The sequence below is a fragment of the Papaver somniferum genome, chromosome 11, assembly GCF_003573695.1.
Source record: "Papaver somniferum cultivar HN1 chromosome 11, ASM357369v1, whole genome shotgun sequence".
Lineage (NCBI taxonomy): Eukaryota > Viridiplantae > Streptophyta > Magnoliopsida > Ranunculales > Papaveraceae > Papaver > Papaver somniferum.
Genome location: NC_039368.1, coordinates 29,650,088 through 29,722,176, shown reverse-complemented (window position 1 = coordinate 29,722,176; position 72,089 = coordinate 29,650,088). Strand labels below are relative to the sequence as shown.

General features: G+C 36.9%; 1 protein-coding gene across 1 annotated transcript; it reads left to right on the top strand.

Annotated features, from left to right (window-relative positions):
* The first annotated feature begins 58,697 nt into the window (after positions 1-58,697).
* Positions 58,698-67,788, top strand: LOC113322663 (DNA gyrase subunit B, chloroplastic/mitochondrial-like). Its single transcript, XM_026570795.1, has 21 exons — positions 58,698-58,941; positions 59,020-59,170; positions 59,574-59,654; positions 59,733-59,846; positions 59,929-59,985; positions 60,549-60,650; positions 61,064-61,214; positions 61,300-61,376; positions 61,562-61,672; positions 62,067-62,137; positions 62,898-63,039; positions 63,276-63,374; positions 63,484-63,612; positions 63,899-64,013; positions 64,997-65,064; positions 65,211-65,324; positions 65,419-65,535; positions 65,610-65,663; positions 65,759-65,864; positions 66,549-66,679; positions 67,316-67,788. The coding sequence occupies exons 1-21, from the start codon at positions 58,805-58,807 to the stop codon at positions 67,382-67,384; spliced, it is 2,196 nt and encodes a 731-aa protein (XP_026426580.1). The 5' UTR covers positions 58,698-58,804; the 3' UTR covers positions 67,385-67,788.
* The last annotated feature ends 4,301 nt before the right edge of the window (positions 67,789-72,089 follow it).

Genomic DNA, 72,089 nt, shown 5'->3' with positions numbered 1-72,089 from the left:
TCATAGAACCTTGACAATTAACTCTTCTCTTCGATTTCTTGCTTGACTTATAAATTTATTCTTCCCTATGGCCTTATTGAACAAAAAGAACGTAATGATGTTTCATTTTTTTTTTTTTGATGAAAAAAAAATTACAAGACAAAAATTTACATGGCCATGAGAGAAGGACTTTCAAAACTTGGATCTTCGCAACTTGTGATGTCTTGGTATCATGAACTTCAACAACTTATATCATTTGTTCTTATAACTTTTTGTAACTAAGTCTTCAACTTTGATTTTTGAAATATTCTTTTCTATTGTTACTTCTAAACCTTAAACGTCTTCAACTTTCTTCATATATTTTGATGTCGCTCCGCTTGTTGATGATGATAAGTTTCTACTGAGAGAGAGTCGTAATAATCCAGTAACTAAGACTACATTGTGAGGTTGCTTTGTCTTTCTGGCATTTCCTCCTGACCTACTCGCCTTTCCATCATGGATGGTTAGGTCCATCACGGTTACCCTCTGAAAGGAACAAGTTCTCTCCTGAATTTCAAGGATCTCAATGTCTTTTTCCCTAATGTCTCAATAGGTTGTTATCTCTAGCATTCCAATTTCTATCTTTTCGGTGAGAAACAGTATGTAAACTTAGCTAACCGGGTACTATGTGACGCTAGAAGTTTCAAAAATGCGACTAAAATGTTTCTCCCATACCCCCAAACTTAAATCTAACATTGTCCTCAATGTTCTAAAGATAAAATTAAAAGCCTGAACAAGGAGAAATTGTTACCACTTGAAGCAAAAGAGATAAGGAAAGATATTACCGTGTCGCAAGAATATTGGGTTACCTCCCAAGAAGTGCTAAGTTTAAAGTCTTCAGCCAGACATCGGAAGGAATTAGTCACCTCATAGAATCATATAGAAGTAGTCGGAATAACTGTGGGTCATCTGGATCAAAAAGTATTACCCACAAGAAGAGAAAACTGCAACAGACCAAAAAGATGCCGAACATACCCTTGTTTAAGACAACTACATCTAGTTGTGGCTCAGGTTCAGGTTCTATAACTGGGTCTAGATAACAGGTTTTCATCGGTTGGATTTCCTCAAAGCTAAGATCCGGTTCAGGTATTAGAGTATGGAAAAACTCAACTAAGAACTTATAAGCACATAACAACAACCTGAATAACTGGGGATACTCTAAGTCAATCAGATTTGACTCACACAGCTGACCACAATGAAAGAGGTGGTCTTCCTTAAGAAAATGTGTCGACCCTAATATCCTAAAGTGATTAGGTTTAGTCTCAAAACTTAATAACCGACACATCTTAAAATAAAAAGTTCCCACAATTGGTTGAAAAGTTTTTGGTGGGAAAACAAAGTCAATCTTGGTATCATAGCTTGGGTTAACCACATCAACCAGAGGATGGGTTTCTAACAACTGAGCTTCTTTCTGGACATCATTAGGTTCGGGAAAACGTGTATGAAGATAATCTTGTAAGATGGTTGAGGCACAAATGTCAAGTCCTACAGGAGGGTACTTTCTAAGAGTTAAAGCACACGAAGAATGATAATCACCCCCAAACTTAGAGTTTTCTGTGTCTCTAGAAAGACTAGTCACAACTTCCCTAATTTCTAGGTCATCATATTCCTGGAAATGGTCAATAGATTCTTCTAAGTTGGGTTCATCCTCACTCATTTCTACGAGTTTATCATCTTCTAAGACTAGTGTTTCTAAATTTCTAGACTCTAAAACAATATTCTCCGAATAAACTCGTTCCTCAAAACTATCATCGGCTTCGTAGACAGGAAATACTACATCATCTAAAACGGGGGTATCTCTAGTCAAATCCTCGTCCTTTTGAATAGGTGAATAATTAGTAAAATTATTTGGATTTGTACTAGAAACAGTACTATCATTATAACGCTCAATCGGAGTAACAAATTCCTGATCACTATGTCTACATATTTCATGTTCTTCATCAATATTATCCTCATCATAATCATCACTATAATAACATGAAAATGATCGAACCTTATCAAAACAAGTAGTGTTACCAATTCTAGCCTCGTCATCTTGATTATGTGAATAAAAACTATCCTTATTTTCGAGGGTGGTATTGGGAAAACTACACTGGAAATCCCGTCAGCGGCGCCAAAAACTTGGTGGGCCTCAAAAATATTATATTTAAATGCAAAATGGTCCCCGGCAACGGCGCCAAAAACTTGGTGGGCCCGGAGATATGTATAAAATTAAGCGCAATGAAAACGCGGGCCTACAGTAATACCGCAAGTGCACGGTCGTCGGTTGTAGCTCGTGCAAGTACGGGTCGATCCACAGAGATTGGGAGTGTTTTGTTGTTTCTAGCTATTTTAGGTTCTAGCTGCTATTGGGCTATGAAGCCTTTTGGCTTAAATTGGGCTTTGGCCTTAAACTTAGGCTTTTGATTAAGCCCAAAGTTGACTGAATTGGGCTTTTAGCCTTAATGAAATGGGCTTCAGTTTGTACAAACAATGGACAGTGGGCTTAGAACTGAGAACTGAGCTTGGGCTCAGTTGAAGTGAGCTTTGGAGCAGCAGTGCAAAGAAAGCAGCAGCAGCAGGGTTGCAGCAGCAGCTGCAGCAGTAGAAGGAAAAGGCAGCTGCAGCAACAGCAGCTGCAGCAACAGCAGTGCAAAGAAAGCAGCTGCACAAACACTGAGTAGCAGGGTAGGGAAGCAACAACAGGGCAAAAGCAACAGCACAAGGGCTTCTGGCTTAGTAGCAAAAGAGGAGTGTAAACAGTGGCTCTAGTCCAAAGATGGAAGCAAACCAGAGAACAAAAGAATGGCAAAAACAGCAAAGATTAAACAGACTAAAAACTAAACAGCAAAAGAAAGATGACAATGAAGAAAACAGTGTGAACAAGATAAATGAACCAAGGCCTAAGGCCAAGGGCAGGGATGTGGAGAAGAAGTAACAAAGCAAAGCTAAGGCATTCATCTAGAGTGGGAAGAGAACTAGCTTGCTCATTGTCACTAGTGAGCACTAGTTTCTCCCCACTACTCAATCAACACAATGCACCTAAGCATACAAAAATGGAATGGCAAGATAATCAGCTTGCTATGAGCACTGATTTCTTCCATTACTCAATCAATTCAGTGCTTCAAAGGTTTCTAGCCTAGCATTCCATTAAACTAACAGTAGTGAACTAAACATTAACATTACACAAACATCAACAGGAACATGCACATTTAACAGGAACATCAACAGAATATGAAAACAAGCACATTAACAGGAACATTAACATTACAACTAATGGAGAAATTGAACAATACACAGAACATGGAAAAACATGGATAGCAAACACATGAATTGAAAACATGATGAACTAAAACTGAATTTGGAATTAAAATTGCAAATTAAAATTAAGTCTACAAATACAGAACAGGGAAGAAAAATCTACTCAAGAGGAACTGGCTAGTCCAGCCCTCATGGGGATACACTGGCTAGTCCAGAGATAATCCATTACACCCACCACAGTCCCCTTTTTATACCCAATTACATGATTAGGGTTTACACCCTTTTCACCCAAAAATCCCCAAAACAGTAGACATTAGGGTTCTACCTAATGTGACAGAAAATCACAGTTAAATTCAATTACCTACCCTATATCACCCACTTTATCTTCTCCATGCTCTATCTCAACCTAATTAGGATTTATGTAAAAACCCCCAAATTGACAGAACTAGGGTTTGGTAAATTCTTACCCAAATTGATGTGATTTGACGAGTTTTTCTTCGACCCATTCTTCTCCTTGGTCCTCTGTTCCATTCCCATGCTTCAATTACTACTCGAGACTCACCTATTTGACTGATTTCTCACCTAGGGTTTCAGAGAAAAGAATGGTGAGAAATCAGTGAAATAGAGGGCTAGAGAGAGGGGTATTAGGTGGTTTAGGTAATATGGGTGGTTGTATGATGGTTGTAGCAGGTGAAGAAGGTGCTGGTGATGATGGTGGTGCGGCAGGTGAAGAAGGTGGTTCTGCAGAGGGAGGTGAGGGAGGAGAGGTCGATATGGGTTAGGGTAGGGGCTGTTTGTTTGAGGTCTAGGGTTCGGGTGCTCCAGTGTGTGGCGGCTTCATCGATTTTTGATGTTCAGCGAGACTAAGCCGTGAGATGTGGAGCTAGTAGGTAGATCGGACGGTGATGCGGAGGCAAGCGAGGAGCGACCGTCGGATGAAGGGATATAACGAAACGAACAGTACTTGATGGAGTTAGGTACTGTAGTGTAAGGCGGAGATATCAAACTTCGATGAACAGCAAGGGAGCAACCGTTGGATTCAACTACCATCTAATCTGAAGGCTTGGAATTTCAGCGCTGTGGTGCTTGGCAGAGACTTCAGATTTTGATGCTCTATGAAGGAGCGACCATCGGATGCTTCTGAGAACTGATCTGATGGCTGAGAACGGAGGCGTTTTTGTGTGTAGAAAATGAGGTTGTGCGCACCATTCTTCGCAGCTTCCTTGCGTGATTTCTCCCGGATTTTCACTACTTTTCTGCTCTTTTTGCTCCGCAAGTCATCCAGACTTTATTTATTACCTAAAAATGCAAAATTAATTAATAAAAATATTTATTCTCGAAAACAATGAAAATACAGAATATGGGATAAAATGTAGAATTAATGCATAAAAGATGAGTTAAATGCCAACAAAAAGGGATAGATATATACAATATTTGGCACTCATCAAATACCCCCAAACCTGAATTTTACTTGTCCTCAAGTAAAACAGAACTAAGGAAATCCTAACTATACCACTGTCGCTGGTCTCTCGAATGCATTTAGCGTATGCACTAAGCCTTTTAAACCACTAAGTGTCCCTAGTGGACGAGTTGAAGTCTCGTGAAGGTTTGCTTAGAACGTACCTACAAAGTTCTAGGTCAAAATATAAGCTCAGATTCCATCAAATGTGACATGTGCAAAACAGTTTAAGCTCACAGCAAAATGGAGATGTCAATCTAGCTATCGAAGGCACAATCCTAGCACTGATAACAAAAAAAGACATGTGATAAGAGTGTAAAGTGTATCTACACATGTGTAAAGAAAGATCTGAAGTTATGACTACTAATCACCAAGAGATAGTTTCTCAGGCTAAGAACTGAGGTCGAAATCTAGCTAGCTGTCCGGACTTTACGAGAATTGTGAATGAGTTGGAGGTATTTCACAATTACTCGCGTTGTACATAAATGGCATACACCCTCCTTGCTTATTACAATAAAACACAAAAGATGACTCTTTACATGACTCTTATTTACATTGACTATTCTCTTTTTATTTTTGGAACAAGAGATGATGGAATTGATAAATACTTGATTTTTTTTTTTTTTTTTTTTTTTTAAGGAAACACTTTTGATACATATACAAAAGGAAACAAAAATTACATGACACTTTGCAAGAGGTAGCCCTTTTTGATGCACCCAGTTAAATTCGATGGTTGTCTTTCTTAATGTAACCTCCACCTTCTATCCCAACCAACCAAAGAACAAGCTAGTCAAGTTTCGTTCAGTATTCTAAAGTGATTGGCAATCGTAACTTCCTATCAAACACCTTGAAGATCGAGGCCATACATGTATTGGTAGATCGTGCGCGTGCAAATTTCTTATCACTATGTGAATTGTGCTAGAATCAGGGTGCCTAAATATCTAGACTAAGACTCCTAATAAAAATACATATTTGCACAAGAGTCAACATTTCAAGGTAAATGAGCTCCATTTTTATGATTTTTTTCAATTTTTAATTTTTTTTTTTGAATTTTGATTTTTCAATTTTTTTTGGAATTTTTCAAATTTTTTTCAAAAAGAAGAAGGAGTTCGTTTTCAATTATGGCAAATTATCATGGTATCTACTCTATACCCCCAAACCTAAACTAAACATTGTCCTCAATGTTTCAAAATATGGAAAGAATTAAAATGCAACATATGGAAAGGGACATGCTGAGTAGAGTAAAAGGAGAGAGAATACCCGATTTCGGCGAAAGCAGAATTAAAACTCCGTTATTCAGGGCAAAAATCCAACATATTTCAGCCGAGATCATATTGGATTAGCAAAATATATACAAAAGGAAATTTAACTAACACATTATCTACAAGAAGATTTGGTTTTTTTTTTTTTTTTTTTTTTTTTAAGAAAGAAAATAAAATTTGTTTTTTTTTTTTTTTTTTTTTTTGAAAAAGAAAATAAAATTTGGTTTTTGAATGGGAGCAAGCCCACTGTGCAAGCCTTTTGTGTTTGCTTTGGCTCCGCTTGGTTGAAAACTTTTGGTGGAACTGAGTCCAAAATCTCGGCCTAGAATTTGGGTACTCGGCCCACTAACGAGTTCAACTAGCGTGGTCAGTTACAAGCTCAGCTGGGTTTAAAAACCCAGAATACAAAATACAAGTCCAAATTAAACAAGCTCACAAAAATTAAATACAAGCCCACAAATTAGACAAACAAGCCCACAAAAATTATTACAAACCCAACAGAAAATAAGAGAAGCCCAAAAATTGGCTTTAATATTACAAGCCCACAATTAAAAAATTGGAAGCCCACAATTCGGGTTCTCTTAAATGGGTTACCTTTTAAGCACAGCCCAGCTGCTCTGATATTGTTGCAAAAACCCAGTTGGGCTTTGGTTCTTTTCCTTGGTGGCGTCCCAGCAGAGGAAAAACAGGTTCAGAACAGCAGGTCCAACAGCAAATGAAGTGAAGCAGATGCGGATGCAAGTGCTATGCAGTGAAATGCAAAAATAGCTAATAAAACTACAAGAAAAACACAGCACCAATCCCCGGCAGCGGCGCCAAAAACTTGGTAGGCCTCAAAGATGGGTATATAAAAATGAAGCGAAGTGAAACGCGGGCCTACAGTAATACCGCAAGTGCACGGTCGTCGGTTGTAGCTCGTGCAAGTACGGGTCGATCCACAGAGATTGGGAGTGTTTTGTAGTGTTTAGCTATTTGGGCTCTAAATTGCTATTGGGCTCTAAATTTGCTTTGGGCTTAGTGGGTTTTTTTTGGGAATGAACTGGGCTTTAGCTTTAGCCTATCAGTACACTAGGCTTTTGGAGAGAACTGTGGACTGGGCTTAACAGTTCACTTGTGAACTGGGCTTGGTTTCAGTAAACTGAACTTGGGCTCAGTGTTGAAGTGAGCTTTGGGCTCAGTTGGCTTTTGGATTTGGGCTTGACAGTGACAGGCCTTAGCTTGGAAAGTGAACTGTGAGCTGGGGTTTGGATTGCTGTGAGCCAAGCTTTGGAGCAGCAGCAGACAGGGAAAAGGTAGCAGCAGCAACAGGGTTGCAGCAGCAGCAGCACAAGGCAAAGAAAGCAGCAGCAACAGCAGTACTGCACAGCAGCTGCACAAGCAGTGGAAGGGAGGCAGCAGTAGAAGGGTAATGCAGGCTGCTCAGGGAAGCATAACAGGGCAAAAGGATGGGAGGAAGAAAAACAGTGGCCAATGACCAAAGATGGAAGCAAAACAGAAAACAAAAGAACAGCCAAGAACTAAACAAAGCAAATACTAGACAGCAAAGAAAGATGACAATACAAACCAAGGCCTAAGGCCAAGGGCAGGGATGTGGAGATAGCTAAGGAAAATGAATAAGAAAAAGAAACAAAGCCAAGTCAATGGCTCTAGGCATTCAAATAGAATGGGAAGAGAATTAGCTTGCTATGAGCACTAATTTCTCCCAATGCTCAATCAACACAATGCATCCTAAGCATACAAATGGAATGGGAAAGAGAATTAGCTTGCTATGAGCACTAATTTCTCTCATTGCTCAATCAAAACAATGCTTCAAAGCTTCTAGCCTAACATTCCATCACTTCTTGACAATGAATTGAAACACAGTTGAGCTAAACATGGCACTAACAGTGAACTAACATTAAGCACAAAACTAAACATTAAACACAAAACTGACATAACAGTGAACTAACATTAAACACAAAACCAAATTGAAATTAGAAACAAACAGAAATTATAAGAACATAAATTAAATGAACATGGAATTAAACATGAAATAAAACAGAAATTGAAAATTAACTAAAATTGAAATTGAAATTTAAAATTAAACATTAACAGAACTTCACAGTCCTGGACACTGGCTAGTCCAGCATAAAGTTTTACAACAACACCCACAAGGCTATTTATAGTCCACAACACTCAATTAGGGTTCTACAAGTTTCCCCCAAATCAGTCAAAATTAGGGTTAGATATTTTACCTAATTTGATGTGATAACTCCCAATTCTTCTCGACCCATGCTTCCATTTGTACTCCTTTACCTCTCCACGCCTCCAATTGCTCTCCTAACTCACCTAACTTACCAATTTTTCACACGTTAGGGTTTTGAGAAAAACGTGTATAAAAATGGGAAATTAGGTGGCTAGATAGGTTGTAATGATGGTAGTGGAGATGGGTTATGGTGCTTGGCAGAGACTTCAGATTTTGATGCTCTATGAAGGAGCGACCATCGGATGCTTCTGAGAACTGATCTGATGGCTGAGAACGGAGGCGTTTTTGTGTGTAGAAAATGAGGTTGTGCGCACCACTCTTCGCGGCTTCCTTGCGTGATTTCTCCCGGCTTTTCACTACTTTTCTGCTCTTTTTGCTCCGCAAGTCATCCAGACTTTATTTATTACCTAAAAATGCAAAATTAATTAATAAAAATATTTATTCTCGAAAACAATGAAAATACAGAATATGGGATAAAATGTAGAATTAATGCATAAAAGATGAGTTAAATGCCAACAAAAAGGGATAGATATATACAATATTTGGCACTCATCATGTACCCACAAAACCATTACTTCTAATTGGTCACAAGTATCCAAAGAGCTATGAGGACATACATATCTCAACCTATCTCCAAGTAACTAGAATGCCAGAGAAATTAAAGGTGTCAGCTCTAAAGCTGAGTGAAGAAAAGGGGAGACACATCCGCACCACTGCAAGATAAAGAGATGTGTCCGCTGCTTTACAGCTGGATAACATTAGGAGAGAGATAAAAATGAGAGGGACATCTGCTATACAGCTGGACTAATTACGTGTGATGAGTTAAACCAGTGCTAGAAAGATCTTGTGCCAGATTGAAAGCAGACTAACAAAGCAACCAAAATGCATCTTTATTCGACTCTCTCACAGTGCTCAGTAGAAATAACATCTTCTTCGATCTTCAACTGTTGATGATAAACTCTCGAACCTCATAGAACCTTGACAATTAACTCTTCTCTTTGATTTCTTGCTTGACTTATAAATTTATTCTTCCCTATGGCCTTATTGAACAAAAAGAACGTAATAATGTTTCATTTTTTTTTTTTTGATGAAAAAAAAATTACAAGACAAAAATTTACATGGCCATGAGAGAAGGACTTTCAAAACTTGGATCTTCGCAACTTGTGATGTCTTGGTATCATGAACTTCAACAACTTATATCATTTGTTCTTATAACTTTTTGTAACTAAGTCTTCAACTTTGATTTTTGAAATATTCTTTTCTATTGTTACTTCTAAACCTTAAACGTCTTCAACTTTCTTCATATATTTTGATGTCGCTCCGCTTGTTGATGATGATAAGTTTCTACTGAGAGACAGTCGTAATAATCCAGTAACTAAGACTACATTGTGAGGTTGCTTTGTCTTTCTGGCATTTCCTCCTGACCTACTCGCCTTTCCATCATGGATGGTTAGGTCCATCACGGTTACCCTCTGAAAGGAACAAGTTCTCTCCTGAATTTCAAGGATCTCAATGTCTTTTTCCCTAATGTCTCAATAGGTTGTTATCTCTAGCATTCCAATTTCTATCTTTTCGGTGAGAAACAGTATGTAAACTTAGCTAACCGGGTACTATGTGACGCTAGAAGTTTCAAAAATGCGACTAAAATGTTTCTCCCATACCCCCAAACTTAAATCTAACATTGTCCTCAATGTTCTAAAGATAAAATTAAAAGCCTGAACAAGGAGAAATTGTTACCACTTGAAGCAAAAGAGATAAGGAAAGATATTACCGTGTCGCAAGAATATTGGGTTACCTCCCAAGAAGTGCTAAGTTTAAAGTCTTCAGCCAGACATCGGAAGGAATTAGTCACCTCATAGAATCATATAGAAGTAATCGGAATAACTGTGGGTCATCTGGATCAAAAAGTATTACCCACAAGAAGAGAAAACTGCAACAGACCAAAAAGATGCCGAACATACCCTTGTTTAAGACAACTACATCTAGTTGTGGCTCAGGTTCAGGTTCTATAACTGGGTCTAGATAACAGGTTTTCATCGGTTGGATTTCCTCAAAGCTAAGATCCGGTTCAGGTATTAGAGTATGGAAAAACTCAACTAAGAACTTATAAGCACATAACAACAACCTGAATAACTGGGGATACTCTAAGTCAATCAGATTTGACTCACACAGCTGACCACAATGAAAGAGGTGGTCTTCCTTAAGAAAATGTGTCGACCCTAATATCCTAAAGTGATTAGGTTTAGTCTCAAAACTTAATAACCGACACATCTTAAAATAAAAAGTTCCCACAATTGGTTGAAAAGTTTTTGGTGGGAAAACAAAGTCAATCTTGGTATCATAGCTTGGGTTAACCACATCAACCAGAGGATGGGTTTCTAACAACTGAGCTTCTTTCTGGACATCATTAGGTTCGGGAAAACGTGTATGAAGATAATCTTGTAAGATGGTTGAGGCACAAATGTCAAGTCCTACAGGAGGGTACTTTCTAAGAGTTAAAGCACACGAAGAATGATAATCACCCCCAAACTTAGAGTTTTCTGTGTCTCTAGAAAGACTAGTCACAACTTCCCTAATTTCTAGGTCATCATATTCCTGGAAATGGTCAATAGATTCTTCTAAGTTGGGTTCATCCTCACTCATTTCTACGAGTTTATCATCTTCTAAGACTAGTGTTTCTAAATTTCTAGACTCTAAAACAATATTCTCCGAATAAACTCGTTCCTCAAAACTATCATCGGCTTCGTAGACAGGAAATACTACATCATCTAAAACGGGGGTATCTCTAGTCAAATCCTCGTCCTTTTGAATAGGTGAATAATTAGTAAAATTATTTGGATTTGTACTAGAAACAGTACTATCATTATAACGCTCAATCGGAGTAACAAATTCCTGATCACTATGCCTACATATTTCATGTTCTTCATCAATATTATCCTCATCATAATCATCACTATAATAACATGAAAATGATCGAACCTTATCAAAACAAGTAGTGTTACCAATTCTAGCCTCGTCATCTTGATTATGTGAATAAAAACTATCCTTATTTTCGAGGGTGGTATTGGGAAAACTACACTGGAAATTAAGACTATCCTGAGCAAGTTTTTCCACAATCATATCTGTATTCTCAGTAAATTGCTTGAGGGTCTCTTCTAGAGATATCTTAGTTGACCGCTCTACGGACTCTTCTGGGAGAAGAATATTATAAGTATCTTTCATAAATAACTTCCGTGCTGACTCATTGAAACTCTTGATAGACTCTTTTAGAGAAATAGAAGGATTGTTTTTCTCGTATGACCTGTGGGTATGTGGATAGTAATTGGGCTCACAATGGTATGGACCATAACCTTCAAAAGTTTCCCGTTCCCAATCACTATTCACACTATGGTCATAAAAAGGATAATGTCCAAGCTGCTCAGTCGGATACTCATTGTATTGGCTATTATAATACCAATTCGACATCTTAACTGCAAGAGAATTCTAAACAAACACAAAGAAGGCTGACTCGACACAACAAGCCTATTTTATCTAGCAAACGAAAAGCATGATGGATCCACTTGAATTGTTTCTAGACCAGCTTCTAATCCTTCGAAAGGGAATTCGTTACAATTTGCGCAAACCCCTCTGGAATCAATCCGAGTCAAAGTAAGTTGAATAGAGGCGAGGGAATCTGCGTGGAGCTTTGATACCCAAGGCCTCAACGCATTAAAAGGCGGCGCAGTCACGCATTCAACTCACAGAAACCATCATGAACTTCGAAGTATGCTTAAAAGAGTAACCAATATTTTTCGAATGACTTTCCTATTAAGCTCGTTACTCTATCGGTCTCGTTCTAGTCCAAATTTTAAGGCTTAGGTTCGCGTAGGTTACGTGTTCCTAAGGCGGGCAAGAAGAAAACGGTGATGAAATCCGAGTCCTTATCTTGATTTGGCCAGGCCTTGCCTTTACTAGAAAATTAAATCCGATTTCAGGTCCTCAACATATAAGCATACAAAATTATCCAGTAAACCCGCTGACAGGGGATTCGCGGGTGTTTAGGATTCTTACCTCCCGTTCCAGACGGGGGATGAACCGTTGAAGTCGACTCGGGCCACGACTCCTTTGTCATGTACGAACCCGAGGGGCCGAGGCGATATCGTAATCGTCGTCCTTCTCTTCACACAGTTTATTTAAAAGTACCCTTCCGTAGGGTTTTAAAAAAAATAATAATAAATAAAAATGTCCAATGTCCAAAAATAAAACTTTACAAAAATAAAAAAAAAACTTAATTACAGTTTCTAAAAAAATAAAATAAAAATTATTTACAAAATCTTCTTCTTCACTTCTTTTGGATTTCTCTTTTCTTTCCTTTTTGGGCTTCGCCTTTCTTTTCAGCACTTCTCTTTTTATTTAGCTTAGCTCCAAATCTGAAAGCAAACAAAAGTACCAAAACGCGTAAAAAAGAACAAATAAAAAAAAAACTAAAAACAAATTTATAAACAAATCCGCGTCGGCGTCGCCAAAAAATTGATGGTATTTTTCAATGATGTTGTAGTAAGATGTTTCGTTCACTCAGATTTGTTGAGAATTTGTTTTAAGATTTAATAAAGAAAATGAGGAAAAATATATATACAAAATTTGTCACAGGATGAAGAGAGACCGGGACTCGGGATTTCACTACTTTTCATATTGTTGTGGTTTAGTCATTAACTCTAAACAATATAGCTCACACAAAAGAAGTTGTGACTCTAGTTCTTTGCCAAAAATAGATTTCGTACAATATTATTTGTAAGTTAAAAGCATGACGCATCTAAAGTTTTTTAAATTAAGCATGCGACATCTAACGAAATAACAAATAATTAATTGAAATCATAAAACAATTAAATCTATGCAAAAAGTCAATAAAAGAATTAATTCATTTACCACAATCATGAAAAGTTGCTTCCTCCGTTGTCCCAGTGATGGGGTCTAGCTCCGCATGGTGAAAACACACTCAAAGGAATTTTTCATTGCTCAAAAAGGTGTTTACAAGGAGAAAAGTTATAAAACAGCGAATCTGCAACACCTAATGGACGTTACAGAATACACTGTTACAAAAGGTGTTACTAACTGAAGATAAGCGTGACTAATGGACCGTTACAGAACAGATTGAATATAAGACACTGACTACGACTGTCCTCTGCAGTATTATGTTCTTCAGCTTTAGGGTTCTTGAGAACGACACTTCTGATGTGTCGTCTGCAACTCTCTTCTTCCTCTTCTCTGCTGCTACTGCAGAATCGCTCTGCACCGATTTTTGTTGCTCTAAAACTACCCCTAACTCTTCATCCCCCCTCATGTGATCTCCAGAACTCTTTTTATACTCAACAGGCTGCGACAATCTCCGTATCTTCTCATAATAAATTCCGAGAATAATCTACTATCAATCACCTTTACTCTTCACTGCCAGTTACGGAAAGTCTTCTTTGTTATCTAATGAATTATCAATGCTCTCCACTGTTAAAGAATGAAATCCTCCGACAAAATATTCTTCCCTTCGAAGCATATCCCCCAAATACAAGGAAAGAATATCTGATGCTCTAACTGCCCTGTTTGTCGAAGGAAACTTCCTTTTCTTATCAGTTCCACGCGCCTACATCCTCTAAACACGCTGAGACAAAGTCTATGTTGTAGTAAAACTCCTTGAAGACACACACCAACCTCTGTGAATTACTCACAAAACACGGGAACGCACAATAGAATTTCGTGTCCCTGTTTTGCCGAGATATGAAGAAATCTGCCTCCCTTATCGTATCTGACCCATATACCAACCCTGTTTCGGTGAAACAGGTGGATATCAATCCAAACCCACGAAGAAATCGAACAGAAATCCCGTCAAAATTGTCTCCAAAAGTTCCGCAGGTGAAACACCATTTTTCCCGCCAAAACAGTTTGTACGTGAAGAAGAGACGCCCCTTAGCAGAGTAGGGGTGTGAATAGCAGATGGTGGTCTGGGGTGCAAATAGTGAAGAAGGTGCCCCTTAGTAACTGGGTGCCCTTTATCCAAACTGAGAGTCCTTTTAGCAGTTGTCCTCCGGGGGAGCCCCGAGCAAATTTTCGAGCCGAATTTCCCAAAAATGTTTATTTCCAAAAATACCTAAAAATTCATAAAAACACAATAATAAGGACGAAAACGAGTACTAACAATACGAAACATTGAAGGCAAATTAGACACATGAATGCGTCTATCAATTACACCCACAGTGAGCTACTACTTGGTGGTTCGGTTGGATAGAATCTGATATTGGAGAGCTTCCGTGTACGTGGTATAATGAGTTTTGGGGATAGCACTGAGCTAGCTGATGTTCTACAGTTGGTGATGAATGCTTCTAACGAAGATAGATAAATATACTAATCCAGTTATCGTTTGGTAACGGCGAAGGATTCCTTAATCATATCTTTCTTTTATTTGTTACTACTTTTATTTTACTTGATCAAACAATCCCTTTTTTTAATCTTATTTTGCTCTCTAAATAACATATCAGTTACACAGCTCTTTGTGGGAACGATCCTTACTACCGCTATATTACCAGTTAATTAGTGGGAAATATCTTGATTAATTTGTTGTGGTTATGACACGCATCACGAGACAATACAACAACAAAGTGTGTACTTGATAATATGTTCAGTAATAACCAAACTCTAAAGGATCACTATCAAGTATTACGGATTTAACGTACAGGTGTGATTTACTTAATTATAATGAAAAACAATTATAATTGCGGAATAAAAAAGTAAATGACACAACAAGATTTTGTTAACAAGAAAACTGCAAATGCAGAAAACCCCCGGGACCTAGTCCGGCTTTGAATACTCTCAGAATTAAGCCGTTATAAAAAAAATATAATACCAACTTCGTATAGTTGAGACCAAGCATACTACCCCAAGCTACTCAGTTCCCTCAGTATCCATGCGTCTTCGACTTCTAAAGTCGCGCATGTGAGTATCAATTTCTTTGGATTGTATTCCAAACAATAAAGAAAGAATCTGTTTGGTAACCACTCTAATCCATTTTGCTACAAGATATATACGAGTCATTGACAAAGGTTATTATGTTTAATCTAATAAACTATTTTGTCTTGTTAGATCAATCTAACTATAACTACCGAAATAGTCAAGTCTAGATTCACACTTAATCAATATAGATCTCAAATAGAAATATAGAGAATGTCGATCTCACGCAACTAATCAAACAAATTTATCAAAGGTAAAGCGATACTAGTTGGATCCCAGACGATCAAGGTTTGTGCACTAAATCCACAAGATACGAAAACTAATAAGAATTCTTCTTCGTCTTCAAATTTTCGATTTCCTTCAAATACCTGCACAACACCATTTGAATCTCTTGTGATCAATCACACACATAACGAAGTATGTTAACAATGGATTATCACATCTTTAGATCAACAACAGTTCTAAATATCTCGTTAATAATTTGATCTAGTCAAAGTGAATATTATATCAGACTAAAAGATTCTCAAGAATAAACAAACTAGGTGCATTCAAAGTTTCAACAATCGTTAGTCAATCAAATCGAAAACTAATAACACTGCAATTATCTAGTTTCCCACCAACGGTACCCGTAGAGCTTCTTGATCTCACAGAAGTCTTTAACCGAGCGGTCATAAGAGATTTCACCTAATTAGGATAATTTCCTCTCTATATAGACGGCTCGACCAGAAACAACAAGAAATGAAGTTTGCCTGGCTCTTAAGATAGTTTACTAGAAATGCAAACTTAAGTATTTATAGACCAGGGATGTTTGGATACCAAGGAATTTCCAAAACTGAAAATATTCTCAAGATATATAATGAATGCACAAATTCGGTTTTCCTAATTCCAATAAATGGGGTGGTTCAATATTTCTGAAATCTCTCAATAGAAAATCTCAAATTAGTAAATGTACATTACTAATTTTTGTTCTCTACATCTATGCATTAATTGTTGGTAATTAAAGCATATAAAACCAAAAACCTTAATTAAAAGATTCTTAATTTATTTCGGCACAGGATCACTTTGAGTACCAAGGAATATCTTTGAACAATAAATGATAAGAGTTATTGCTTGTGTTCAAAGTATGTTGACACCTTTTCATTACAAATCCTTATTTCATATTTACATGGATTTGTTTCTTTGAATCGGTTCTACCGCACTTCCAAACAAGTTTAGAATTGATTTTCCAATATTCCAAGACTACTATGTGATTGTTCATACTAAATCACAATGGTTAGTTATGATCGGTCCTACCAAGTCACATACATGGGTTCTTATCGGTTATACCAATCACTAGGATCGGTTCTACCTAAACATGGTATCTACTTGTGATCGGTCGCACCAATCACTAGGATAGGTTACACCAATTACAAGGATCAGTCACACAACATTATGATCGGTCACACCAATTACCAGAACCGGTCAGACCAATTACAAGGATCGATCATACCATATCATGGTGATTGCTTAGGATCGGTTACACCAATTACTAGGACCGGTCATACCAAATCATAAGTACTGGTATTGTGATCGGTTATACCAAGATACATAACCTGAATTCCAGTAAAACTCCTTCCTTTGTTGGCACTAATCATTCTACGCCTTCGAATTATGATCTTCCACATAATTGCATGTTGGTGTATAGTGATGCCTCGTTTCTTTGTTGTATCCATAATCAATCACACAAGTGATATTGTTGTTGTATTGTCTCGATCTTGCATGACAAGCTTAGATTCTTTATTATGAGGTTTCGGTTGTTGTTGAAAACTGTTTTGTCACTCATCAGGATTAGGCGTTGCAACTTGCTTGTTTGCGTAGCTGAAATTTAGATGATCTTTCCAACCAGGGTTATAAGAATTCAAGTATGGATCATACCATGACCTATGATTAGGGAATAAAGCATTAACCTCGTCCTCCTTTTGATATGATGGAGTGACTACCGAAGCTACACGATGAATTTCCTTTTCAAAAGTGCTCAACCGATGCTCTGTATTTGGAGACTCTCCTATCTCACTAACTCTTCTGACATTCGAGTCGTGTCTTGTATAAAATTACTGTGCATTCGAAGCCATACTCTCAATTAATCTAGTTGCTTGCGAGATTTCCTTTTCAGTAAGTGAACCACCAGCGGTTGCCTCGATCAAATTTTGTTGCTCTGGAAGTAATTCTTCATATAAGTATTGAACGACGAGTGTTGGTGATATGTTTGTGATGTGGGAAGCTTGTCATCAATCTTTTGTACCTCTCTCAGTATGCTAAAATAGGTACATAACTCTTCTGCATTTTCTTGAGTGTTGTCGTGTTGAATCATTATTACTCTGCTCAAGCTTCTATTCAAATATTCTCTCCACCATAGAGCATTATTTGTGATCCTACCTAAAAACCTTCATCTTCAACAGTTATCTTTACAAAGAAATTTCCTCTACTTACAACCCCGACACATACTTCTTTATTTAAGCACTTCATTAACCTTTCTAAACCCAAATACATTGATCCCACGGTCTAACATCCTAAATTATCAACCCTATGTAAAAAAATTCCAACAACACCTCCATCCCATTACCCCCACCCCCACCACTCCATCTATGTAGATCTAACCTTGTTATATCTCAATTTTCTCGGTTGCTTCTTAATGACATTTCTAGCTTGAAATTATCAAGGTATAAACCGACCAACTATTATTCAACATTTAAAGGGATTATTTCCCTTCACAGATCCAACATCCTATTTCTCTCTGAAACCATAGCAAACGAATATCACATGAGAAGCCTATATCAATCCCTCCAGTTCCATAATAACTTTTCAGTCCATAAAATTGGAAGGCGAAGTGGTCTTTGCCTAATATGGGATAATAACATCAGTATACAAATTTTACTACACACAAAAAACTATATTCATGCAATGGTTACTCCCCCACCTCTGAATAACCTTGGCTTTGCACAGGTATATACGGCCCGGCACACTCAAATATACGTAAAATTTTTGGAAAGATTTCTCTTTAATCTTCAACAACATCAACACTGCTATTCCTTGGCTCTTACTAGGAGAATTCAATGACGTTCTGGATCAATCAGGAAAAAGAAAAGGAGGAAGACAAGTAACTTACGAACAATCACAACCTCTCCTCACAATGATGGACCAGATGGGATTCATGGATTTAGGTTTCCGAGGGGACCCCTACACTTGGAAAAATAACCAAGTGGGGAAAGATAACATCCTGCAAAGACTGGATAGAACCTTGACAACCCATTAATGGCGTACCGCAAATCCGCATGCAACAGTTCCTCATCTTCCGAGAATAACATCTGATTACGCCCCAAACCTTCTGCAAGGAAAAGCAATAGATTGGCAAGGAACAAAAAAACAACAAATTTAAACATATGACTCACTCACCCATATCTCAAACAAGTGGTTGAACCAACCTGGGTACAACAACAAGATATGGAACCTACCACGGATCTTCAATTGAAGCTCATAACAACCTCCCAAACTCTCTTAGAATGAAATAAGTAAACTTTAGGCCACCTATGAACTATGATCAATAAATCAACGTCCAAGATAAAACGTGCTCAACATCAATGTGATATTGAATCTGTAAACGACCTGAAATTCTAGTTGGCTCGGGAAAAGCAACTGAGAAAAGATCAAATGGATTTGCTACAATGCCAAGCAACATATTGGAACAAAGATCAAGAATTCAATGGTTACAATCGGGAGACCCAAACACAACCTTCTTCCACACTAAAATACCATTCACCGGGCCTTTAACAACATACAACAACTTCAGGATGCACAAACTAATTGGATTAATGATAAGGAAGTTATGGTTCAACTCATCCTTGACCATTACTCACAACAATATTCTGGGCCGCCTACAATGATAAAATGATGATCTTTTCACAAATATCAACCCGAGATTAACTCCAAGGCAAATGGAAAGTCTTACGAAAAAGGTAACAACTACATGAATCAAACAAGCTCTCTTCTCCATAAACTCCGAGAGTGCTCCTGGTCCATATGGTTACACTAGTGAGTTTTTCAATGTTTTTTGGGAGACAATTTATTCTCAGCTGATAGCTATGGTTCACAATTTTTTAATGATCTGATGATACACCCACTCATAAATCACACAGATCTCACATTAATACATGATATAGACCATCCATCAAAACCTTCTCAATTTATACCCATAGGACTCTAAAACGTCACATATAAAATCATTACAAAAATCCTAGTTAATCGAATTAGACCACTCATCCCATTCTTAATAAGCCCCTATCAAAGTTCCTTTGTACCGCAAAGATCAATCGATGATAACATAACAATTGCTGGAGAATTATTCCACTATATCAAAACTTCGTGCCCCATTAAGGACCCAAAAACAACTTTCAAACTAGATATCAAAAAATCCCACGGCAGTTTAGATTAAGGTTTTATCAAAACTGCTTTCACCAAGCTCGGTTTTCCAACAATCTTTGTCGATTACATCATGTTATGTGCCACAACCGTTACAAATTCAATCAACATTAATTAATGGTACACCACATGGTTATATCAACCCAACAAGAGGTATTAGACAAGGGGACCCACTATCTTCCTATATTTTCATAATGTTAGAGCGTTGCTTGGTCGAACTCACAAGTGTTGCTATATCAAGCTTGTTGTCAAATTTAGTTATCAAAACTATATCTTGATTTCTAGTCTACAATTAGTAAAGTCTCGGTCTAGGATAGTGGAGTTGAGAAATGATCCAGTCATCATTTGTGTTTTACCGTTTGAAGGTGAAGATCAACCGAAGCTTTTGGAGAAATTCATCCACAAAAGGTAAATGAAGACTGAACCACCTATTTCTCTAGTTATATTCACTTTTCTATCTTGGGACGATTTTCGCATAACTAATTAGACTAGCTTTCATAGAGAAAAATTTCGCGTCGAGAACTAATCATTTAGTTTACGAGTTTCTCGAGATATAATGACTAAACTTAATGAACATTTGTTCATACTTGATCAAATTCGGTGGAGAACAATTTATTATTCGGAACCAAATCATGATTCAAGTTCATCATTCGAAAATAACCTGGAACAGTAATAAGTGTCATTGTTGTTACTCAGGAATGTTTCGAATTGATTTAGAGAAGAACTACTATATTAGAAATACAAAACGGTGTTATCAGTCTTACAAACTAAGAAAACTGTTATATGTTTGAAGCTGTATTACATGCATTCGTACATGTAACATAGTAGTTATATACCGACTTTCAGATTTGTGTGATATGCATATTCGTATGTACATCATGGGAAAAAATCTATGTGTTTCGTGATCCGGACAGGTATGTATATTCGTACACAAACAATTGTGGAATTGTGGTAAGGGAACCGGGTTAAACTAATCAAACCAGTATGCGAACCAAAATAGTTTTATATTCTAGAACAATTTAAGTACCCAAACCGGTACGCAAGCTGAAATTCTGTGAAATCCGGAACCGGAAAGGTCTAAGAGTTTGCAAACCTGTAAAATAACTAAAAAGTTCTGTAGACTCCGGAACTTTGAGTTGGTTCAAAGTTTGCAAACCGGTACGTGAACTGAAAAGTTTTGTAGTGTTCAGAACTTGGTAGTTGCATAAGTGTGCAAAGCGGTTTATGAACTGAAAAGTTTTGTTGACTCCGCAAATCGGTAATTGCATATGATTTCGCAAACCAGTCCGCGTACTGTGACTCAACTGATTCACGAACGATTCAAGTAATTATACCTTGTGCATTTACAAACTATGTCGATCATGATTAAATTGCGATTAAATTATTTTTATGAAGTAATTTGCATTTGATCTTTTCTCTAATTAATACTAGACTCAATTGATCACATGATTGTGACTCAATCTTAATGTCTTAGTGAAGATGAAAATGAGTGTTCATCTTTTAAATTCAAATCGGCTAGTTTCGGCTAACCATGTTGAACATAGTCTTTATACACGGTTCGGTTACGGTTTACCTAACCATAGTGTATATCTTGTATATATGATTAAGATTCAAAGCTTTCATCTAACGGTGGATATTGTTTGCTTGGTTCCGGAGCTATCTTAACTTAAACCTAAACAACCTAGGCTTTGAAGTCAATACAAGGGGAACTCTTGGAAACTTGGATCTTTGAATCCCGACACTACTTTTTGGTGTGTCCTAGTTGTATCTAGATTCGTCCTCTCCAGAAACCCTTTTAGGGTTTAACAATTATAGAAACTTCACAGGGATTTGTGAAGCCAGGTCTATTTATCTTTTATCTTGATAAATCGAGTATCTTGAACTTAATTTTTTGTAGAGCTTTCTCCAACGATCAAGATAGATAATAATCAACAAAGTATCTTCGTGTCATACTTTGTTGATTTCGCAAGTTTTATACTTGTGAGGTGAATAATAATATAGGATGCACTTCGGGTTGCATAAGTCCGAATTTTGAGGATAGCCAGGCTTTTGTATACGTTGCTATCGATTTCCATCACCCGGATCTATCGTTTGATCTGATCATCCGCTTAGATCGTAAATCAGGAAATCAATTATAGGCTTAATCTTTGGGAGGCAGATTTGGTTTAAAGTCTTCAATTGAGGTTGAATCAACTCCTAGTTGTGTGTGACATCAACTAAGGGAATCAATTGTGCAGAGTCTTGCGATATTCAATAGGCGTATGGAACGCGGCTGTACCTTAATCGGTTGATTTCCTTTTAGGGCTCAACTACATTCCAGACCGAAGTTAATTGGTAGTAGGCTAGTATCTTAGCGGTTTAATACACTGTGGTATTCAATCTGGACTAGGTCCCGGGATTTTTATGCATTTGTGGTTTCCTTGTTAACAAAATTTCTGGTGTTTGTGTTATTTTTTTCTGCATTATATTGTTTATCTTTATAATTGAAATATCACAGGTTGTGCGTTGATCAATCACAATACCCAGGTCCGACCTTATTAGTTGGAAAAGACTTGATTGATCCTTGGACATTGGTCTTTGGTACCGTCCAATAACTCTCTTTGTAGTTAGGTTCACGGATTCAATTATGTAAATGTTCTAACAACAAGAGATAGAGAGAGAGAGAGAGATAACGCTAGGCACTTTCCTTGATTGAGTTTTTTACTCTCGGAGTTGTGTTAAGTTTTTCCATACATATTGCCTAAGAAAAAGTTAGTGGTGTATCTTGGTAACCCCTGCGTTTTTAGTTGGCATCAGAGCAGAAAAACACGTTAAGACCTAATAAGTCTGTGTTTGAAGCAGTCTGACTATATGGACATGAGTAAAATCTCTGCAGACACACACCAGAATCCTTAGCAATTCTTCAGGATTTTTTCTCCTCAAGACTTAATGTCTCACATGATGATCTCGATTCACTTAAGATTTCTAATATCTTGAGTGAGTGTAAAGAATCGACGAAAAAAATTAAAGAATCCTCTGCAATGGTTAAAAACAAGAAACGTCTTGCTAAGAGTAAGAAGCTTCATTGTCTTAAAATATTGTTGAACAGTCTGTTTAAGGAATGAAACGTAAGAGGATGTGTTGACGAAGATCTTTTTATGGCTTTTGAAAAAAAATTTAAGTTTTCAGAATACATTGTTATGATTATAAGCAAGGAGGTGCCCCTTCATATTTTTGTCTCTGAAAAGACTTGCTATCAGTGTGGGAAACCTGGGCATGTTACAAAACGTGTACAACTGATAGAATTTTTACTTTTTAAGATGACATTGAAAAATCATCTCTTGATCACCATGAGGATGAAGAAACTACTCCAGAAAACTGTCACACCATATTGGATTGTAAGCTGACTGCTCATCCAACCTCCTTTTAGCAATATTTTGGATTCACCCATCATGTATCATTTAAGATGGGGAAAGTTGTTGTAAAGGGTTATTTCTCTTTTTTTAAAGATCTGTATTTTATTTATCATATGTTTAATATTCCTGACCACATAACTAACAGAAGAAACTTGTAACAATTTATGATCATAACATCACAAGTTGTTGATCTGGTTCCGATTTCATGATGTCGCAAGATCAGTATAAATTACAAGTCTTTCTTTTTGTGTTTATCAACCCATTTCTTGTGCTCTGGAATTTTTCCATGGAGCTAAGAATAAGATTAATTATCTTATTGAAATTGATAAATTTGTCAATTTATAGGTTTGATACGGAATTTAAAAGCATGGTATGATTGTATCTCCTTATGGAATATTTTTTTTAAAAAAAAAAAAAAATGAAGAAGGGGAAGTTTGAACTTGAAATCCCACACCCGAACCTGGCCAAGCTCATCGGGCTTATTAATAGAGTACGCATACTCCCCTACTCCTTCTTCTTCTTTCGTGAGTTCACGAACGAGATTAGAAATTGAGGTTAGGGTTTTTGAACTGGTGTGATGATGCCTTCATAATTTCAATTCACAATTGTTGGATCATTCTCTTTGATTTCAAAAAGGTGCATCAACAAGGAGCAAATTAAGTATTCATCTCAAAAAGGAGCTATTCAAGTAAGATAAAATCCTCTTTATTTGTGGTTTTATGGCAAAAACAAGAGTTAGTAAAAAAACCCAAACTTAAAAAAATTCATGAAGAACCTCGTATCCGTTTTATTAATACGGGTCATAATGAGACTTTTGAGATAATTGTAAATAGGGAAATCATTTTAGAAAAGATATTAGACGAAGGGTGGTGCGCGTCGTTTACACAGCAAATTAATTAACTTCTTTCCACACAATTAACTGGTAATATAATAGCAAGGAGTTCGTTCCCACGAAAAGCAGGAAGTTTCTAGTTGTTAAAAGTAACTGAAAAGGGGATTTTTAGATTTTTAATTAAAGGGACTAATAAAACAAAATAGTAAAGATTGATTTAAAATAATATGGAGAAAGGTGACCAGGGAATCATTCGCCGTCACTGAACCCACCAAGAATAAGCTCTTCAAATGTAAATTAGTCGAATGTTTTACACTCTGTGAATCAGGTTGATCCTAGGACCAGACGCATAGGCTCGACCTGTTTACTAATGTTATCTTTACACACAATTGCTAAACAAAATCCCTCTGTCAGCTCTTGTGATTTATTACTTGTGTAAAGAGTTGATGTGACTTACACGTATCACCCAACCCTAAACTAGTAGAAGAAATATTGATTGGTTAATTTAATTGATCATTTTAAATAACCATCGATATTCTTATACAATAAAAATAATCAATAATAAAATAAAACTTGAAATAAACGTGGTTAAGAAAAATAATATTTCATTGTTCAAAACTTCGAAATCATCCTAATCAATAGAAAAATTAGCTACTCATAATTAACAAGTACTAGCAAATAATTAAAGAAGAAGGAATTAAAAACAAAAGCTCGCTGTCTTTCCGTTTCTATCTTTCTCACGGGAGAAAAATATAATGGAAGAAGTGTTGATGAACGAATTTTCCTTCTCTATTTATAACAACCAGAACCTCTGTGCCGATCCGCAAAATCCGTAGCGGATAAAGAAGAGTAAACCGCCTCCTGACTTCCCATGCAATTTTCAAAATTAAAATACCCATTGGTCCAATGGTAAAGCAACATGCGGCTCTCATGTCAGAATTCCCTCTTTTTCTAATCACGTTCATCCCGACAAAACTGTACTTGATAACGACATTCCATCAGCCTTATCGATTCAGTGCGACAATAGTATCCTAAAATCGTGCACGTTATTTCTGATTGGCCAATGTGATGGTAGTACTCTAGTGACACCATTTGTCTTAATAAGCACAATCGTACGTCCAATTCGATATATTGTGGCTACACCAAATTTCCACCAAACCCAACATGTCAGAGACATGTTTCTGAATCCTGATAACTTCTTTGTACGGGTCCCTCACTCCCTCTTCACTTTTCTTTTCTTTACTTAATCAGCAATATATCTTAGCCATGGACCCCACTCTCTAATTAAATAATCAAACCAACTTTTAATTAAATTAATTTATTACTCGTTAAGGCCCACCATTCTTTCTTTAGCTTCGTTCATTATGTCCACTAGCAATATCTGAATGAGAATTATGTTTTGGAAATGATTTAATTAAATTGATCATCTCACAATTTTAATTTCAGCTTTTATGCGAAATGTCCATTTTACCCTTTTTCCCAAACGTCTGCCAATACCAATACCAACACCGACCGCAACAAGCACATGAATTCCAATTCATCTTCCTTGTCGTGATAAGTAGACAAACTTGGTCTCCCTTTAACAGATTGAAGGATGCTAATAGCAGTTTTCCACAAAATGACCATTTTGCCCTTTATCTTTCTGAGTTCTTGTTTTACTCATAACTTCTTCATATGAATTCAGAATGACTTCGTTCTTTCGCCATTGACTTCGTCCTCTAGTCTTCTTCGAGATGATATCAAGAACTCCTAGGTTTGAACGAGTTCCTCTTGGTATTTGGCCCTTCTCCACTTGTAGCTAGCTTCATTTAGTGCACAATTAAGTGAAAATTCACTTCTTTTTGGACGATTCTCCTAATGAAACACAAATAAGATAAAAAAACGTAATATACAATAATTTGCAAGAATATAAGCAATTACTAACATGGAATTGACACCAAAATCATGTGAATTATGCACTTGTCAGATTCCTCCACACTTGGCTTTTGTTAGTCCTCAAGCAAACTATCTAACCTGCAATACGACAAATCCCTTTCGTTCAGAACCCGGTTGCAATTAGCGTGTGCAACAATCCTTTAAACCTCTAGGTGTCCCTAGTGGACGAGTTATAGTCTCGTGAGGGTTTACGAGAGGTATACCCACAAAACCTGCTCCAACTTCAAAGCGTCCCAGCTTCCCAAGCATCAAAAGAGTTATGGGGACATAAGGGTTCTCAACCTATTGTCAAGAAGTCATAAGTACAAGAGAAAATTAACATGTAAAATGTCATTAATCGAAGAAAGTGTGACGGGTAAACCTAATATTGAAAGAAATGCATGTTTGAGAGCGACCAATAAGCATTTCTCCTTGACTACTTCCTCACTTAAAAGGGTTTTATGATGATTGCACTCAATAAGACGGCTTTTTTGTATGGGTCTCACATGTGTGTAGGTAGGAATGAAGAAAGAAATCCTACACACGTTGAATGGTGGGAAGGAAACCTCCGAATTATTTCTGGAGACCCCACAAGATCGTAGGAAATAAGAATATTATCTGATGATCTCTAAGAAAGGAAAACAACCATTATGCAAGGATGGGAGTACTCACTCACCTTCACATCCAATCGGCAGTAATGAAAGCACCACTCTCACAGCATCCAATGGAAACGTCTTTGGATCGTCTTCTTCATCTTCTTGGTCATCGTCTTTAGCTTCAACTGTTGATGATAAACCTTTGAACTTCATAAAACTTTTGACAATTTGTAACTCTTTTCCTCAATTTCCTTGTTGTTTAAAACTTCTTTATAGATTTTTCTTCCTCATGACTTTTTTGATGAAATAAATCCTAAATGCAAATCTTTTTGTACTATTATTATTATATTTTTTTCATATTTTTTTTTAACAAAAAGATTGCAACTACAATAATATAAATGAAATAAAATTAACATGGCCATGAGAGAAGGACTTTACCACTTTGATCTTCACAACTTGTATTGTCTTCATATCATAAACTTCAATAACTCTCATCTTTTGATTTTCTTTGCTCTTGTAAATAAATCTTCGTACTTGGATATAAAATGATGCCCATTGTATTGTAAGTCTTCAACATGTATATAAAATCGGCTCACTGTATGTTGATTTACTTGGATATGAAATTTACTCATCCTTGTACTGTTGCTTATAAACCTTAAACGTCTTCAACTTTTCTTGTAGATTTTGATGTCGCTCCACTTGTTGATGGTGATGTGTTTCTATGGACCTGTTGTTGGCGAGAGAGAGAATGGTGCTAACTGCAAATCAAACTACAAGAAGGTGGTTTTCATCTATAGACGTCACCCTCAGGATTGACAAAATTAGCACTCAAGAGATCAAAAATAGTGATGAAATTGGTGTGAAGTTGGGTAGCTCACCATTCTACCCGGAATTAACGTACGGTGACACACACTCAAAACAAAACTTTTTAGTCAACTATAAAGAATTTAAGGTCTGGTGCCTCTGTTGATGTGAAAATAGGTAGTCTCCATTAATGATTGATCAACAACTCTAATAATGCATTTCCACTGCACCTAATTCGCCACCGGCATGGTTAAGTTGAGCCACAAATGGGAGTGGATATAGAACATAAAATATGGGAACTTCTTCGGGTTCCTCTAGGTGAACCTGCACAATGCTAGAATCAAACACATCTACTGGTGGATAATCAGAAGTAAAATAATTTTTTAAACTTTTAGAAGCACAAATACTCAACCCTAAGTGATGTGAATCAAAAGATTTAGAAATATGAAAAGGATTAGACAAACCTTCCACAATCATTTTTATTACAGGATCCTCATCATTCTTAAAGAATTGCAATGAATTATTTACCTCATGTGTATCGTGGTCCTCTATCAAAACCTTTAGCCATTTTTCATCAGTTTTTGCTTTGACTAATATCTCAGCATCATTATACTCCTTGGCAAGCTCAATTGGGTCTTCCACGAAATTAATCAATTTCGTTGCATTCTCAACTAACATCTCTTCAACAACCTCGTCATCTGAATCAGAATCCTCTCCTATAAAGTCTAGTTCATTGCTGCAAATCTTATAATCCTTGTTTGAGTACGTTACACCATTTATAATAATAGTTATGTCATATACATTCTCCTCCTTTTGAATAGGCGAGTGATAATATAATGATCCGGAGTTGGAACAACTTTACCGTTATTGCAAGGACTTCCAAAAGATGCTCATCTTCAGCAGAATCTTCGTCAACCTCGCAATCTTCGTCAACCTCGCAATCTTCAATATCCCAACATCGTTAAATTTCTGTTCGTATGACCTTGTTAATTTCTTCAAGAGTATTTTCTGATGCTCCATCTTCTTCTAACTGATCATGTTGCTTAGAGAGTTTTTTGATATTAGTACGTTTTCCGCCATTGCTCACGATAGAATCTCCTAGCCGTATCTCTTCTTTTGGAATGAGTGAGGAAAAAACATGATAAATATGAGTCGGTCTTGATTCTGTATCATAAGTTTTGAGTTCCAAACTCTCTGACATATACACATTGCTAGAAAACTTATCAGAAGTACAATTATCACCCCCATCCTCGTGATTCTTCACTTACATACCCACCATAAGAAGATTGAAATGCATGAGAGTATCCATAAGATTCTGAGGGATATGAATCTTAACCAAAAGATTGGTTTTAATTATACCCTTGGTATGGTTGATAGATGTCATAAGACTGAGATTGAAAACCAGTATTAAATTGATTACCACAATGATATGATTGATCTCGTACACCGTACATGTTATTTCCAAATGGAAACATGACGATGATACAAAATTGTAAGAATTAAAATTAACAAAACCTAAGCCTAAAAATAAAAAAATAAAAAGTAAAAACTTATGCACACAAATTGTTTATAGAATTTTCCCCCGTTCTAAACGGGCTATGAATACTATTAATCCATTATTAACACAAAAAAAAAATAAAAATTAAAAGCAAAATATAAAAACAAAGTACTAAGAAAAATACTAAAAAAAAACTAATAACTAAAAGCTACCGACTGCTCCCCGGCAGCGGTGTTAAAATTTGGTGCGCGTCATTTACACATCAAATTAATTAACTTCTTTCCACACAATTAACTGGTAATATAACGGAAAGGAATTCGTTCCCACCAAGAACAGTGAGTTTATAGTTGTTAAAAGTAACTGAAAAGGAGGGTTTTAGATTTTTAATTAAAGGAACTAATAAAATAAAATAGTAAACATTGATTTAAAATAACATGGAGAAAGATGACCAGGGAATCATTCACCATCACTGAACCGAAACTTAATTAAATATAAATTTAATTCTTGTTGAACTTATATTGTTACCAACCGTAGAATAGCAATAAGCTCTGCTATCCCCCGGATTCCTATTGTCACTGGATAAGGAAGCGCTCCACTACCAGATTCCATCCATCCAACCCACCAAGAATAAGCTCTCAAGGTGTAAATTAGTCGAATGCTTTACACTCTGTGAATCAGGTTGATCCTAGCATCATATGCATAGACTCGGCCTGCTTACTAGTGTTATCTTTACACACAATTGCTCAACAAAATCCCTCTGTCAGCTCTTGCGATTTAATACTTGTTGATAGACACATTTTTGTGTTTAATTTGTCTCAATAATATATATTGTTGGAACTCGAGTTTGTACTAATTTTGGTGTTTTATGTGTTTGTAGGCACCTTTGGAAAATAAACATTTTTTGGAAAATTCGGCTCAAAAAGTTGGTAAAAGCCCCGGAGGATACGTGTTATTCGGACTCTCAACGTTGGATAAGGGGCACCTCAATTACTAAGGGGCACCACATGTCAACCCAAAAGGCATCTGCTATTCGCACCCCAGTACAGGATTAGGGGGAGGTCATCTTCTCCATTTGAATTTTGTTTTTGGCGGGAAAATGGAGAACACTTCTGCAGATTTTTGATCGAATTGTTTAACGTTTTCTAGGGAGATTCAATGGCTGATTTTTGGTAGATAGTTGTGATATGGCCTATTAAACACACTGTGGGCGTTGTTCGACTAGAATTGGCTAGAATCAGCTAAACAACTCACGGGTTGAAAACAGGGCAGTTCGTGTATATCACGGGTTTCACGTGATTTGGAGAAGATTCAACGTGTTTTGTGCGTGCATGGAAGACCCTCACAGCCTGTTGGAGCGTGAAGGAGTTAAATATGGTAATTTAGAGGCTTGAAAACGCGTGAGAAGATGAAACAGGAAAGAAAATATTCCCAGAAATATTTTCTTTACTGCCGAGTTAAAGAGAATTATATGGAGTGAATGAGCGAGATTCGATGGGTTTGTTGGCTATAAATAGGTTGCTGGGGTTGAGTAGAGAGGGTGTCGAGGGTTTGGGGTCGATAGGAGAGCTCAGGAGCGAGAAATCAAGAGTTGATGAAACTCTGTTTCTGCTCCTGCTGATGATGAAGAACACGAAGAACAGACTCGCAGGGACAGTCGTTTATCAACAGTGAAACAGACTCACAGGCGTGGGTCGTAGGCGTGGGTCTTAGAACCACAGCGACAATAGCACTTCTCTTTTATCGTTCTTTTGTGACGCTTCCTGTGGGTCGCACATTAGCTGTTTACACCATTTTCTCTTCTTCTCTTCATTATAAACACCATTTGAGCAATAAATAAATATTTTGAGCGTGTTTTTATCATGATGAGCTAAACCCAACAATGGGACGACGGAGGAGGGTGAATTTCATACACGGATAAATTTGTTTTATTCTTTTTATGACTTTTGCATTAATTTAAAATTGAAATATGATTTGAATTAATTGGTTGTTATTTAATTTGGTGATGTATGCTTAGCTTAAGTGTTTTGATACATCATGCTTAGGACTTACAATCGATGTTTTGAGAATCTATCTTGGCAAAATCAGAGTCCATGTTGATTTTATTGAGTTTTAAATTGTCAAAGAATATATGAATGAACCCTGTGTAGTGAACTCGGCCAAATCCTTAGTCCCAGTACCTCTCGCCCATTGTTAATATTTTTTGTATATATATATATATTTTTAAATCTAAAAATTCCAATTCCTTCACAAGTCTGAAACGAATCTTTTTACCACTATCACTACAACAACTTTTGGAAAAACATCAAATTTTGGCGTCGCCGACGCGGATTTGTGCTTAGGTAGAATTTTTAGGTTTTTATTATTTTTTATTATTCCATTTGTTCTTTTTACGTCTCTTTGGTTGTGTCTTTGTATTACGGGTTTGAAGTTGGATACTAAAGACCTTGGAATCAAAGCTTAAAGCTAAAAGAGAAGGAAAAAATACAAAGCAAAAAAATAAAGAAAAAAGAGAGAAAAAAAAAAGAATTTTATTTTTATTTATTTTTATTTTTTAAGAGACTTTCCATTTTATTTTATTTTTGTAATTATTATTATTATTTTTTGTATTTCTTTTCATTGGACTGGACTTTGGACAATTTATTTTAATTTTAAACCCTACGAAAGGGTTATATATAAAAAAAATATAAACTGTTTGCAGGGAAGGACGACGATTACAATATCGTCTCGGCCCCTCGGGTTCGCACACTGACACCGGAGTCAGTGGCACGAGTCGACTACAGCGGTTCTTCGCCCGTCTGGTACGGGAGGTAAACTTCTAAACACTCGCGAATCTCCTGTCAGCGGGTTTACTGTCTGCCTTAAGGTGATTATATGTTGAGGACTGAACCGGCTGCTTTAATTTCCTAGTAAAGGGCAAGAACTGGCCATATAAGATAAGGGTTCGGATTTCATCACCGTTCCCTTCTTGCCCGACTTAGGTAAACGAAACCTAACGCGAACCCAAGCTTAAAATCTGATTAGAACGAGACCGATAGGGTAACGAGCTTGGTAGGAAAATCTTTCGAAAAATATTGGTTACTCTTTTAAGCATACTTCAAAGTTCTTGATGGTTTCTGTAAGTTGAATGCGTGACTGCGCCGCCTTGTGATAGCGGTGAGGCCTTGGGTATCAAAGCTCCACTGAGCTTCCCTCACCTCGATTCAAATTACATTAGCTCCGATTGATTCCAGAGGGGTGTGCTCAAATTGTAACGAATTCCTTTTCGAAGGAATGGAAGCTGGTCTAGAAAACAATCTAAGTGGAGCCATCATGCTTTTTGTTTGCTAGATTCTATAGGTTTGATTTGGTCGAGTCAGCCTTGTTTGTGATTGTGTAGAATTCCCTTGCAATTAAGAATGTCGAACTGGTATGATAGAAGCAAATACAATGATTATCGACCTGAATTTGAATATGGACATCATCCTTTTTATGACCATGTTGGGAATAGTGGTTGGGAACGCCATCCTTTGGAAGGATATGGGTCATACCCTGGTGATCCCAATTACTATCCACACATGCATCAGTCTTACGAGCAAGAAGATTATAGTACTAGTTCTTCGTCTCTAGAGGATACAATCAAACTATTGAAAAGTAGTCCTTTTTATGATCCCTCTGTTCCTATTCCTCCTTTAGAAGAGTCCCTCAGAAAGTTAGCTGAGTCGACGCGTAAGTTAGCTGAGATGAATAGTATAATTATAGACGAAAGAACTACAATAATGAGTGAACCTTCTTTAGAAGACCACCTCAAGCGGATAGCTGAGACGAACGAAAGAATTGCTCGAAATTACTTGAATTGCCAATATAGTGTATCCAATAATACCCTTGAGAATGAAGATAGTTATTTACATAATCAAGATAACAAGGTTAGAATTGGTAGCACTACTTGTTTTGATGAGGTTCGATCTTTTTCATGTTATTATGATGAGGATAGTGTTGATGAGAATCATACTTATGTAGGAATAGTGATCAGGAAATGGATACTCCAATTGAGCTTTACAATGATATTATTTCTTTCAAATCCAAATAATTTTAATAATTATTCACCTGTTCAAAAGGACGAGGATTTGACTAGAGATACCCGTTTTAGACGATGTAGTTTTCTGTTTACAAAGCCGATAATGATTTAGAGGAACGAGTTTTTATCGAATAATGTTTTAGAGTCTAGCGATTTAGAAACAATAGTCTTAGACGAAGAAGAAATGAACTCGTAGAGCTTTTAAATATGAGTGAGGATGCATCACTGAGTATAACCTAACAGAAGCAATTGACATTTTCAGGATTCCACGATGATCTAGAAATTAGGAAATTGTAGTTAGTCTACCTAGAGACACCCAAAACTCTAAGTTTGGGGGTGATTATCATTCTCCTGTGCTTTACCTTTAACTCTTAGAAAGTTCCCTCGTGTAGGGCTTGACATTTGTGCCTCAACCATCGTACAAGATTATCTCCATACACGTTTTCCCGAACCTAATAATGTCCAGAAGAAGTTCAGTCATTAGAAACCCATCCTCTGGTTGATGTGGTTTGCCCAGGCTATGATACCCTTATTGACTTTGTTTTCCCACCAAATAGTTTTCTTCCAAATGTGGGAACGTTTATATTTCAAATGTGTCGAATATTTAGTTGTGAGACTAAACCTAAATGCTTTAGGAAATTAGAATCAACACATTTTCTTAAGAATGACTACTACCCTCACTGTGGTCAATTTTGTAAGTCAAACCTGATTGACTTAGAGGATCCTCAATTATTTAGGTTATTATTATGTGCTTCTAAATTTTTATTTGAATTTTTACAGACTCTAGGACCTAATAATTCGGATCTCACTTTTGAGGAGTTGCAGCCTAAAGAAATATATTTAGACCCTTTTATAGAACCTGAACCTGAACCACAATTAGATATAAATATATTAATCAGGAAACTAGGTAAGGGCATGCTAGTCTTGTTCATTTTCTTGGTTTACTGCAGTTTCCTTTGGCCAACTCTTTTTGGTTTTGAAGACCCACAGTTATTTCGGCTGTTACTTTTTGATTCTATGAGGTGACTAATTCCTTCCGATGTCTGGCTGAAGACTTTAAACTTAGCACTTCTTGGGAGGTAACCCAATCTCATGCGACACGGTAATATCTTTCCTTAACTCTTTTGCTTCAAATGGTAACAGTTTCTCCTTGTTCATATGCTTTTAATTTTATCTTTAGAACATTGAGGACAATGTTAGATTTAAGTTGGGGGTATGGGAGAAACTTTTTAGTTGCACTTTTGAAACTTCTAGCGTCACATGGTATCCGGTTAGCTAAGTTTACATACTGTTTCTCACCAAAAAGATAGAAATTGGAATGCTAGAGATAACAACTTATTGAGACATTAGAGAAAAAGACATTGAGATCCTTGAAATTCAGGAGAGAACTTGTTCCTTTTAGAGGGTAACCGTGATAGACCTAACCATACATGATGGAAAGGCAAGTAGGTCAGGGAAATGCCAGAAAGACAAAGCAACCTCACAATGTAGTCTTAGTTACTGGATTGCGACTCTATCTCAGTAGAAACTTATCATCATCAACAAGCGGAGCGACATCAAAATCTATGAATAAAGTTGAAGAAGTTTTAGGTTTAGAAGCAACAATAGAAGAGAATAATTCAAAAATCAAAGTTGAAGTTATAAAAGCAAATGATATAAGTTGTTAGAATCCATGATACCAAGACATCACAAGTTGCGAAGATCCAAGTTTTGAAAGTCCTTCTATCATGGCCATGTAAATTTTTGTCTTGTAATTTTTTGTTATAAAAAAAAATGAAAAATGAAAAAAAAAAATAATAATAAAAAAATGAAACATCATTACGTTTTTTTTGTTCAATAAGGCCATAGGGAAGAAGAAATTTATAAGTCAAGCAAGAAATCGAAGAGAAGAGTTAATTGTCAAGGTTCTATGAGGTTCGAGAGTTTATCATCAACAGTTGAAGACCGAAGAAGGCTGAGCACTGTGAGAGAGTCGAAGAAAGATGCATTTTGGTTGCTTTGTTAGTCTGCTTTCAATCTGGCACAAGATCTTTCTAGCACTGGTTTAACTCATCACACGTAATTAGTCCAGCTGTGTAGCAGATGTCCCTCTCATTTTTATCTCTCTCCTAATCTTATCCAGTTGTAAAGCAGCGGACGCATCTTACAATGTTTATCTAGCTGTGTAGCGGATATTTCTTTATCTAGCAGTGGTGCGGATGTGTCTCCCCTTTTCTTCAGTCAGCTTTAGAGTTGACACCTTTAATTTCTCTGGCATTCTATTTACTTGGAGATAGGTTGAGAATATGTATGTCCTCATAGCTCTTTGGATACTTGTGACCAATTAGGAGTAAAGGTTTTGTGGGTACACCTCTGGTAAACCCTCCGGAGACAACACTCCGCCGCTAGGGCCACCTAGCGGTTTAACGCCCTGCTGCACGTGCTAAGTGTAGTTTTTTTATCTTTTCAAAAATAAATTTTGCTCGAGGACTAGCAAATAATAAGTTTGGGGGTATTTGATAGACACATTTTTGTGTTTAATTTGATCTCAATACTATATATTGTTGGCACTCGAGTTTGTACTAATTTTGGTGTTTTATGTGTTTGTAGGCACCTTTGGAAAATAAACATTTTTTGGAAAATTAGGCTCAAAAAGTTGGTAAAAGCCCCGGAGGACACGTGTTATTCGGACTCTCAACGTTGGATAAGGGGCACCTCAATTACTAAGGGGCACCCCAGGTCACCCCAAAAGGCATCTTCTATTCGCACTCCAGTACAGGATTAGGGGGAGGTCATCTTCTCCATTTGAATTTTGTTTTTGGCGGGAAAATGGAGAACACTTCTGCAGATTTTTGATCGAATTGTTGAACGTGTTCTAGGGAGATTCAATGGATGATTTTCAGTAGATAGTTGTGATATGGCCTATTAAACACACTGTGGGCGTTTGGTTCGACTAGAATTGTCTAGAATCAGCTAAACAATTCACGGGTTGAAAACAGGGCAGTTCGTGTATATCACGGGTTTCACGTGATTTGGAGAAGATTCAACGTGTTTTGTGTGTGCATGGAAGACCCTCACAGCCTGTTGGAGCGTGAAGGAGTTAAATATGGTAATTTGGAGGCTTGAAAACGCGTGAGAATATGAAACAGGAAAGAAAATATTCCCAGAAATATTTTCTTTACTGCCGAGTTAAAGAGAATTACATGGAGTGAATGAGCGAGATTCGATGGGTCTGTTGGCTATAAATAGGTTGCTGGGGTTGAGTAGAGAGGGTGTCGAGAGTTTGGGGTCGATAGGAGAGCTCAGGAGCGAGAAATCAAGAGTTGATGAAACTCTGTTTCTGCTCCTGCTGATGATGAAGAACACGAAGAACAGGCTCGCAGGGACAGTCTTTTATCAACAGAGAAACAGACTCACAGGCGTGGGTCGTAGGTGTGGGTCTTAGAACCACAGCGACAATAGCACTTCTCTTTTATCGTTCTTTTGTGACGCTTCCTGTGGGTCGCACATTAGCTGTTTACACCATTTTATCTTCTTCTCTTCATTGTAAACACCATTTGAGCAATAAATAAATATTTTGAGCGTGTTTTTATCATGATGAGCTAAACCCAACACTGGGACGACGGAGGAGGGTGAATTTCATACACGCGTAAATTTATTTTATTCTTTTTTATGACTTTTGCATTAATTTAAAATTGAAATATGATTTGAATTAATTGGTTGTTATTTAATTTGATGATGTATGCTTAGCTTAGGTGTTTTGATACATCATGCTTAGGACTTACAATCGATGTTTTGAGAATCTATCTTGGCAAAATCAGAGTCCATGTTAATTGAGTTTTAAATTGTCAAAGAATATATGAATGAACCCTGTGTAGTGAATTCGGCCAAATCCTTAGTCCCAGTACCTCTCGGCCATTGTTAATATTTTTTGTATATATATATTTTTTTTTTAAATCTAAAAATTTCATTTCCTTCACAAGTCTGAAACGAATCTTTTTACCACTATCACTACAACAACTTTTGGAAAAACGTCACTTGTCTAAAGAGTTGATGTGACAATTACACGTATCACCCAACCCTAAAATAGTAGAAGAAATATTGGTTGGTTAATTTGATTGATCATTTTAAATTACCCCTCGATATTCTTAAACAATAAAAATAATAAAGATAATCAAAAATAAAATAAAACTTGAGATAAACGCGGTTAAAAAAAATAATGCTTCATTGTTCAGGACTTTGAAATCATCCATAATCAATAGAAAATTTAGCTACTCATAATTAAAAATACTAGAAAATAATTAACTAAAAAAGAAGGAATTATAAACAAAAGCTCTCTCTCTATGTTTCTATCTTTCTCACGGGAGAAAAATGTAAAGGAAGAAGTGTTGATGAACGAATTCTCCTTCTCTATTTATAGCAACCAGAACCTCTGTGCCGATCCGCAAAATCCGTAGCGGATAGAGAAGAGTAAACCGCCTCCTAACTTCTCATGCTATTTGCAAAAATAAAACACTCATCAGTCCAATGATAAAGCGACATGTGGCGCTCATGTCAGAATTCCCTCTTCTTCTAATCACGTTCATCCCGACAAAACTGTACTTGAAAACGACATTCCATCAGCCTTGAAAAGATGAGGGTACCCAAATAAACCACAATATTTTTATTTGATCACAACCTATTCAATATCTACCGTGTATAAACCTCTTGAAGCAACAATCACTCAAGGAATATTTCAACACAGTGTCCACTTGAAATAGGGTTAGTCCGAACTGGCCTAACACGTGAATAATTATATCAGAGAAGTGGAGAAATCCAATATACTTTGTGTGATCGTCTATGGATATGAAATCGAGACAATACTACGACAAAGTGTTCACTTGATAACCGAAACCTTATAAGATAAATATCAAGTGCCTAGTTAACGTACAAGTGTAATTACTTTAATTATAATATAAAAATAATTATAATGCGGAAATAAAGTAAAGCACACACCAGAATTTTGTTAACGAGGAAAACTACAATCTTGTAGAAAAACTCCGGGACCTAGTCCAGATTTGAATACTCAATGAATTAAAACGCTACAAAAAGTAAACCTGCAACTTCGTGTAGACACTAATAAGTAAACTTAAATCCTAGTTACTCAGCTTCAACAGTATTATTGTTTTGACAATATTTAGCAGAACCGAAGTTCTCTATAGATATTTGTTTTGATAATATCTAGCAGAACCGAAGTTATCAATAGATACTTGATACTAGATATCCTAGCAGAACATGCATTCTCTTTAAGACTTAAATCTAATCTATCTTTTTAATGGTTCAATCTTTCAAGACATGATTCCTTTGGATCGTATTCCAAACAGTAAAGGATAAACTGTTTGGTAACAAAAATCACTTTATAATCACAATACCGAAATATATGATATAAATATAGTTAAGGATCTTCAATCTTTAAGACCTGTTACCATATCCGAAGTTCCTCGGTTACAAGATCAAACAAGACAATGATTACCGAAGTAATCAATCTTGATTACAAGGTTTATGATAAAATCACAAACTACTTGTTGATCTTAAAAAGGGTTATGTTTATTGAAAATAAACAACCTCTTTAATCCCGGAAAATCAAGTCACAGAAAGTTACACCAAGATCAAAACACAAGAACAAAAGTCTTCAATCTTCGATTTAATCTTCAAATAACAACCTGCAAAAGCAAACTTGATTCCTTATTGATTTGTCGCACAAAACGGAGTCTGTTAACAGTGGCAATTCAATGAATCTATCTTACAGATCTAGAAAGACTTAGACCTGTATAAACGTTAGATCTTTGATCTAGTTTGAGTGAGCCTTATATCAGAAGAGAAGGTTCTCAAGAATAAACAAACTAGGTGCAATCAAAGATTCAATAACCGTTAGTCAAACAAATCAATAATCCAAAACTAAAATAACAATGCAATCTTCTAGTTTCCCACCAACGGTACTAATAGAGCTTCTCAATCCCAAAGAAGACTTTAAACTGAGCGGCCATAAAAGATTTCGCCTAATTAGGTTACTCTCCTCTCCGAATAGGCGGCTTCGCCAGTAGCAGCACAACAGAGGTAGTTTGCTGTTACGAAGGATTAGTTTGCTAGAGATGCAAACTTAGGTATTTATAGATCAAGGAAGTTTGGACACCAAGTAATTTCCAAAACCGAAATATTCTCAAGATATACAATAAATAGCAATATTCGGTTTTCATAATTTCTATAAATAAGATGCTCAAATCTTAATGTTGACATTATTCACGTATCCACATTAACCAAATATATTTTCGGTATCTCTAATATTTCTAGAATAATAGAAAATTCTATTTTTGGATAAATTTTTGTGTTAAAAACACAAAATGTGCTCAGATTGGGTTGAGATTTCTTGAGGCCGATTGCACATGTTCATAGGATCGGTTCCCTCTTATTGCACATGTTCATAGGATCGGTTCCCCCTTATTTATGGTATAATCTTGTATTCGGTTGCACATGTTCATAGGATCGGTTTCCCCAATACTAAAAACTTGTTGTACATGTTCATACCATCTCAGGTGATTACTTAAGATCAGTTTCACTAATAAAAGTCATACCAATGCAAAAGTCAGGCCTTTGTGAATAGTTTTACCACGAACACAAACAAGTCATGAGCGGTTATACTAATCACACATATTGGTAGTTCAAAATATATGCAATGAATAACAATACCAATAATGCCTGGCGAATTCCTTTTCGATTCACAAAACAAGTTCATGAATTTAGTTTCTTAAAATACATGTAAAACATTGTTTCCTAGGATGAAATCTTCACCTTTACCCATATACATAGTCATAATAGCATCCAAAAGATTATGTCGATGTCATATCTACGAAGTTCTAAAGATAAACATTATAGTTCGTGATTCAATAAATTTCTTTGCACTTTGATCATAGTAGAATAACTTTGCATGTTATGTTTTCAATCTAAAAGATTTGAAAGACACGAGATTGATATGGAACAAGTCAAGTCATAGTTACTAACCTCAAGCTGAAGGGTGATGTCTTTGTTGTCTTCAATCCATCTTCAGATCTTTGTGTGTAACTGGAGCACAATACTTCTATCATTTCTAGTATAACCTATTGAAGTTGACCGTAGTTTACATAATATCAACTCGAGTTTTGGAACTAAATATGACAACCAATCTTGACATACCAACGCTTGGTGGGTTCAACCGAGCAATGCTCTAACAATCTCCCCCTTTGTCAATTTAGTGACAAAACTCTATTACATATGGAGATAAACGAATTACAAGAATAACGTACTAATCTGCATGTATTCAAAAATAAATGTCGATGTTGACATTATGATAACAAACCTAATACTCCCCCCAAAGGTAAGATAGGTATCAAACCGCGCGTCTTTGTTATTCCTTTTTAATGATATGTTAATCCCCCTTAGTCTATGCTTTCACCTTTTCGTTAGATAAACGTTTAAGCACCAATGTTCTTTTCCTTTAGTGATACCAATCAATATAAAATCAATGCCAATATCACTTGTTTACTCCATATATTTCTCCCCCTTTTTGTCACAAAATGACAAAGAAACGAAAAAATAAAGGACAAACCGAAAAGAATCTTACAAATCTCAAAATAGACTTGCAAACCTATAGAGTTAAGCACGAGGGTTCAACACACCATTTTTGATAACCAATATCAAAACCGAAACTAAAAAGTAATTTGTTTTGATATGTTATCAAGTAAATAATTGCCCGAAGCAATTTTCCTAATTTAGTTTAGCAAACCAAAAATCAACTAAGCACCTTAGTCCCTTTGTTAAACCGATTGTACAAATACAACCGCTACATTCGATAAGACCAAAATAAAGATAACTCTATTTTTCTCATCACGCTCTAATTATCCATATAACCTAGACCTTTAACTTTTAAACAAGACATGTACTAGGTTAGTTAACTAGTATCTCTTGTTAAGGCATTCGATTAGACTTGAATAACCGAAACCTCCACTTTGATAAGTCTAACTAAGATAAACTTAGTTTCTCTTATCCGGAATCGAATTGGACTAAACAATCCATCCCGTAAACTTTTTTCTTTCGTTAAGCCATAAAAAATTCATACAAACCAAATAAATCAACTTGCATAATTATTCACCTCAACCGAAAACAATTGAAACAACATAGTCATTAAAGCACCGCAATTGCACCGAAATTTTGTAAGCCTAAACAATTGATACCACACAATAAAGCAAGATAACAATAGTATTTCTTAACCGGAAACAATTGAATCAAACACACATCCACACACACATTATGGAATAAAACATCAATTGTACCGAAATTTTGTTAAGCAAAAGCAATAAGTATATGCAATAAAAATCAGGCTTTTCTTAACCAGGTGTTTGTGGGTGAAAACGGTTTCTGCTGTTTTTGGTAATTTCGTGTGTGGATGATAAACGAGTCTAAACCCTAAACAATGTACTGCATGGGAGTACTTTTGATTCGAGAGATCAATATGTACAATCCTGGCCTAAACTAAGAAATGGCCGTTATAGGCTTGCCTCGATCACAAAGTGAAGGAGAAGGGTTGGTCTTAGGGAGGGAAGCGAAGAAAGTGTTGAGACCAAAATAGTTGATTCTAGAAGTGTGGGTGTTTCGTGACTTGTATCGGATAATTGAACTGGCTTGCTGAACGAAAAGCTATCAGATGATTTCTGGATGTTGTATTCTTCTCCCGACCAAAACTTGGTTTTTGGTGGAAAATAGGTGAGACCTATTTATACAAGTCGCAACAAAACGTACCCTGGTCTCGTGGGAAGTGGAAATGATTGAGTGGTGGAATAAGGGAGTAATGGCTAACGCCTGGAATTTATGCTTCCATAATGAAAGATACATTTACACCATCACTTCTTGCCATTACTAACCGCCCCACTTTATGACACTTTCCGTAACGGGCGCATTATACGCCGCACGCTGTAAACCGCCATACCAATACCCTGATGAGTATCCCCCAGTTTGTGACATGTTTTGATGTCTCGAGTGTTTTCGTGGAAAACATGTAGCACTTTCATATGTGTGGCAAGTTAAAAATGATAGGCTTGTCGTAGGTAAATAACATACGTGATGATAGGCTCGTTTTGGCTAGTTGCCTAAAACTTGTCACGAGCTGAACGACTCGGTGGCGAATTTTTATGGCTGAGATTACATCTCATGCGGAAGAGTGGCCATTGATTATGGCCGCATCTTGTTGTATAACGAAGTGGCGCTATTGGCATGGTAGCGCCTGGTGGGGCCATGGCATAACGGCATGCTAGTGGCTGTGGCATGGCGGCATGCCAATGGCCGTGGCATATCGGCATGCTAGTAGCCGTGGCATGGTGGCATGCCAGTGGCTGTAGCATAGCGACATGCTAGTAGACGTGGCATGGTGGCATGCCGGTGGCCGTGGCATAGCGACATGCTAGTAGCGGTGGCATGGTGGCATACCGGTGGCCATCGCATAGCGACACGCTAGTAGCCGTGGCATGGTGGCATGCCGGTGGCCGTGTTATAGCGACATGCTAGTAGCCGTGGCATGGTGGCATGCCGGTGGCCGTGGAATAGCGACATGCTAGTAGCCGTGGCATGGTGGCATGCCGGTGGCCGTGGCATGGCGACATGCTAATAGCCGTGGCATGGTGGCATGCCAGTGGCCGTGGCATAGCGACATGCTAGTAGCTGTGGCATGGTGGCATGCCAGTTGCTGTGGCATAGCGACATGTCAGTGGCATGGCCACGTCTGTAATGTTGTAGCATGGACAAGGTTAAGATTTGTCTCCGTGACTAAAGTTAAGGCTTGGCGTCGTGGCCTAGGATAGGGTTTGGCATTGTGGCCGAAATTAGGCGTCGTGGCCAAACTGGGATTTGATGCTGTGGCCAAAGGGTTTGGTGGCATGGTCGCTCAAAAGTTGCCACAAGCCTGTTAGTTTGGTGGCGAACTTGGATGGCTGAGATTGCATCTCAGGAGGAAAGGTATTTGTCGATCATGGCTACCTTTAATTGGTAGTGGCGCCTTTAACTTGTACTAGTGGTATTGCGACATGGATAGCATGGCTCGTGCATGCCTTTAACACGGTCCGTAGCCACTGAAAATTTGGCACGTTGGTGTGGAAGTCTTGCCTAAATTAGGGTTTGGTTTGTCGAAACCCTAATTAGCCTATATGGCACGTCGCATGGGTGAGTGGCCATGTTTGGCGCGTTTGGCATGTGCATCTGGCATGTGTGCCTGGTATGTGCATTTGGCACATTTGGCATCCTGCTTGGCATGTTGGTGCGTTTTTGGGAAGCCAATTGGTTTTGCGGCCATCTGGCGCGTTTTCCTTCTTTTCAACACTGTGGAGAGTTTAAAGTAGCATGATTGGTTAATGTAAAAGGGTCGGCCGGGTATGGGCGTGGCTACACTTCTATGTGAGTGCGGCAGATTTAAAGCAACCTGATTGGTCGATGGGAAGTGGGGCTGGCAATCTAGGGCGTGGACACACTTCCAGTGTGTTGTGGCGGATTTAATCACCTAGTTTGGCTAAGCATAGTTTTTCTACCAATGAGGTCTAGTGTGCTGCGCGGGGCGCGAAACCCTGATTTTGCAAATTAGTCGGGTTTACGAGTTTTTTATGAGTTATCACAATAATTGGCTGGATTTTGTATGTTGCCACAAAAATCCTTATCAATGTGCTTTCCGTCTGAGCATTTCGTGCGATGGCCTTAACTTTGGTACTTGGAGGTTCATGCTACTCCGCTGCGAGTGAACACAAATCCGTCATGCCATACAAATATTAAGGGTTCTGCCGGGGAACATAGCACAGGAAAGTACTCAGTGAGTCTTGTATTGGCGAGGTGCCGAAATTTACAGAGTGTTCGGGATGGTTGCTACATTCGCCAGTCTGGATAAATTTCATGTAAATATATTGAATGGCTCAATAAATATGATGGTGGAGAGGTTCGCACTCACGACACCGTTTCCTTGCAGAGTGACGTCAGATGCAAGGTTTTACGATTTTAACCCTAAGCTAAATACCACCATCAACACCAGGAAAACGATTAACTAACAAATTTGTTACCTCAAGCTCTGCATCCTCTTCACTTCAATGTTTTGTCATCCTTTCGCAAATACATAAGAACAACAAAAGAAACCTTTACCAGAGAAAGGTTGAAATGGTTTTAACTATTACGTGTCAATAGTAATAATCTAATACCAAAAACTCATATGTATATTATATATACAGCTTATAAGAAATAAATTGATAATAATATAATTGTGACTCACATATGGGAATAAATTGTCATCATCCTTTTATGATTATTTGATTAAGTAATCCATAAAGTTAGATACGAAATCCGCTACATCAAAAGTCACAAAAATCATAAAAAGGTAACCGATATGAGACCTAACTATGTCATATAACGATGACAACACGTAGATACATTCATTTGATCAAGAACGTTTAGCACAATATTCTGAATATCATGAGTATTCAAACTTATCATTATCATCACTGTGACTATCCTTTGATACTTTCCTGGTTGTCTTTAGAAAAGAATTTGGACTCCATTTAGAAATGGGTTTTACAGGACCAGCTTCGTTCTTCCTATTATTTCCTCTTGAAATCCAAGATGAATCTCTTGAGGAAACATTAGGTTTACTGAAATGTTAAAAACTCTGAGAGTTAGTCTTTTTCCAATTTGGAACATCAGATTTTGTCTTTACAAAGTTATCTCTCCTTTTATTGTTTGAATGATAATGAGAAAACTTTGTAGAAGCCTGATAGGCAAACTTTGAACTATCGTTACAATAATTCTTTTGCTCATTTTTAGGACAATGATGACCTAATTTAGCACGAGAAGCATTATTGAGTTCAGCCAATTTTATGGAAACACGTGCATCTATGGTTTTCTCATCCCTTTTACGGAATCTGCACCCCCTTTCCAAGTGTCCTTTATTTCCGCAATAAGAGCAGTGCTTAGTAACATACGAAACACGGGGTTTAGTGTTACCTTGTTGTGGATTCTCTATCATTGGAGTTTGACGGATTTTACATTTTCCGTCTTTTGATGAAGATGAAGGTGTTACAGATTTTTCTTTTATGGAAGAGCAATCTTTTGTTGCACCTTTTGAAGCAATTTCTTCAGCAGAGTCTTTAGGTTTTACAAACTTTGTCTCCTGTTTAGCATTCAAAGTTTTTTTATCTTTGTAGCCCAATCCTCGTGTGTCATGAGGAACTCTAATTGACTTCAACATAGATTCAAGTTGTTTTGTGCTACTATCGAACTTTTTCAAGTCCGTTTTTAGACTCATATTCTCTTTCTCCAACATTTTTATTTTTTCGAGAGAATTATCTAGATCAACCTTAAATTTATCAATTTTAACTTTATAATCTAAAGAAATTTCAAATTCGGTAGAATTACTTACCTCAGTGTTCTTTAGGTTCTCCAACTCTGTATATAGTTTCCTTTCTCGATCATGACTTTCTTCGATTTGCTCTCTGTAACTTCTCATGGCTCCAAGATAATCTTTCTCATTGCTGATAATTTCTATATCCTCATACAGATCATCAAGTTCCTTTTTCAATCTTTCATTCTCTTCACGAAGATCACAGTCGAGTGCCTTTGGCTCTGGAACTTCTCGATCATCACCTTTTTGTTTTTTGTGTTCTTCTAAGACTTCAAGATAAGTTTGACCATTGCTTACACATTCTATATCCTTATATAGAATATCAAGTTCCCTTTTAATACTTTCATTCTCTTTTCAAAGTTTATCACATTCAAGTGCCTTTGACTCTAAAGTTACTTCATTATCCTTTTCAGGTGTGCATTCAACAGTTGCATGAAAAGCTTTTTTCTCTTGATCCTTTGAACAATTAGAGCTATCACAATTATTTTGTTCTCTATTCTCTACACATTTCTGTGATTTTTGATAAGGAGAATGACTCATTTTCTTTTGTCTTAATAACTTTCTAAATTGTTGTGCAGTCGTATCAACATTACAATTCTTGGTTTTTGTATCCGAAGAACAAGTCTTAATTACATCTTTAAGGGTAATACCCTCTTCATTCTTGAATTGGTATTCAAGGTCAAAGATCTTTAATTTACTAACTAGAGCGCTTCTAGATAGTGTGGAAAGATCATTTGCTTCCATTATGACATGCTTTTTAGATTCGTATCTTGGTGGTAAATACCTTAGAGTTTTACACACAGTATCTTTATCTGGAATAGTTTTTCCTAATGCGTGAGAGGCATTCACTATTTTAGAAAGTTTTTGATCAAACTCATCAAAGGTATCGTCTTCATCCATACGAAGGTTTTCTCATTTATAAGATAGGGCTTGAAGCCTAGCTTCTTTTTCAGAGGCATTCTCTTCAAATACGATATTAAGAATATCCCAAGCCTCTTTTGATGTTTTACACTTGGTTACATAATGATGGAGGTCTCGAGTTAAAGCATGAATAATGGCATCAATCCATCGGAAATTTTGCTTCGCAAGCAATTTTTCTTCTTTATTGAACTCCTTTAATTTCTTTAGTCTAAACTCAGTGGTTGAGTCGTTGACCAGTACTTTTGGGTGTTCATATACCTCAATAACTAAAACCGAAGTGTTAAAGTCACGAGATTGAAGAAAAGATTCCATTGCTATTTTCCACCATAGATAGTTTGAGCCATCAAACCCTGGCGGTATGTTAACTGAATCAACCATTTGATTCAAAACTTATAGATTGGATCACGCCAAACACAAATTGTTAGATCTTTTCGTGTTTTCCTTCTCTGATACCAATTGAAAAGACGAGGGTACCCAAATACACCATCTTTTTATTTGATCGCAACCTATTCAATCTCTACCGTGTATAAACCTCTTGGAGCAACAATCACTCAAGGAATATTTCAACACAGTGTCCACTTGAAATAGGGTTAGTCCGAACTGGCCTAACACGTGAATAATTATATCAGACAAGTGGAGAAATCCAATATACTTTGTGTGATCGTCTATGGATAGGAAATCGAGACAATACTACGACAAAGTGTTCACTTGATAACCGAAACCTTATAAGATAAATATCAAGTGCCTAGTTAACGTACAAGTGTAATTACTTTAATTATAATATAAAAACAATTATAATGCGGAAATAAAGTAAAGCACACACCAAAATTTTGTTAACGAGGAAAACTACAATCTTATAGAAAAACTCCGGGACCTAATCCAGATTTGAATACTCAATGAATTAAGACGCTACAAAAAAATAAACCTGCAACTTCGTGTAGACACTAATAAATAAACTTAAATCCTGGTTACTCAGCTTCAGCAGTATTCTTGTTTTGACAATATTTAGCAAAATTGCCATGGCCCAACGCAAAAACCCAACCGAGACTCAGCCCACCAATTTCCAATAACAGTTCCAGTTCCTTGTCGAAGTACGACCATTCCTTCCTATGTGCGACCACAACACCTTTCTTGTTCTCGGCCAAAACACCAGCTTCCCTGTCCATATCGGTGATCAACCATCTTCGCTGCTATTCATTCTCTCATTCTTTCCACTGAGAACTCTCAACGTAACCCAATTTCAGGTCATATCCCCAGCAGACACGTACAACACCACCATTCAACAGTCCCTTTCTTTTCAGACTCGGCACAACATCAATACCCATTTTCTGAACCAACCAGACTCATTCGAGGCATCAGCAACCACCACCACTGACTGCAACTGTTCAACCATAATGTCAAACTCAGTTAACGCACAATCTATCTCAATCCATTCCAGCCATCATCCAAAACCAGTCGGTTGCAACAGCTCGACCAACTTTCATATTCATGCCTGTACAAATTCCATCTTCCTCCACTGCTGAATGCCAACAACATTACATTCTCTGAACTCTCATTGAACCGAGCAAGTATTCGCCGATTGCACCGAGCTCAGTCAAACACAGGAACCACTTCTGTTAAATCATCATTCATGCCTTCACTGCTCAGCCCCAAATTCAGAGCACACCAAAACCCTTTCCTCGTCTTCATGTTGCTGCCATTTGCTCTCAATCGAACCAATAGCTAAGAACTGAGCTCAAAATCGCAACAGATCAACACCCATTTTTCTCCCTGTCAACACCAGTTTGAGAATGACGCCCATCACTGTCTTCTTCTCGTTCGAAAAGCAGCTGCTCGAGACTTTCCCTTTTTCCATTTCATTCGATAAGAATTAAGAAGAGAAGAGCTAAGAAATCAGATGGGGTGGAAATGTAGCCACATCCCATCATTTCTTCCTTTAAAGTCCTTTTAGAAAAACCCAATGGTAGATGCCCACTTTGATGAGTAAAACTCCACTAATTATTTGCCCACCAGTCGAGTTCACGTGCTTGCACTTTCATAATTTCTTTGCATGTGGACCGAGAAGAAGTACCTTAACGATCGCAGCTAACTCAAGCTAATTACAAGATAGCTCAATCAAGCCTCTCTCATTGGTACCTTAAGTCGTACACATTATTTAGCTCTGTTTAGCCGTTTATTTCCCGGAAGATCGAATTCACTGTAGTTTCTTCAAAAGCACTAAAATAATATCGTTAGCCAAAACATCGAGTCCTACCTAATATAAATATGAGTATAAAATGTAGCACATACGTGCTTATCACAAGTCACAGAAAGTTACACCAAGATCAAAACACAAGAACAAAAGTCTTCAAATCTTCAAAGTCTTTAATCTTCGATTTAATCTTCAAAGTAACAACTTGCAAAAGCAAACTTGTTTCCTTATTGATTTTTCGCATAGAATGGAGTCTGTTAACAATGGAAAATCAATGAATCTATCTTACGGATCTAGAATAACTTAGATCCGTAGAAACGTTAGATCTTTGATCTAGTTTGAGTGAGTCTTATATCAGAAAAGAAGGTTCTCAAGAATAAACAAACTAGGTGCAATCAAATGTTCAACAACCGTTAGTCAAACAAATCAATAATCGAAAACTAAAATAACAATACAATCTTCTAGTTTCCCACCAATGGTACTAATAGAGCTTCTCAATCCCAAATAAGACTTTAAACTGAGCGGTTGTAAGAGATTTCTCCTAATTAGGTTACCCTCCTCTCCGAATAGGCGGCTTCACCAGTAGCAGCACAACAGATGTAGTTTGCTGTTACGAAGGATTAGTTTGCTAGAGATGTAAACTTAGGTATTTACAGATCAAGGAAGTTTGGACACTAAGGAATTTCCAAAACCGAAAATATTCTCAAGATATGCAATAAATAGCAAGATTCGGTTTTCATAATTTCTATAAATAAGATGCTCAAATCTTAATGTTGACATTATTCACGTATCCACATTAACCAAATATATTTTTGGTATCTCTAATATTTTTGTAATGATAGAAAATTCGAAAATCTATTTTTGGATAAATTTTTGCGTTAAAAACACAAAACATGCTCGGATTGGGTTGAGCTTTCTTGAGGCCGATTGCACATGTTCATAGGATCGGTTCCCCCTTATTTATGGTATAAACTTGTATTCGGTTGCACATGTTCATAGGATCGATTTTCCCAATACTAAAAACTTGTTGTACATGTTCATACCATCTCAGGTGATTACTTAAGATCGGTTTTACTAATAAAAGTCATACCAATACAAAAGTCAGGCCTTTGTGAATAGTTTTACCACGAACACAAACAAGTCATGAGCGGTTATACTAATCACACATATTAGTAGTTCAAAAGATGTGCAATGAATAACAATACCAATAATGCCTGGCGATTTCCTTTTCGATTCCCAAAACAAGTTCATGAATTTACTTCCTTAAAACACATGTAAAACATTGTTTCCTAGGATGAAATCTTCACCTTTACCCGTATACATAGTCATAATAACATCCAAAAGAAACGAAGTTCTAAAGATAAACATTATATTTCGTGATTCAATAAATTCCTTAGCACTTTGATCATAATATAATAACTTTGCATGTTATGTTTTCAATCTAAAATATTTAAAAGACACAAGATAGATATGGAACAAGTCAAGTCATAGTTACTAACCTCAAGCTGAAGGGTGATGTCTTTGATGTCTTCAATCCATCTTCAGATCTTTGTGAGTAACTGGAACACAATACTTCTATCATTTCTAGTCTAACTTATCGAAGTTGATTGTAGTTTACATAATAGCGACTCGAGTTTTGGAACTAAATATGACAACCAATCTCGACATACCAATGCTTGGTGGGTTCAACCGAGCAATGCTCTAACAAGCCTTATCGATTCAATGCGAAAATCTGTATCCTAAAATCGTGCACGTTATTTCTGATTGGACAATGTAATAGTACCACTGACACCATGTGTCTTCATAAGCACAATCGGTACATCCAATTCGATATATTGCTGCTACACCAAATTTCCACCAAACCCAACATATTAGAGACATGTTTCTGAATTCTGATAACTTCTTCGTATTCGTATGGGTCCCTCACTCCCTCTTCACTTTTCTTTTCTTTACTTACTCAACAACATATCTTGACCATGGACCCCACTCTCTAATTAAATAATCAAACCAATTTATAATTTTATTAATTTATTACTCGTTAGAGCCCACCATTCTTTCTTTAGCTCGTTCATTATGTCCACTTGCAATATCAGAATGATAATTATGTTTTGGAAATGATTTAATTAAACTATAATCTCTCCATTTTAATTCCAGCTTTTGTACAAAATGTCCATTTTACCCTTTTGCCCAAACTTCCGCCGGTAACAACACCGACCGCAACAAGCACCTAAACTCCAATTCATTTTCCTGGCCGTGAGAAGTAGAAAAACTTGGTATCCCCTTAACAGATTGAAGCATGGTAATAGCATTTTCCCGCAAAATGACCATTTGGCCCTTTATCTTTCCGAGTTCTTGTTTTACTCATAACTTTTTCATACGAATTCAGAATGACTTTGTTCCTTCACCGTTGACTTCGTTCTCTAGTCTTCTTCGAGATGATATCAAGAACTCCTAGGTTTGAACGAGTTCCTCTTGGTCTTTGTCCCTTCTCCACTTGTAGATAGCTTTATTTATTGCACAATTAAGTGCAAATTCACTTCTTTTTGGACGATTCTCCTAATGAAACACAAATAAGAGAAAACAAACGTAATATACAATAATTTACAAGAATATAAGTAATTACTAGCATGTAATTGACACTAAAATCATGTGAATTATGCCCTTATCAAAGGGTATGCTAAAACGAAAGATCTTGCCTGCTTTAGTGAATATGATTTAGGAGACATCTTTAGTGGACTTGGGAAAGGTTTTGATATCCTTACTAGAATATTTTATGCGAATATGTATGATGTTAATCTCAATAAGACTAGCTTTAAATCAATGATTGGGAGAGGAAAAGTTGTTATTAATCGAGATTTCATCTCGGAACTCACAAATATTCCTTTTGGTGATTTTCAACCTCCAAGACCTAAAGAAGAAAAACCATCCCTTGAAACTATTTCTCTTGAACTTTGTGGAAAGAATGTTGGTTGGAAAGATGGGAAGCTTCCTATTTCAGAGTTTAACATGTTGTTTTGGGGTAAAAACTGATTCTGCTGGAAATGGTAAATTTGGGTGTGCCACCGAGAAACGAATATAAACCTTAAAGAAATGCACTGCACATGAGTATTTTAAATTCGAGAGATCAGTCTGTACAATTATGGCCTAAACTAAGAAATGGCCATTCCAGTCTTGCTTCAGTCACAAAATGAAGGAGAAGGGTTGATCTTAGAGAAGGAAGCGAAGAAGGTATTGAGATCATAATGGTTAACTCTGAAGGTGTGGTTGTTTATGACTTGTATCAAAATGTGGAACTTGCTTGCGGAATAGAAGCTATAAGTTCTTGGTGTTTTCAGGATACTTGTGTTGATAATACTTGTTGTTTGAAAATAGATTAAAAATCTATTTATAGAAGTCATAGTTTGAGCGCACCCTGACCTCATAGGAAGTGGAAGTAGTTTAGTGATGGATAAGTGGGATCGTGCAAAATATTGAAAACCACGTCCCTACTATGAGGGGAAGACTGGTTAGTTTACACCTACTACTTCTCTGTTGCCACTAACTGTCCGCCTTTCCCGACACTTTCTTATAATGGGCGTGTTGCAAGTTACACGTTGTAAACCGCCAGACCAATACCCTGATGAACATCCCCTAGTTTGTGACATGTTTGATGTCTCGGGTATTTTTGTGGAAAAATATACAGCAGGCTGCTGAGTGGGTCTTACTTGCAAGTCCTAATTATTTTTGACCAATCACGCGCAAGCTATGCAGCGGACAGTCACATGTAACAGGTCAAATCATGAGACTTTCCGTAAAAAAATAGCATCCAATGCTCTTAAGTTGAAATAAATAAGTTATTCATGAAATCGATATTTATTGAATATCGCTTGTAATGATGCATATAAAGCATCGCTTTAAAGAAAGCGGCTCAAAATATTAGATGCTCATGAAGCATCATTGTATAGAGCTTGTTTAAATTAGTCGCGAAATTTAATGTCTTACAAGGAGCATGACCGGCCATTTCAGGATGCCTCTAGGAGTTATCCATGTACACCAAAAGTGAGCATGTTGGTCCTTATAGAAGAGTGATGGTTGGTAGCCACTTGGTCAGTCTAAATTGGATCTAGACCGGTTAAATTGGCTAGCCAAGTTGGATGGCTGAGATGATTTGCGGTAATTGTTGGCTGCCATTGAATTCATTTAAGACCCTTGTAGGCAGCGCGGCTAGCCACTTTTGGACAGCCGTTCAAGAGTCGTACGGGTAGGCCGCGGCTTGGCCGATAGGTCCTCGTGGAAGAGGGATGGCCGGTGATCACGGAAACATCTTATTAGTCACCTACAATTAGATCTAGTCCGGTCGATTTGTCTAGCAAAGTTGGACGGTCGAGATCATTTTGCGATAGTGATGCGCTGCCGCTAGCCGTAATGAGGTTGTTATGGTTGTGTGGCCAACCTATTTTGAGCTAACAGTTTTAGGTGTTAGCTATGGGCTGAGAGCAATTCAATCGGCCAGGGATATAGCCGGGCCGCTGGTGAGCATATCCGTACCCTTACCGTTGATTAGAATTAAATCTAGGCCGGTCAATTCGACCAGCGAAGTTGGACGACAACTATTGGTTTAAGATTTCCATATGTGGTCTTAATTCCATTGAAACCTTTTCATCCGCGCGGCTGGCCTACTCTTGGCTATCGACTAGAGTTTTTGTCGGCGTGCTATAAGAATTACGATTGGTTGGAATAATAGTGGGCCCGCCAGTGAGTATCACGGAGTTTGTCTGGACGCGCTGGGACAAGGCAAGGCTCGTCGAATTGGCTGGCCAAAACATATGGTCGTGATCGTTTTGAGACTGACATGGGCAGCCTATGTTCAATTCCTTAAGTAATTAAGCGTGTCGACCAACCAACTTCTACTTTTAATCAAAAGTGTACGCTGCGCAGTTAAAGCGATATGATTGGTCGGCGGGAAAGAGAAGCCGGCCGGTAGTAATATGGGGTGTGGCCGGTCGGCTATGGGCCGCGCCTGCTAGGGAGAACTGGACGGCCAAGTGACGTGGTCGCGCCTCCTTTTGCTGCTGCCTTTATTTGTCGCATTTTCTCTTTATTTCTTGTTTTCCAATTTAATAATATCTTGCTCCTACTAGCTCTAGGATGGATCAATTTCCTAGTTTTCCTAGGTTTAGTTTCGACCAATGGGATTCGAGATATTGTGCGGGCCGCAAAAGGACCTAATATTTTTAAAATAAAATTAGGTTCGAAAGATTGAAGTTTGTGAGCTGACACAAAATCGATCAATTTCTGGTGAATGTTGTGCGTTTATACAAAATCACTAATTATGTTTTAGAGGGCAGCATAACTTTGCGTGCCTCTAATTGAGTACTTCCATGCATATTTTAATCCTGACACTTCGGAAAATTCATGTTACTCAGTTGCGAGCGAACATTAATTGTCATGTCAACATCAAGAGTTCGGCTGGGGAACATAGCCCAGGGAAAAATACTCAGTAAGCCATGCGTTAGTGAATAATGCAGGCGGGAGTTTAATAAAATTTATAGAATATTTGGGATTGTTGCCGCACGCACCATTCTGGATAAATTTTATATATAAATGTACTGAATTGCTCAATACATATGTAAGTAAAGAGGCTTAGGCACTCATCAGTTTTAAATGGCTCAATTTCTTTGCAGAACGATGGCACATTAAATACAGGATTTTATAATTTTAGCCTTGAACAAAAAACCACCATCAACACATGCCTCTTAAGGTGTTTGGCAAGTTGGGTATGTCAAACATTTGTCCATCCAAAATTGGGGATGCATATTGGAGTCATGATTTTGCTGAGTTAGTTTATTTCCTTAAAATGGGAACTAAAAATCTTGACATATGTGGGTTGATCATTCCTTAAATGGTATAGATGACGGTATCCAAGAAGATATCAGGGTTTCCTTGTCTGATTGGACGCATCTGTGAAGAACTTGATATTGATCCAATTGGAAACTTCATTGGAGCTCCCACTTTAGTTCGTGAAAGTATGTTCAAACATATGAGAACGAATGAGAACAAAAGAAAAAGAAAATTTATTTCATGTCTTGAGGGTTCTTGTGATCCAACAACTTTGAGTCTTCTTCAAATTGTTCACAAGAATGTGTGCAGGATCAACTCCAAGGTAAAAGGTATGCAAAAACAATTATGTTTGATTGCTACAAAATTTTGCGATATTAAGGACGAAATAAACAAGATTCAAGCTTCTATGGGTGATTCCGATGATGAAGAACATGAATAATTGTTTTTATTTAGGAAACTTCTTTTGATAATTTTATTCTTGAGAAGGATAACTAGGGTTTGGTATATCAAAGATTGTGACTACACATATCTATTTCCAACGTTTTTCATCTTGCATGTTTTTAGATTTATTTATTTAAATTTTAGAGTTGTTGGAAGATGAACTTGCAGTATGTAATCATTTTTGGTTTAATTATTGCAAAGATCTTTAAGAAATAATTATGCCTTTACGTTCTCGTGAATCGATCTAATATTTCATACATACTCGGAAGTTAAATCTATTATGTTTTAATAAATAGAAAATAAAACAAACTCTTTGAGATTTTTCTCGCAGTATTGATGTTTTTTATCACACCTTGGTGTTTTGCTGCTTGACACACTCCGTAAGATTCTCTTATGTAGAGTAAAATCGAGTAAAATTTTCTCGTTGTTTGTAACTGGCCTTGAGACTAATTTATGTCGATACTATGGATACAAATCCTTGTGATTTGTTAATGTCCACAAATCCTTCTTTTTCACGAAAGTAAGGTCACTCGTGTTGTTCTCTCGGGAATGACATTTTATGGGGAAAGTTCTTAAATGAACTTGTGCTTAATTGTTATATCGTTGTGGGGAGTGTGGCTGTGGAATTATAAAGGGGATGCTTGTATCTTTTTAATCTCTTAGGATGAGCGCTAAGTATTTATTACTATGTGATATCATCTAAAACCAGTTGATATGAGGAGTTACATTTTAACTATGTTATTATGTGGTATCTCCATCTTCCTTAAGCTTGAGATATATTTTGGTTGTATTCATTATGATCCCGCAATTTTCGTACCGTTGTTAATTTTATTGACAAAAAGTAGGAGAATTATTGAGTGGTTTCATACTACATACATATGGTTTACGAATCATTATGTAACAGGGGGTGGATCATTTATGCAATAGGTTTTCCTATTAAACAAAAGATGTAAGTATTAATTAAGGGGGAGAAACATATCACCATAGTATTACTTCAGAGTTGAGATACAATTGAACTTTGGAGAGAAGATAACAATAAAATTATGTGTCTGCATAAAAATGATTGAGAATATTTTGTTTTGGAAAAGTTGTTATCGCTATGGAATCGGTTCTTCAACAACAACGATGCTGAGTTGAACACGTCCAAACTATTGCAACCTGAAATTAAGAGTTCAAAGAAAAACCAAGGAAATCAAGAAGACATGGTGGATCGAGGAGTTTTTTCAAAACATTACTTTTGTTATCCATATGCATTAAATAGTTTTGTCACTAAAGTTGACAAAGGGGGACATTGTTAGAGCATTGCTCGGTCGAACTCACAAGTGTTGTTGTATCAAGCTTGTTGTCAAATTTAGTTGTCAAAACTATATCTTGATTTCTAGTCTACAATTAGTTAAGTCTCGGTCTAGGATAGTGGAGTTTAGAAATGAGCTAGTCATCATTTGCGTTCTACCGTTTGAAGGCAAAGACCAACCAAAGATTTTGGAGAACTTCATCAACAAAAGGTAAGTGAAGACTGAACCACCTATTGCTCAAATTATATTCACTTTTCTATCTTGAGACGATTGTCGCATAACTCATTAGACTAGCTTGCATAGACAAGAATTTCGAGTCGAGAACTAATCATTAGGTTACGAGTTTCTCGAGATATAATGACTAAGCTTAATGAACATTTGTTCATACTCGATCAAATTCGGTGGAGAACAATTTATTGCTCGTAACGAAATCATGATTCAAGATCGTCATCCGAAAATAGTCTGAAAAAGTGATAAGTGTCATTGTTGTTACTCAGGAATGTTCCGAATTGATTTAGAGAAATATAAAACTACTATACTCGGAATACAAGACAATGTTATCGGTCTTACAAACTAAGAAAACTATTATATGTATGAAGACGTATTACATGTATTCCTACACTAACGGAGTAGCTATATATCTACTTTCAGATTTGTGTGATGTGCATATTCGTATGTAATTATGGGAAAAAAATCTATTTGTTTCGTGATCCTGATAGGTATGTATAGTCGTATTCAAACAATTGTGAAACTGTGATAAGGGAACCGGGTTAAACTAATCAAACCGGTATGCGGACCAAAACAGTTATACGTTCTAGAACCATTTAATACCTAAATCGGTACGCAAGCTGAATGTTCTTTGAACTCCGGAACCGACAAAAGTCTAAGAGTTTGCAAACCGGTACATGAACTAAAAAGTTTCATAGACTCCAAAACTTTGAGTTGGGTCAAAGTTTGCAAACTGGTACCTGAACTGAAAAATACTGTAGAGTCTGGAACTTGGTAATTGCATAAGTGTGCAAACCAATCCGTGTACTGTGACTCAGCCGATTCACGAATGGTTCAAGTAATTGTACCTTGTATATTTACAAACTATGCCAATCATGATTCAATTGTGATTAAATTATTTACTTGAAGTAATTACATTTGATTTTTTTCTCTAATTAACACTAGACTCAATTGATTACATGATTTTGACTCAATCTTAATGTCTTAGTGAAGATGAAAAATGAGTATGAAGCTTTTAAGTTCAAATCAGCTAGTTTCGGCTAACCATGTTGAACATAGTCTGTATACATGGTTCCTTACTGTTTACCTAACCATAGTGTATATCTTGTATATGCGATTAAGATTCAAAGCTTTCATATAACAGTGGACATTGTTTGCTTGGTTCCAAAGTTATATTAGCTTAAACCTAAACAACCTAGGCTTTGAAGTCAATACAAGGGGAACTCTTGGCAACTTGGATCTTTGAATCCCGACACTACTTTTTGGTGTGTCCTAGTTGTATCTAGAGTCGTCCTCTCCAAAAAACCCTTTAGGGTTTAACGACTATAAATAATTCACAGGGATTCGCGAAGCCAGGTCGATTTATCTTTTATCTTGATAACTTGAGTATTCTGATCTTGAGCTACTTCCTTGAATCATATCCTTCTTCTTGTTAGCATCCTTGTGGAGACCTCTATAATCGACCCCACAATAAATTTCACGGCGAGGTGTAGGAGTATCTTTTGGTGTTAAATTATTTCCTCTATTCTTTTTAGGCTTTGCTCTATCACGATTCCTGCAAGTTACAAGCTTATAAAATTAGTTTGGAATAAATTTAGAGGTTTCAGGACTATTTACGTCTGAAACAAACACTTCAAAAACCCAGACATACACAATTACGTTCAGAAAAAACTTCACGAACTTGGACGTATCAAATTACGTATGGGAAAACAAGTCACGAACCTAGAATTTTTCCAATCTGAGCTTTCCTCTCAAAAGATACAGGAACAATTACGTGCAGTTAGCCTATAAGATAAACCTAGACGTTGCAAATTACGTCCGGGAAAAACAAGTAACGAACCTGGGCGTACTATCTTAAGTTTGCAAAATAGCTTCAAAAAACCGAGACGTATTCCAACATGCAAGCTAAGGGAACTAAGGGAACCCAGACGTAAACTAACATGCAACGGTTTGAATTAATCAAAACCTGGACGTAAGTTCTTCAAAAAATGAAATTACTAACTAAATAAAACCCTAATTTTACTCCGATTTCATTCAATCTTCCTATTTTAAGTACAAAAACGAGTAAACAAAGACGGGTTTGTTCGATTATTACCTAATATACACCATGGGTTGTTGTTGAGGAGTTTGAAATTACGATTCTTGAGATGCTTGAACCGGTTGTTGAGGATGAAGATTTGGGTCCGGTGGTTGATTGAGAGGCTGATTCTCATCATTGGAATCAGTTTGCTTCTTCCTCATCTTTATTAGAGATTTCAATCCGATGATGTTGAGTTTTCGAATCGCCGATTAATCGAAAACAATGAAGTGAATTGAAGTTGAATTGAAATTGACTATGGAGAAGAGGAAGAGAAGAAAGATGAATGAGGGAAGAGGAGCAGTTTTTTTTTAGGATTAGATTAGAAAAGATTAGGTTTTTATGTTTTTATTTTAATTAAAGGGTATTCTAGATATTTTGTACCTAAGTGAAGGATATCCCATAACCATTTTTTTGGACACTAAGAATCCAAGTGAAATCCCTCTAAAAGGGTGCGACGCCCCAATAATAGCCTTCTAAAAAATTCCCCATCTGTAAGTTGTTCCGGGGTTTATAGATAGTTCCCCATTTTTCAATACGTGTCTCTTACTCGTATGTCTGAACTCTGAAGAAGGGTTTTAGAGGGAAGGGAGTATTGGATAGTGAGAGGTTTATTTGCTAAAAATTAAGAAACAAACACCAACAGAGGAAAGTGAAACCCTAGTTCTGATGGTGCTCCTGAAGCCTCGTCCCTTCGCTATTCGATTTCTCATCTCCGCTTCTCTACGTTCTCGGTGTCGTTCTCTTTCATCATCTTCCTCGGTTTTTTGCAATGTCTCTCGTTCACCACTCTTATCTAAAAACAGGTATCACACTATCCTTATCTGTTTCAAAATTGTCGTCCGAGTTGCAGATAAAAATTTCATTCTGCTCATTTGTTTCAGGGCGAGTTTATGCACGGGAGGAGTGGGTTCAAGTGGGTTTTTGGTGAGAAATGCTGCTGTTTCTACTAGAGCTTTTATGTCTACGCCCACAGCTGCAGAAGCAGTACACGAGAGTTCAGGTTCCAAAGCTTATGGTTCCGAACAGATTCAGGCAAGTTCGGTTTATCTTCCCTGGAATCGTTATCCACATTAATTTTAGGTTATTTTTAAACTATTTAGGGAGGTATTTGTGTAAGAAATTGATCATGTGCTGCACCAGATAAGCTGTGTGAGTTCAGTGATTGTGAATGTCCAGGGCCATGGCTATATTAGCTTGTTTGCTTTTTCGATTTTGTGGGCTCAAACGTTCTCAATTGGTTAGAAGGGATGATGAAATGTAGTTAATTAATACGCAAGTTGGATTTCGGATTAGTTTAATTGATTAAGTTATCGAACAATTAGTAGATTACATTCTACAATTCTCCAGCTATATAAAAAATGTGGTTTTGGTTTTACTTCTAGGTGGTTATCCTAATTTTCATATATGATTGTTTGTCATGTGCTTTTTTATTCAGGTATTGGAAGGCTTAGACCCCGTCCGGAAAAGACCAGGAATGTACATAGGAAGCACCGGGCTACGCGGATTGCACCATTTGGTATTCTCATTCCTTTTGTGTGTTTAGTTAGACTTGTTTTAGCTTTTGCTAATGTTTAGTGCTCATATTTTCTTTCAGGTTTATGAAATATTAGACAATGGTGTAGATGAAGCTCAGGCGGGATTTGCGTCCAGGATAGATGTTGTCTTACTAGCAGATAATTCTGTGAGCATCACTGACAATGGTCGTGGGGTATGCATCTTCATTGCTCTTTTTTGATCTGTTGCTTTCTCCCGTTTTTTTTTCTTCCTGTCTCACATGTCCTTTCTTGCAGATACCAACAGACTTTCATCCAGCCACCAAGAAATCTGCATTAGAGACTGTTTTGACGGTATCAATTACTACTCCTTATTATTCAGTTGTTTTCATTCATCATATTTGAGTTTCTTGACTTCTTCCTGTGAAACGGCTAAAGCAACACACAGAAAATGGGATAATGTGGCATGACTCTTAATAGAGTGATGGTACACATCAATTACTAAAGGTCTTCTTTCAGAAAAAATATTTTTTATAATGTAATCTACAATCATTGACATCCTACCAATAAAGATTGATTAAAGAAAGTTAGTTTATCAGTGTATTAAAAGTGTGTTAGTATCACAGTATGAAAATTTAGCCACAGGAAGAATCCATTTTAGACTTATGGATGAATCTGTGATCAACCTCCTATCGTAGTACCTACCCCCAGGGGAAGTCGAATCCCCGCTGCCTCCTTGAAAGAGAGATGTCCTGAACCGCTAGACAATGGGGGCGTACCTGCCCGATGCCTACTAACTTTCTTAACCGTTTACAATCTCTTGAACGTTGTGTAGTATCATAGATCTTTAAAAGTTGCATTTCAACCCCTATATGTGAAAGTGGTAATTCAATTTGATTGTATTCAAAATTGTACAGGTGTTACATGCAGGGGGGAAATTTGGCGGTGCAAGTAGTGGCTATAGCGTATCAGGAGGGTTACATGGAGTGGGCTTATCGGTTGTTAATGCATTATCTGAGGTGTGTACTTTCTTCTAATTTTTTTTTTGTCTTTTGATAGTTATATTTTACATCCATCTTACAGAGGATGTGATTAAATATTACTTATTTTTTCCTTCAGAAGTATATGATTTCAACATTTCCTGTTTTGATATATGCTGCTGCACAAATGAGAAGGCAGATTTCTTGTGCTGTAGCTAGTTTTGTTGGTTACTATGAGAAAAGTGTGAAGTAGATGGCTAAGATAAAAAATTGTGTTGAAATTTAGAACATAAGAAAAAAATGTACACTATTTTCATTTTTCCTGTGTTATGAAAAAAATGCCACATTTTTGAGTTGTGCCTAGCTTTGGTAGATGTATTGGGAAAATGAAAAAAAGTAATTGTAACGGTATAGGTTATCATTCTTATAATGCGTTCTTGTTTTTCGTAAAGGCATTAGAAGTTACTGTATGGCGAGATGGTATGGAATACAAGCAAACCTACTCTCGTGGAAAGCCAGTGACGTCTCTATCCTGTCATGAACTCCCTGCTGAAAGGGGTGCTCGTCAAGGAACATGCATCAGATTTTGGCCTGATAAAGAAGGTCTTGCTTTATCCTGCTGCTTAATTAGTTTATTTCTTTTCCTTACCTGCTTGAGTTAATATTTTGGTTATCAATTGTGTTGCAGTTTTTACGACTTCAATTGAGTTTGATTACAAAACAATAGCTAGCAGAGTAAGGGAGCTTGCTTTTCTTAACCCCGAGGTAACTTCTTAGTCACTGTGAAATAGTTCATATTTTACCGCAATCTACGGCGAGATAATTTTATTATTTTATTGTTTTTTTTAATATCATACTTCCTAGTTAGCACTTCTTTTTTGGTGCAATAGGGTTGCTGTTTCGCATTTTCCCCCCATTCAATTAGAGTTTTTTGGCCTCCATTTCCACAGCTAACAATTGCTTTGAGGAAGGAGGATATAGATCCAGAGAAGGCAGAACACAATGAGTACTGCTATGCTGGTGGATTGATTGAGTATGTTAAATGGCTGAACACCGACAAGGTATGTTCATTGGTCTCTTTGATTTTTTTTGTGATTGGAGTATAGCCTAAGGTATGAGTATTTTACAGAATGGAGTTGGAAGGTGCTTTTGGGATGCTAAATTCATATTTGAGAGAATTATAATGTCTGATATACTGGAAAGTAGATTGGATATAACTTTTAAGGATGTACCAAACATCTAATCTATTTAAAAGCTCCCATTAATTATCCATTTATAAGAGCGTTGACTGAAATCTAGGCTGACCACTGTAGTTCGTATTTTAAATATATACACCCCTTTAGTATTTTTCTTGTGAATTGCAACAACTTCTACTACACACTTGATTTTCTAAGTAGTCCGACATTTTGTTTCATTTTTCATAAAGGATCTAATGACTATTTTCTTCTGATCCAGAACCCGCTCCATGAAACTGTCGGATTCAGAAAACAGATAGATGGGATCACTATTGACATTGCCCTTGAATGGTATAAATTTGTTTATCCTTTATGCTTGTCTACACTGATCTACTTCTCATCTACATCCATTCTCCACCCCAGCAAATTTTCTAGTGAAGCACATGCCTCATGAAATACTTCAGCAAATTTGTTTATCCTCTCGAGGCTTTTCAAGGGGTAGTATGATGCACTAGCAAAACTAGTATCACAGTATGAAAATTTAGCCACAGGAAGAATCCATTTTAGACTTATGGATGAATCTGTGATCAACCTCCTATCGTAGTACCTACCCCCAGGGGAAGTCGAATCCCCGCTGCCTCCTTGAAAGAGAGATGTCCTGAACCGCTAGACAATGGGGGCGTACCTGCCCGATGCCTACTAACTTTCTTAACCGTTTACAATCTCTTGAACGTTGTGTAGTATCATAGATCTTTAAAAGTTGCATTTCAACCCCTATATGTGAAAGTGGTAATTCAATTTGTATTAAATTGAATTACCACTAGCATCCCCCCCCCCCCCCCCCCCCCTCCCTTCGCCGACTGGAGTCGGACTCATTTGACTGGACCTCTGGGATGAATAATGAAGCGATTGATTTGGCCGCTTCCATCTATTAGGGATGGATGGTTCATTCTCTGTTCATTATATAGATTACCAAAATATCTACCTTTTTTTTTGGTAGATAATATAGATAACTTCATCTTATAATTATAGTATAATACACCTCACATACATTTCGTCTGGTGCTTGCGCCAGCATTTATAAACTGTAATTGAGTTTCAATTTCAATCAGGTGTTCAGATGGATATTCAGATACATTGCTAGGATATGCTAATAGCATACGGACAGTTGATGGAGGTACTCATATTGAAGGCGTGAAGGCTGCAATAACAAAAACTCTTAATAATCTGGCAAAGACGTCAAAAGTCATCAAGGTGGGTATATACATACAATCAGCCATGTCTGTATTTCCTTAGCCATTTGTTGTTAGATTGCTTTTCTGTTCAGTGAGTAACATTTTGAAAGTAACTATACGCTGAGGAAGCCTACTGCCTACAGGGGAACGCTTACAGTATTAGTATCTGCTGTTAGATATTGTCTACTCTGTTAATGAAAAGTATTTTTCTTGTATTACTTTCTTCTAACCCCCTTGATTTGTTTTCCATTCCAGGAGAAAGATATCAGTTTAAGTGGCGAACATGTGAGGGAGGGATTAACATGTGTAGTCTCTGTCAAAGTCCCAAATCCAGAGTTCGAAGGACAAACTAAGGTTTCTGATCCTTCAATGTTATGTCGATAATTTATTATAATAGGTTTTTCCAAGGACGGGTTGATTTTGTGATCTTACTCCAGTACCTATTCTGTTTTGCATTTGACAGACGAGGTTGGGAAATCCAGAGGTTCGAAAAGTGGTTGACCAATCTGTGCAGGAGTATCTTTCAGAGTACTTAGAGCTGCATCCTGACGTACTAGATTCTATACTCTCCAAATCTCTAAATGCTCTAAAGGTACTTTTACTATATTTATCCTTCAATCTGTGTGGAGTTCTGATTTTCAAGTTGTGTCTTTTCTTTTTTCTGCCCGGTTGAGTTTTCACAAAATGATTAGGCTATCTGTTTGTTTTGTAGAAAAGTACAGTTCCTGAATTGTTATCATGTGTCTTGGACTCATGGTTTATTAATAATGTTGACAACTTCTTGCATTTGGGGACTTTATTTAAAGATCACCCTGGCTATATTTTCTTCTTTGCCCACACAAACATTATTTGATATTTAATGTTGGTTCCTTATTTAGGCAGCTTTGGCGGCTAAGAGAGCACGGGAATTGGTGAGGCAAAAGAGCGTCCTGAAGTCATCTTCTCTTCCTGGGAAATTAGCTGATTGCTCAGCTACTGATCCTGCAGAAGCTGGTACGGTATTGCCACTCTTTCTACTATCCGCCTTACAGGCATCATGCACATAACATCTGATTTAATGGTTATGAGGTCGTTAATTAGTTGACATACCTTCTTGTGTAAGCTTGTTGGAAAGGAAGTTTTCATGGTTCTTCGTGTAATTGTGTGCTTATTATATTGGACAGTTGTTTTTTATACTCATGTTATTGTTATTGTTTATTAACTCATTCCTAATTAGAATGATTTGGAAAATGCCGGTAGTTATAAATCGTATTTGACATGAGAAATCCTTGGTTACTCAATTATATTGCTCTGACCATTGATCCAAATTATTTGGTCTCAGATAAGATACATTTTGCGCATGTGACCACTTTCTAATGTTCTTTCCAGCGAACATATAGTTGTTGAAGTTCTCACGGACCTTTGAATGTCATATTAGTTCTGGTTGACCTTTGAATTACGTATTAGTGCATGTTTTAGATCTGCAAAAAGGAGATTCTTAACCCCACAGTAGACATTTGGATGGAAATGTGCAAGTTCAATTGTTTGAAGTTCTCACTGATCTTTGATGTCGTAATAGTGCATGTTTTAGATGTGCAAAAAGGAAATACGTAAACGCTATCTAGACAATGACGAATGATTAAGCTAATAAAGAAAAGAAAACATGTGCATCTATATTAACAGTATGGAAACACTAGGCTGTTAAAATTCTTACTGTTGATGTGGAACTTCCAATGTAAGCAAGACTGGTCCCAAATTTGTTTCTTAGTGAACTGCCAGTTACCCGAGGTAAGTGTATAAAGGCATGGAGGATGAAGCCCTTCCCGCCTATCACTTGTTGCTGAAGTAGTTGTTTTGTGTTCTCACTTATCTTACACACTGAGGTTACTTAATTTTGACTAACATAGTAGCATGCTATAGTTATCTCACATGGATGGTGGAAATTTCAAAATATGACTCATCATTAAGCTTAAAGGTTTCACACTATAACTTTGCAGAAATATTTATCGTTGAAGGGGATTCAGCTGGTGGTAGTGCAAAACAAGGTCGTGACAGGCGATTTCAGGTGAAACATTTAGCATATCCCTTAACTGTCATTATTTTAAACTAACACTTGATTTCAAATCTCGTTAATCACCTGAGGGAGTAAAATTCTTTTAACTTCATGCTTCTTGATAAATTCAATGATATCTAAAATTCACTTGGTTGTAGGCTATTCTTCCCTTGAGGGGTAAAATTCTAAACATTGAGCGGAAGGACGAGGCAGCTATGTACAAGAATCAAGAAATTCAAAATCTGATTCTTGGGCTTGGACTTGGTGTGAAGGTTATTTTTTATATATTTGTTGTAATCAAGTTTCTGTGATCATCATTTAGGTTTTAGAATAATTTTATAACTAACTAGTTATTTCCACATTCAGGGAGAGGATTTTAAAAAAGAGGCCCTTCGGTACCATAAAATCATTATTCTAACTGATGCTGATGTTGATGGTGCACACATCCGAACTCTTTTATTGACATTCTTCTACAGATACCAGGTAAGCTACCGTGTCCTCTTCATGAATTGAGTGGTCTGAATTTCATGTGGTTGATGGATTCTTCTCATGAGCAGAAAGCGCTATTTGACGAAGGTTGCATTTATGTGGGCGTTCCACCACTGTATAAGGTGACACCTTCTGTTTATGTGTATGTGTGAACTGCATTTCCATTTATGTTACCCGTTTAAGACATCTCATCTTCTAATTACTTCTGTACTGCCAGGTCGAACGGGGTAAGCAAGCACATTATTGCTATGATAAAGAAGAGCTTGAGCGTATTCAGAGTACTTTCCCCTCAAATGCTTCTTATAACATCCAAAGGTTCAAAGGTACAGTCAGATAGTATCAAGGCACTTGTCTAAATGTTTGAAATTATTGTTTTTGTAGTTATTGCAATTTGATTGTATGAAAGTAAATCCTTGAAATTAGTGCGCTTTGTATGGATAGCGCATCACATCTAGTTTTATAGTTCGATCTTGTTGACCGATGGCTAATGTTGGATGGCAAGAACCCAGCTTGTCTTACTCATAGACTAAACGGGATAAAGAAGAAGAAGAAAGATCCTAGTACGTGTCATGTGGATAGAAGTCAAATGTGCGATAACAATTAACCATCTAAGACCCCCCACCATAATCTTACAGCAATACACGCACCATGTGTGTACTTATACACCTCTTGACTTCATGATTTCTCTTTCCTTGTATTGCATGATAGTCTGTTTTAAATCCCCCCCCCCCCGCACTTATGTCATAAGCACTCATGTTCTTTTGGAGCATCATTTGGCTATACGAGCATGCTAGATATGTTCCGTTGGCACTATTATCAAGGGATCTACTAGATGTATCTCATGTAGCCGCTTTCTCTTTCGGTTGCTAAGTTCTTGCTGGAGAATCAGTATCTTGTCTTTTATTTTTTAAAAGTTTGTTTTAATTTGAATCATTTATGAATTCATCTTTTGGTATGTTTGGATACGAAATACAAACTGTTAAGTTGCAGTTTTTCATGCATAAAAGGTTTGGGTGAGATGATGCCTCTACAACTATGGGAAACCACAATGGATCCTGAAAGAAGGGTACTGAAGCGCATGGTAGTTGAAGATGCTGCTGAAGCCAATATGGTGTTTTCCTCTCTCATGGGCGCCTCGGTAAGTTAAACCCACTGTTAGTCCAGGAATTTTCTTAAGATTAGCAAAAATATTTAAGTGAATCTACGACATAATATTCTTCGGGCCTATTGGGTAATATGGACCTATTATTTCTAGGCATATTCCACAGAGTGTTAATGTCATTTTGAGGAATGTCAAAATATTAGTTCCAGTTGGATTTTTGAGCTTCATGCAATTTTGTTCTCTCCTTCGGGTGCACAGATATTTGTTTTTTGGTATTTCCAATGGGTGCACAAATTAGGGAATCAAATCGGGGTGTTTTGATTGTAGTTGGGTCATTTGTCGATGTTTAAGATTGACTTACCAAAATAAGTCAAGTACAACAAAACTAATATTTGCTCAAACCAGTTCCGATTGCAAGTTGTTTCTTTCTGGTTCCACCGTTCCAGGGATGTCGAACAATCAATTTGGATTCTAGTTGGCCTGAACCAGGAACACAGGTTTTTTGGCTTGTTAGGTGTTCTTTTGGTGCATACCCATTTCCACCATTAAATTCCATAGAACAAGGAATGGGCTTTATGCAACTTTTTTGTTTAATATCTTTTGCATGTTCATACATTTCCTAAGTTGTGCGTGGATATATTGCAATTCTCATGTCTTTACTCTGTATACCAGGTGGATGTGCGAAAGCAGCTTATTCAAGATTCTGCACGCAAGATCAAGTTAGACGATCTCGACATTTAAAGATTAAATTTTATCAGTGATGTACATGCAGCTATCGTATATAAAGTTCAGTTCTCAGATTAAAGATGATCAGTGCAGCCGGAAATCATTTTGATCTTTTACAAGTATATTTCTCGTGGAGAGGAACTCTTTTCATTCGACCCAGCTAAATCTTTTGATCTATCAATACGCTTGATGCTGTCAATCTTTTGATCTTTTGAATGTTTTTGTGATGCTGGGCATCAAGTCCGTTGTTGTGGGGTTCTTCTCAAAAGACGTATTCTGCTTCTTTAACGACGGAAATATGTATCATAGACAGATGCCGATCTTCAGTAATGTAATGTAATAGATTTTGTCTTTTATAGTTCTACTAACCAGTTGGTGAGAATTTGATAAATTTTAGTTGCATCTTTGGTTTTTCTTTTACAAGCATTCCTGAATTCCCTTGGCTGTCGGCTAGACAGCTATACTGGTGGTCTCAGTCATGAGAACATAATAGCAGCATTGTTCTTTCCACACCTTGAAAACGACTTTTGAAGGCCACGGCATTTGAAGTGGTATATTGTGCATGTACAAAGGCCTAAGCATTTAAAATAGGAGTAGTTATATATAAACCGTAGAAAGTGAACCACGTAACAGGTGGCCTCAACCCCTAGAGAAAAATAGGTCCTATTTTTGGGTAATATGTGACAGTGATGTTTTTACGTGGTTCACTTCCAAGGTTCATCAAGTATTTTCGTTAAAATAATACTCCATCTATCACAATATTAGTTGATCTATTTATTTTTGGATTTTGTTCCATAATAGATGAGCTATATCACTAAACAAGGAAATATTTCTAAAATTATCCCTTTAATTGTTGTGATTATAAGAACAACCTTATTATAGGGGCGACAAGGTTTATTAGAAGGGCGACATTCCAATAGGACAAAAAGGGTTATTACATAATCATTCAAGGTGTCCTTTATAAAGAAAAAATGGAAATGACAAACTAACCCTCATAATTGATAATCTAGTTTAGTGATGATAATCAAGTTTAATGTTAATGATTAATTTCACTTATATTAACTCAACATCAAAACAAAATCAGATTTTAGAGTTTAAAAAAAAAGTCTGGAGATGGTAGAGAAGTTTCAACCCAAAGTGAAGGTCAATCTCAATCCACTGAAGAAATTAACCAGCAAAGTGAAAACCCAATGCCTGAAAATGACCAGATATACTTCTAAATTAGTCCCAACTAGTTTTTTGTTGCTCAAATACGTAAAAAAATTCAATTTCTTACATTTTCAGAGCTAATTACGGTTGGCATTTTGCTCGTAACCAACCGTAATTCATAGTTACGGTTCGTAAAATATGAACTACCAACCGTAACTGGTTAAATTTGGAGAAAACCCAATTGTAAAACCAGTTACGGTTGGTAACTAAATGCTCGATACCAACCGTAACTAAATAAAATTCTCAGATACAAGAACATACGGTTGGTAGTTGAACTATTACCAACCGTAACAACATCAAAATCTCCAGCTACAGTACGTAATAGAGTTAAAATCAAACGTAACTCACATAAACCCAGAAATTTTAATTTCAATTTTCATCTAAAACCCTTTGATAGAAACTAGACTTAAATCGAACAAGATAAACTAAACCCTAATTGGATTTTTCAAAACATACTTCATATAAGTCATTACACTACATTTGATTAATTTTCAAATCGTCGATTAATCGAAGACGATGAAATTTTGAGTTTTAATGGAGGTTATGGTTGATGGGAGGAGGAGAAGAGAAGAAGAAAGAAAATAAATTTTCAACTTAGTTTTGATTTAGGTTAAAAAATGGGGAGGGTAACCTAGTCAATTTACATCCCCTTTAGGACATCCCCTAACCAACTAAAGAGACATTACTATCACACTGCCGCCCCTCAAATAAAACATGCCCCCCTATAATAAGCTTGTATAAGAAACATAAGAAATATGCATAATTTGATAGGCATGTTAATATTCGTTAGTAGGTGTTTTGAAATGGTTTTCAAAGGTATGAAATTTGGGAACATCCGTGGTGTAGTTTGAGAGATAAATCATTTCAATATTTCACTAGTTATTATCCATAAGGGTATAATTGTAAAAGATACTTTGAAGTACTCTTCCCCTGTGCAAACTTGAACTAGGTCATCTAATAGTGGGACGAAAGGAGTATAATGTATAAGGGGAAATATCGTGTGGTCCATTTATGTTCAGGCCCATATCAATTTGGTCCTTTCGGAAATCACATTTTCCATTTGGTCCATAATTATTTAAAAATATTAAATGAACCAAAATACCCTTCAGTGATAATGCCTACTTATTTTTTGTAGCAGTTCATTGAACTCCGGAGTTCATTCTTCAAATGAACACCTGATAAAACCAAACCAAATCACATATGAAAACAGAGTTCATACTGCAGAATGAACACAACACAAAGCTTCATTATTATGACAAAAAAAAAGAGTTCATTCATCAAATGAACACCTGCTAGAACCTATAACAAAACAGAGTTCATTCTTCAAATGAACACCTGATAGAACTGAAAAAGCGGGGGTTTAACAACACCACCCAATATTTCGCTTAGCAATCTGTATGGACTAACTCCGAAATACTTTCTAGAGAATCAACTAGACAGTCAGACTCAATCTAGGTAAAAGTATATCAAGGAGTTAATATCTCTCTCTTGTTTTGATTTACTCAAGCTAATAGAAATCAGCGAGTCTTTAATCAAACACAAGGAATAACTTGGATGGCACCAAAGACAAATATCCAAGGATCAATCAATGACAATCAACAACCAAAGGTTGGATTACTCTAATTGATGATCTAACGCACAACCTGTATTATTTCAATTATAAAGATAAAACAATATAATGCGAAAATTGAAATAACACATACACCAGAAATTTTGTTAACGAGGAAACCACAAATGCAGAAAAACCCAGGGACCTAGTCTAGATTGAACACACACTGTATTAAGCCGCTACAGACACTAGCCTACTCCAAGCTAACTTCGTACTGGACTGTAGTTGAACCCCAATCAGTATCCCACAGATCCAAGGTACATTTGTACTCCCTACGCCTCTGATCCCATCAGGATACTGCGCACTTGATTCCTTAGCTGATCTCACCCACAACTAAGAGTTGCTACGACCCAAAAGCGCAGGCTTTAACAATAAACAAATCTGTCTCACACAGACAAGTCTATCAAAGGATCAATCTGTCTCCCACAGATAAACCCTAAAAGTTTTGTTCCGTCTTTTGATAATAATCAAGGTGAACAGGAACCAATTGATAATCCGGTCTTATATTCCCGAAGAACAGACTAGAGTTATCAATCACCTCACAACAATCTTAATCGTATGGTAGGGAAACATGATGTTGCGGAATCACAAACAATGAGACGAAGATGTTTGTAACTACTTTTTATATCTTGCCTATCGGAGATATCAATCTCAAGCCAATCAATCTGATTTTACTCGTACAATAAAAGATGCAAGATCGGATAACACAACTACGATAAAAGTAGTATCGGTCTGGCTTCACAATCCCAATGAAGTCTTTAAGTCGTTAACCTGGTTTTAGAAGAAGAAAACAAAAGGTTAAAGGAGAAATGACTCTAGCACGCAAACTAGTATCACAGGTAAGGTGTGGGGATTAATTTTGCACAATACTAGATGTCTCCTTTATATAGTCTTTCAAAGCAGGATTTGCAATTAAGTTACTTTGGTAACAAACCAATCAATGTCCACCGTTAGATGAAAACCTGATTTAGATTCAATCTAATATTTCTCAACCGTTAGATCGAAAACTTAGATTGTTACACACACTTGACAATGCACGTTTCTAGGTTTGTTAACCGTACCCAAACGTATGCACTTGTTGGTTGAACAATAGTTAACCAAAAGGTTAGAATATGAGCATTTCATATCAACCATGTTCTTCTTCACCATAACTAGTTCAAATGACTTCAAGATGAACTAGTTAGAGAGTTGTTCAATTGTAAGGAAATCTCATGTACTACACAAGACACAATTGAAGCAAAGATGATTATATTCACTTGAATCGGTTCATGAACTTTTATAGCCACGGTTTGCAAACTACATTCCTTAGTCTTTTTAAGTTTAATTTCAGAAATCATCTTCAGATATATAACCTTCTCAAGTTCGCAGATTAGGTTCGCGGACTTAAGTTACCGGGCAAAGTTTACAAACTCCAGCATAAATTCTCGGGTATGAGAACTTCGCCGTCACAGACTTAGATTTACGCAAATAGTTTGTCGACTCGAGCAGAAATTCTCGGGTTTGAGAACTTGGGCAGTTCGCGGACTGAGTTCGCGGACTTGACTCACACCATTCTTCCGGTTCTCTTGATCAACAAAGTTCGCAAACTTTGGTTCAAGGAATAGGACTTATACATAAATGTGTTTCCACAAAAATGCTTATGTCCACCATTGGTTATGTAATCTATACTCTCATTTCAATCATTGAAACATTCTTAGAGGACGTTATATAGTTGTTACACCATTTCTCGTCAAAGAAATTTTCAAGATGATTGAAACATATCATGACTTTCGTCACATGGTAAAGATAAACTTGATCGAAGCGAAAATCTTACGAACACATATTTCGAGATATAGATAGACGAGGTATATTCGGCTCGAAATACCAAATGTGTATAATCCAAGTCTATATATATAGCATACG

Coding starts and splice junctions, on each gene's coding strand:
- LOC113322663 (XM_026570795.1), top strand. CDS start 58,805: ATGGTGCTCCTGAAGCCTCGTCCCTTCGCTATTCGATTTCTCATCTCC. Junction 59,986..60,548: donor CATTAGAGACTGTTTTGACG/GTATCAATTACT, acceptor AAAATTGTACAG/GTGTTACATGCAGGGGGGAA. Junction 61,673..62,066: donor AATGGCTGAACACCGACAAG/GTATGTTCATTG, acceptor CTTCTGATCCAG/AACCCGCTCCATGAAACTGT.